The sequence below is a fragment of the Strongylocentrotus purpuratus genome, unplaced genomic scaffold (assembly GCF_000002235.5).
Source record: "Strongylocentrotus purpuratus isolate Spur 01 unplaced genomic scaffold, Spur_5.0 spur5_scaffold_21, whole genome shotgun sequence".
NCBI classification, from domain to species: domain Eukaryota; kingdom Metazoa; phylum Echinodermata; class Echinoidea; order Camarodonta; family Strongylocentrotidae; genus Strongylocentrotus; species Strongylocentrotus purpuratus.
In genome coordinates, this window is record NW_022145607.1 from 28,277,408 (window position 1) to 28,349,496 (window position 72,089).

The window sequence follows — 72,089 nt, forward strand, 5'->3', positions numbered from 1 at the left end:
AGCTTCTCCACTTATGGATTTATCAATATCATACACCGAAGACCTTCCTTTTCCTTGTTGTTCAGTTCCCTTTTCAATTTCACTTAAATTAGCAGCAGTTATTATATTATTAGGAGTTGTTATTAGGAGTATTAATGCATTACTTTTAAATTTCATTCAGCATTTATTTTACCCACCCCTCTCCCACCTTTCATATTCTATTTTTATTGTTGTTATTAACGATGATAACAATGTTAATGTTGATAATAATAAGATTAATGATAGTAATAAAAACAATGATAATAAATATAGTGATAATGATAATACAAAATTTTAATACTATTCCAGACTAATATAATTCTTAAGTACATCATTCCGCAATGTCTCTCGGCGCTTTACAAACATATTCCTTCTAGCATTCATTTTAATGTATTTACCCTTATAATATCAAACATATAAATGCCATGTATAAAACCAATGGCAGTTTTAGCAATTAAGGTACCCGGTAGTGCTTTTCCACTGTCATGCCTTTAGAGTAAAAAATTCCTGCTAATGCATGAGCATGGTGATTGGCTGCTCATATGTACCATGTGTTATAGCAATTAGTGTAAAGTCCCTTTTGACGGCACATTCATTTCTGGTGGCAAATTTGTCGATGGTTCATGCCAAGAAATCCCTCATTATGCCATGCAATGTCGACTTTACATATGATATACATTAAGTGGGCACTTCCATCCTATTACCATGTGTGCTCCACTAATTTTGTATGTTACATGTGTTAGAAATTTTCAGTTACTTTTGTTTTTCAATACCGTAGATTAGTATTATATAACATCATCTGAGCAGCAGCGAACTAATTTGATTGGCATATTTGAGACTCTTTTTACTGGGACTGCTGGGGGTGTTTCACAAAGATCCTAAGTTGAACTTATCTCTAAGTTTGACTTAACAATTATGGAAAGCTGTTAGCATCTACGAAAATATTTTGTAACAGTTATTTTAAAAGGCATAAAATGTTGATTCAAATCTTTCATATTTTCTGTTATCAAGGAGATTTCATGTTCTTGATGTGGAATTTATAAAAAGTACTTGATTTTTCGCTTTTGTTCATTTTAAGGCTACAAATGGCTCTCCATAATTTCCTATTGATACCTGAACTGGCTTTTGTAAAATTCCTAAAAAGACATTTAAAATAAAAAAATATATTATTTTCCTTTGTCCACACGCATGGTGCTTGTGCGCCATCTATTTGCAAGACTCTTTCAAGTTACTTTTAGCAGAAGTGGAGTAAGATTGATCCTTACTACTTAACTTGAAATTGGTAGCACGAGCATTCCCATCATTTGTCAAACTTTTTTGGGAACGCGTAAGGTTGGTCCAGCTACCAAAAGTTTTATATTTCAATTAACTTCATTTGAAATGATAATAACAATTGGCAAAAGATTTGTTTTACTAGTTACTACTAAAGCTATCGTGGTAAGAATTAACAAACCAGAGGCATGCATTGGGACCTTGAGTCTTAATGTGATGAGTATAGCACAAAATAGAATGTTATCATTTTTCTTACATGTGTATTTTCTGTTGTCGAGATTACATAGAGAAAATTAGAACAAACACTTTTCATAAAGAAGAGACAAACTGAAATGACACTGCATACATGTTGCAGCACCAAGGGAAGTAAATTGGCCAAAATAATTCTTCCAGTCGACTGAAACTTCATATTTAGTTATGAAACTATGATGCTTTAATGTGAATCTCATTTCATGCTTAAAGATAAAGGAAAGGAAAATTCTTTTACTTTCCCTCTCTGCTTTAAACTTTATGTCTCTACCGACGTTTATTATCAAAGCATGTTGGGATATACGCGATATTGTTATTTTGAACCATTGTGTAACTGTAATTACATTCTACTTTGTACATTCATGTAACTCTATTTATAATCTTTACAATTATCATTACTATATATCATAATATGTTGATATATTATCTGTCTTCTATGTTATCCATATGTGTATGTGGAGAGAATGAATTTAAAAGAATAAAGATTCATGTGAAATATTCTACATTCTAACTCGTCATACTGTTCTTCTTCCGACTCTTCAATGATCTCAATTTCCTGAAGCATTTTAGACTTAACTGGATTAAAGGGATCGTTTAACAATGTTAAATCTGAGATGCACGCCCCTACGTGTTATCAGTGTCTTTGGTATGGTGTTATATTGAAGCCCTAAAAAAATTGTGCTTCAAAATGATCAAGAAGTGCCTCAAAAAGTTAAAAACCTTTGAGTGACCGGTTTTACAATACCGGTACTTGTTTTCCCCAATAGACTGTAGTGTCATTTATGAAAACCGTTTGGCAAACACAAAATTTTATTTCGATTTTCAATCACAAATATCTTGATAATCAGGCGATCGGCTTATGGGTACGTTCCTGACTGACCTAAAGGTTTATAATTATCATTGCAGCAAGGGCTAAATCAAGGATTTTATTAAAGGATCTAAGACAAAGTAACCGGATCCCTTTAAAACATAATAGGGCAAATACAATCCCTCCTCCTAAAATATATTCAGGGTTCAACCCATGTCGCTTATCATGCTTATAAGTTATAATAATAAATAATGTAATTTATGACTGTCTTGCATCAAAATTCAGCCATGCTCACTTTTAATCACTTCAATTATATCTTATTTAACATTGAATACAATGCAGTTGCATGGATTGTTCTTTTATTTTGTTAACTCGTCAGAGGCCACGGTCATGTTCAAGCATTTACGCTTACGACATGTGGTCTCCTGCTTTTTCCTTTTGTATGAAACTTTTATTTTAACTAGAAACAAATTTTGTCAAACTTACATGTTATTCATCATATTTATTTGTATGTTTCTTTGTATTGATATGAAAAGTGGAAATAAAACAAAACAAACAAACAAACAAACAAAAGTACAGCAGTAATATTTTCAGGCCAGTAAAAAAAAGTAGGCCTAATTGTAAAGCCAACATGACGCCCTAAGTGACACCCTCAATAACTTCCTTAATGACATTCTCGACAGAAAACAAGTTACTCTTCATCATGAAATAGACTTCAAGGTCACATAGTGATAGGTCATAAGGATTTAAAAGCTACCAAAGTTGGGTAAACTCCCGGGGGTAAACTTTTTGTTTAACGCACTGTAGAGATAAAATATGATTTCTATGCAATATGTGAAATATATGTACATGCTGCCCTCTCTGACGAAGCATGTTTAGTGTTGACCGCCATGCTAAATGCATTATACATGTACTCTACATAAACCATCTACCATATACGACAGGGGCAAACTCATCGCTTATTTCCGCCTGAATTGGGTGTGTAACCTTAGGAGCATACCAGAGCTTGTTTGGATTTCTCTGTGCATTTTGAGATATTTAGAGACTGCCTACAACGGAAGACTATCACTTTATGGTACGTTTTTAAAACTTAATTTGTTGTTAATTTTACGTTAAAATAAAATGTTAATTTGGAATCCAGTCAGCGATGTTCGTATTGACCCAATCCCCGCTGTTTCAGCACACGTACCGGGCGCGGGCCGTGCGCGATATCGACAGCTAGCAGTAAGCAGCTAGCAGTAAGCAGCTAGTTGCAGCTCCCACGTCCACTATCAATATCAGAACTATTTCCTAGGCCTAGATTCTATAATAAGTCGAGTAAATATATAGGCGTAGAGCCTTTTAGAGGATTTCTGTGTGCTACATGTACCTGATCATTGCTATTGAGCGCAGAGCCAGAAGTATGAGAAAGCTTAGACCGAAAGCTTCAGTCTCTATAATCGTCGGTTGTTCCACTGAGACTACGTCTGGCTCCACTAGACCTCCGGTTATAGAGACTGAACGACTGCCTATGCCAGCCTGTGTTGAACTTATTCCGCTAGATTTTAGCCGCTAGGCCCCTCCCACAAACTTGCCACGGCCGTATTGTTATGCCCCCAAAATCCCCCAAAATGTCATTTTACCTCGTTCATTTCCAATTTTAAATTAGGCCTAGGCTATAATACATCGGTTCCACTTACTAACTTTATTGATATAATCCGTTTAATGGTCCCTTTTAAGGAAATTATCGGTCAAAATCGACATCCATGTTGAAAATCTTGCAAGCCGTGTTAAACTCTCGCTGCCGTCAATCTCATCCCTTCTAGTCTACGCCGAAGGCAAAATGATTATGAAGGATAAACTGTGCGCCATCTACACGTTCGTAATGGCGTTATCACAGTTTTTTCCTTCATAATCATTTTGCCTTCGGCGTAGACTAGAAGGGATGAGATTGACGGCAGCGAGAGTTTAACACGGCTTGCAAGATTTTCAACATGGATGTCGATTTTGACCGATAATTTCCTTAAAAGGGACCATTAAACGGATTATATCAATAAAGTTAGTAAGTGGAACCGATGTATTATAGCCTAGGCCTAATTTAAAATTGGAAATGAACGAGGTAAAATGACATTTTGGGGGATTTTGGGGGCATAACAATACGGCCGTGGCAAGTTTGTGGGAGGGGCCTAGCGGCTAAAATCTAGCGGAATAAGTTCAACACAGGCTGGCATAGGCAGTCGTTCAGTCTCTATAACCGGAGGTCTAGTGGAGCCAGACGTAGTCTCAGTGGAACAACCGACGATTATAGAGACTGAAGCTTTCGGTCTAGAGAAAGCTATGTTAGAATTTGACATCAAATTAAATAACCGTCTGGACTCTGTCTATGGCATTGGGAGTTGTTCATAATAAACTGACACCCAACCTTTGCCCCATACACAGAATATCGGATGGTAACACTGTCAGTGTCATGATTTGTCACTGGCCTGCAGACCAGTCAGTGCTAGTCAGTAGAGGCGCTTGTCCAAGAAAAAGGATCGTCTGCATAAACGAGGATCGTCTTCGTAAACGTGGACAGACGCGTGCGCTAAAATAAGTCGTCCAGAATTTTGCAGACATTGCATATTTCTGATCCGCGCGTTGGCGATGCGAAAAACGGATTCCGTGATGATTTTCTTGATGCACTTTAGGTGCAGACTCTGTACAGAGATTTTCACATTATGAGCGATAAATCCCTGAGAAGATGGACAACCATATTAAGGAGAGGTGAACTGGGGTTATTTTCGTAAACAAAATCCATTTTTCACATCACCAGCGCACAGTTGGAGAACTTGAAAGACACAGAGCGACGATGAAAAAAAGTCTGCGAAAATGCGGATGATCCTTAATTTTGGGGAAGCAATTTGTCCCTGTTTACGAGGATATCCTCGGTTATGCGGACGATCCTCTTTCTCGGACCAGCGCCCCAATTGCTCATCATTACAAAGGCCAAAGCACTTTGAAATCGGTCAAGAAATGACAAGAATTAAAAATTTTATAGAGGAGTGTTAAAGATTTGCTTACCTTCCACACGTTCCTGATGATGATGATTTTTTTTAAATGCGGGCCCCCATCTTGGATTATAATGCATGCCTACATTGTAATCCAAGATGGTGGCCCGCATGTTTTGCCTCTTCTCTTAGACCAATATTATTAATTTCAAAGTCATGAAAAGGCACTAAATATCAACAAACATGGTCTACAACAACTCCAAATGACAAAATAATCCCAGCCATGAATTTTTTTTGGTCGATCTTCAGATCCGATACCGATCAAAGGTGTGAGGGTCTTCCGATCCGATCAGAGCCCCAACTTACAGGGTTAGCCAGTGTACAAGGTTTCTCTGGTGCTGGAAAGGGTGATTACGAACGCATTTCAGGTTTTGTTTAGATCACTCTTCACGCTGGAGTATGGGTGCTGATTAAGGCTAGGTAATGTAGATCTTCAACAGTTCTACACATGTGCATGTAGATAACCCTGTATTAAACCAATGATTTGATGGGAGGGCAGATCATCGACCGATTAGGTGAAATCAGAAAATAAATTCTGGATGAAAATGATCGGATAAAAAAAAGGAAAAAATCAAATCAAAGAAAAGAAAAATCAAGTCCCCAACCTACAGGGTTGCATGTACATGTACATGTAATGTACGTGTAGTATGAAGCACATTAGCACAGACAAGCTCTCCATCTCTGACTCTGTATACTGTATTTGCCGGCGATAAGGCCACAGCACCACGTATGCCGCACACCCAACTTTGACATTTCAAAGAGGGAAAGAAAAAACGAAAGGAAAAAAAAAAAACGGACCAAACAAAATAATCATAATTTTCTTGTAGAACACTATTTTTTTTTACAAACTGATACCAAATTCATCAATATTCTTATAAATTACCGAAAGTTTAGCTAAAAAGTGATCGCAGGCAGATTTGGTATTCGATATGTTGTATACCCCTACCACAATGTACGGTGTAATGCAAAATTGCATGAAATGGATACAAAGATCAGAAAATAGACCCAGTGCGACTTCGGCTGGATGTGCAATTGCGGTCGCGGCAGCTCCGTAACGGTCCCTTCTTTTGCTTTTTATCAATGCATTGGCACTAACTTAGAGCAAGATCTATCGGCAGATGTTGTTTTAGGAAGGTTATTTTCGTCTTCATGCCAACAATGAAAGATAAAATTGTCGGTAAGATGTGTGGAAATGTCCTGTTCCATAGTGGTATAGTTATTGTAGTCCCATATGTACAAATCTGTGCTGTTTTTCTTGGTTTTGACTTGCAATTTTTTTTTAATTACTCTTTTGCCGCAAAGGCCGCACCCCAACGTTTTAATATTTTCTCTTCCAAAAATACTGCGGCCTTTACGCCGGCAAATACGGTAGATAAATAGGTGGTCAGTGGAACCAGTCGTGGTTTCTGCAGAACAACCGTCAATATAAGAGATATAAGCTTTTGGTCTAAAGTAGTTCTAACTGTTAGTTGCTGTTAGATCTACAATGTAGCCTTAGATCCAATTACAGTTAATTGCTTTACAAGTGTTGTTATTAGTGTGTACCAAAACAAAATAAAGGAAACTTGATTTTCTGTGGCAACAAGATCTAAGTTAGAAATCAAATTTGTCTTTATAAGCTTTTTTTAATGCTAAAAATAAACTTTTTTTTAAGCTTATTTGTTTTCCCCTTTTTTGTATAATTATTTTTTTTCAGCACTGAGAAGTGCAGCAGGCAGACAGATAGAAGATAGCGGTACATTAAATACAACATGTTACGTAAAGGAAATACAAAAGGTATTTGAAATAGACATCAAAAATACATGTTCAAGTGAGAAGTTAACTGTACAGCGTAAATTAGATGTATTACTTAATAGATTGGAATAGAAGGATACAGCAAAAAAGTATATAAGAGTTACCGGTAGTAATGCATTGACAACTTTAGTATACAACGAGAAGAAGTTATAAGAAGGATTTAAAGGACAAAAAGTTGTGAAAAGGGACACCGTCAATAAAACTAAAATGAAACCCATGATTTGAAGTTTGGAAGAGAAATTTGATTTAAATTCAACATTGGAGTTATTTTTTTAATGTTTACTGTTTGAAACATATATACATGTAGTTTGGAACATGAAGTTTGACACATTCTTTACATGTCATGTTTCAAAATAACAGACAGTACATTTAAATTACCCAGGTCCTCTGCTAGAAGAAGAGAAATATATCCTCATCAACTGGCAAGAGGCGGGGTCACAAACAAAAGAACAGTAAAAAATACCACAACAAATGTAATACAGTACAGGAACAGTAGACAAACAGACAAATACAAAATCAAAAACAAAATAATATACAGTACATGTACATGTACATTTGTACATTGTATAATGAGAAATGAGAGCAAATATTTGCTGGTAGTGTAGTGTACAATGCACATTGAAGGTCCATCCACATTTACAAATAGACGTACACAAACTACAAATAGATTTACATACATGTGCTTGTACTACTCTGTGTACATTGTAGGTGTAGAATGACAGTTAGAATAGGAAAAGGCAAAAAATGCCAGAGTCCTTGAATCAGGAGTGTGCAATGAAATTGAATTTGCATCCATTTCCTGAGCCCAAATGAATACAATTGTCACCTCGCTTGCTGTGCTGGGTTGGTTCGGCTACGATTTCCTGTTTAGGAAATGCATGCTTAACCCATTGGATGCCGTTTTCATTTTTTGTGTGCCCTGTTCAATGGATGTTGTCCAAAGACGGTGTTTGTGGGGTTAAACCAGAGGCAGGAGGGAGAGTTTAGGAAGGCATTCTGCATTTTGCATGGGTAACTAACGAGCTACACGTACTGCATACAGTGTATCATGGTCCGTGGAACAGGGGGAGAGGAGGAGGGGGAGGGGGCGCTGGGCTGTTGAGGCTGCAGCCTCTCCATTTAAAAAAAATTCAATACATGCCATAATTTGTACGTTAAACATTTTGGCTGTAGGATGCTCTAAAATGCATAGTTTCAGTATTCCAGTATTCGCCCATTCGCTCCATCTTCTAAAGCACTGCATTATTAATTGCAAGTCTGTGCTGCACATGTACTGTACGTGTGTGTGACCTTGCGTGTTTACATGGCTTTACAGCCAGCCTCAGATGGTCAGGCTCTGGATTAATTCGCACTAGCCTTGACTGCTCATGTGAACAAGGTCTGAGCGTTTTAAGCATACAACTGTACATGTACTACTGTACACGCAATAAATGTATGTGCTGCACATGTGTTTGTGTTCCGCAAGCACATCGGACATCGCACCCCAGACATGTCCCTTTCACATGTGAGAAGGGTTTGTTTTGAAGTAAAGTTCTGTAAACTATGTAAACTATTCAACATCTGTCTACAGGTATATGTGTTTAGTAGGCGTTGGCCAAGTACATGTACTTTACATGCACAGTAATGTAATGTCCCTGCTTTACAGGTACTTTACATCATGCCATCATGCCACAGACACACATCGGGTTCAACCCGCACCAGGCGCTACTTCTCATGTGAACTTGGTCTTACTCTTAGCCAGCTCAAGCAACTACAAGCTAGTACATGAATGTGTTGCACATTTGTGTTTTACATTGTAGATGCTTGTCAGGTACATGCACTCTAGTGTATTGCCTTGCTTACATCATAAACCTCTGGTTCAACCTGCATCAGGCGTTACTTCTTGTCTGAACTGGGTCTCACATGTAGCTCTAGCAACTACAAGCTACATGCTGCACATGTGTCTGTGTGTTCAGCAGGCCCCATCCCAGCTAGTCTTTCATCCCTGCATGCAGCGTGCCTCAGAGCGAGCCCCGTATCACATTGCAATTTAGATTCGAATGACGATGAAGTTGTAATGGTAACCGTCAAAACAGGCTTCAACAAGGAAACGCTTAGCTGTCAGTACCTCTCTGGGCCTCCTTAGGAACCACCGCAAGGAGGTTGAGACAACAGCATGTTGCACACGCCCTTCTGTTCAGATACACAGACATGATGATTTATCAGTTATTTGAAGTTTCCAAAAGTTTTAATCTTTTGATTTTAAACATGGAAATGTACATACCTTGATTGTTTTCTTTACATTTATATGTGTAGGCTGCTTGCCAATCAAGTTAAAAGCCTGTGTTGGTCCTACTTGTCTGTATTTTTTTCTTCTTCAGAGTTAAAAACAATTGGTAAAAATGTGTAGTGAAACAGAATGAGACCACTATTTTGCTTTTTCATTTATGATAAAGAATTACAGCTCCTACAAGTACATTCACTTCATGTGGGTTTACCTGTACCCATTATTCAAATTCTTCAAGTAACATTGACTGAAAGTATTTTAGTATGGATTTTTAATGGGTTTTTCCAGTAGTGCAAATAATAATTAAAAACAAACGAGAGTTTTTCAAATTGTTTTTTTCTGCAGTGTAAATGGGGCTGTAGTGAGAGTTACATGTAACACTGTGTGTCAATTTTGTACAAATGAGAGCGAGCTTGTTACACAATTTCTGCAAAAATTACCCCCACTAGGTAGGCCCCAACCAAGTTGGAAATAAATAGCCATCTGCACCCACAAGTCACCCTTGTTGGGGACTGTCTTGCATTTGCAAGTGTCTCCATTTGGAGGAATTCATCAAATTGCATAGCTGGGGACAGGGCGGCTGTAAACAGTGACAGTTTGATAAATATTCATGGCATAGGTTCTACCTCAATTGTCACCTCTTGGAGCCCTGGAAAGGAAGGAACCTATTTCTGGGTCACCTGTCTTTACATGTTGTACAGTAGTTGCTCTGCGCCTCTGCTGTGTTTTGTGACTTTCATGTCTTGTACATGTACATGTGTACGAACCCTATAGTCTTTACAAATGTTTGTACGTACACTGCTGATTTTGCTTTCACTGACAAACATTCATAGAAAAGAGTCTAATTAGAGGATAACTGTCTTTTTGTCACAGAGCTACATTTACTGTACGCTCAGCTCAAGGCTTTATGAATTGTGTCTCATTAGGCCCGTCTTCACTATCTCGAGATTGCCAAATATCCAGCTATTTGAACTATCCCGATCGCAAACTATCCAGCTAATTTGCGTCTTCATTAGACCGAAGTAGCAAATTAGCTGGATAGTTGGTCGGGATAATATCCCAAGATATTTTGGGATAGTTTGCAAAATATCCAGCTATTTGTCCCGTGCGTCTTCACTAGACCGGAGATTCGCAATACACGCTAACGCTGAGCAAAATATCTCGAGCTAATTTCTCAAGGTCGAGTTTCGAGTTTCGAGGTCGAATCTCGAGATAGTGAAGATGCGATTTGTTACTTCGGGATTATTTCCCAAATAGCAGGCTATTTGGCAATCTCGAGATGATAAAGACGCGCCTATAAAAGCCTGTGCCTGCAGACTAGTGCATACAGGCATACCAGAGAGGCTCACATCTCCCACACATTCTCTAACTACTGCACACATTGAATGGCCATTTCCAGTAGCATGGACATTTTGAACAATTTTGTCTGTTGATTTCTTTATTAAGAGTTTTTCAAAATGGACACAGTGTGCCACTGAGAAATCTTTGATTTCATTGCAGCATTAGATAGGATTGAATTATGCAAGTCTATTTTGTCACTTTATCGCAAGTTCTTTATCTTATAATTAATCAAATCAAATCAAAACCTCATTAGTTGCCCAATGGCCACTTTGATAATCCCTCTCCTGTATTCAGGCAAAGCAAAAGGATGCACCCACCCCCCCCCCCCCCCCCCCCCAGAAGTGGCCACCATACTGTACAGTACATGCTCCAGGAAATTAATTACATCATAACCCTTGTAAAGCCAAATGACCAGGAAATGAGCTAGATGATGACATGCTGATTGCAATGGTTAATTCTTATTTAATCCCATTTAATCCTTTTAAAACAGTTTTGATGTGCTTACGCCAGATTGAAATGTAATTACTAGTTTCTTTCCCTGTTGGTATCGTACATGTCTTGGGTGAATGAACTTTAAAGATAAAGACCAGTTCTGGACATGCAATTGCATTGTGAAAGAAACGTGGAATCGATAAGAAAAGGTTGATCATCTAGCATAAGTATTGGTGTGTACTGGAAGGTTCTGGAATCATCAAAATGATAAGAAATTTGACCCAGTCTTGGTAAAGTTACAAGCACTGTACACAGAAAGATGTGTATGGGACTACGCAATAAATTATTATATCTATTCGGACTGAATAGATATAATAATTTACCAAATATATCAAATAGTAGGCGGTTTCCGGGGAAAATTTGTATCATCTATGGGCGCGTTCATGCTTGATTTTGACGGCCAGAATCAGGCATCTGTTACGCGTTTAGTTTAAAACACGCTTGCGTTCATGCTCACTTTTGTAGAATCACCGAAAAACGGCGATCACGATCGCCGATCGTAAACTCACAAAAAGATGCGTTTACAATTTGTAAACGCGTTTAAATGGGGTCAACGCACTGACCTCTAGTGGGTCTACGTAGCATGCACAGTGAAGGTTTGCGAATCCAGCTGGAAGACCAATTAAGGCCACACACTGAGAATTGCCTGGGGGAGCCAGAGAAGTAAGCATGAACACTACATCGTGGAACTGCGATCACGATGAGCGTTTACGATGAGCGTTTCAGATCGCTCATTCTGCCTTCAAAATTTAAGCATGAACGCAGCCATAGTCAAAACATATTCTTTCACATGATTGGTAATATGAGCTTCCATTTCATTTTTTGAGAGGGGGGCATTTTACCAAAACTGGTCTATACCTTTAAAGGTAAAGACCAGTTATGGTCATGCGATTGCATTGTGAAAGAAACGTTGTGCAATCGATCAGAAAAGGTTGATCATCTACATGTAGCATCTAGCATCTGCAAGGTTCTGGAATCATCAAAATGATAAGAAATTTGGCCCATTCTTCGTAAAGTTACAAGCACTATACACAGAAAGATGTATATGGGACTACCTTATATCTCTCACAGACCATGAGAGAAACAAATTTACCAAATATATGAATTAGTAGGCGGTTTCCCGGCAAATTTTTTATCATCATGTATTAGTCAAAACATATTCTTTCACATGATTGGTAATGAGAGCTTCCATTTCATTTTTTGAAATTGGGGCGTTTCCAATACTGGTCTTTACCTTTAAGGCCCAATGGCTGATTGTAAATGAACTAAATAATGAAGAGTTTAAACGCAAAAACGAATACCAATCTTTTGCACTTGTATGCCTTTGCCCACCAAAGGTGGTGCCAGAGGAAAACATGTATGTTTTCGCTTAGTTTTCGGGTGTCTGTCCGTCCGTCCAGCGTTTTTCGTTAACGCTATATCTCAAGAATCACTTGAGATATGAAACTTGGTGATTAGTTTGTACCACCATAGGATGATGATCTGATTAGATTTTGGAGTATTAAGTTACATTGTATACCATCAAAGGTCAATGTATTATTTTAAAATTCCATTATGTTTTCACCCAATATACAGTCACTGTACATTACATCATCGTAAATATTTATACAATGGTCCATCTGCACACATGTATTTATGAAACATGTTTTTCGTTAGTAAACTCTTTAATCCGTCAACAGAAACAGTTCTTACCAACAGTTTTTGCCATATCCCTCTAACTCATTATGTATTTCAGGGGCATTTTGGACATGAATACATGTTTTGTAAAATAAGCACTTTTCGCAAGGGCTGCCGACTGGCTGATGATGAATAACCTTTTCGTGAAAATGTACGCCATTGAAGAACATTAGACTAATACACTGTAGTGTCAACATGTACCCTATGTAATTTAGATCCATTTATTTATTGATGATTGATGAATCAAGTTCAATACAGTTGAATTACATGCACTGTATATTGCTCAGGTGGCCTGACTCACTGTTCAAACATTGCAGCAAAACACACCTTATTATTCACCCATTGATGACAATAGTACAACCAGGGGAGTGTTTACACAAAAACAACGAAGATCAACTTTAAGTTGGACTTAAATATGGCAGGCCATTCATGCCACTGTTTGCTCTCACCGTTTACTGGCATTGGTATCTCAAGGGACGTACAAATCATGGTCCCAAATCTACAGAATATATGTTTTTTGATAATTCATTATTGAAGGGGAAAATATTATCTAAAGATCATAATGGTGAGAGCAACCAGTGGCATGAATGGCCTGCTATAGTTAAGTCCAACTTAAAGTTGATCTTAGTCTTTGTGAAACACTCCCCAGATGTACTTTGTACATTGTACTGGATGAGACATACCCTCATGTCCATGGATGGTGAGATAGTGAATGAGAACAGGAGAAACGCTGACAAGACCTTGTATTTGTAAAGGAGGTAGGGGACTGAGAAAAGAAAGGTGACAATGAACAAACACAACAGCAGAATAGAGTAACATGAGAGAGACAGTGATCGAAACATAGCCAATGAGCTGGCATCATAAGTGAGTTTGGTCACTGCTCTCTGTTATGATGAAATAATATATTGATCTTTGCCTAATGCCATAATGATAAGTCATTTACAGTACCGTATTCAGGTACACTGTATTCCTCTTCCACCAAAGTTTTTGGGTTGTCTGTCCGTCCATCCATCCTGCTTTTTGATACGGCGGCGGCGATAACTTGATTTTAGCCAAATTTTGATCCAAGTATGTATGAGCATTCAAGGATGAGCTGGATAGATTTTGGATGTAAGAAGTCACAGGTCACAGGGTCACATATAAAGTGTTTAGCAAAATGCCAGAAAAAATAGCTTGTTGCCACGACAACTTGAAAAGCATAAAAGCACTTTATGCTCCCTTGATCATTGATCTGTGCACATACATGTACATGTACGTACTGGGCAGAGGCATATTGGAGAAGCATTGGCATTCATCTTGTTCATGATGTTTTTATTTCACACCTACATGTACATTTGCTGTACATGTTAGACCTTCTTTGGAGAATTGAGGTAGAAACAGAGAGGTGATCGTGTCGAATCAGGACAAAACAGATACATGTAAAGAACTTTAAAAAGAAGATATTGCAAGATGTCATTGAGGAAAAATAATAATAGTACATGTATGACCAAGACTCGAGTGTAACTGTACTGTAGGCCTACATGTACATGTACATTAGGTCTAGGAGGAGACTCAGAGACAGAGACACAGAGAAAGATAGAGACAGAGAGAGAGAGAGAGCTTGAATAAATTATCTTTTTGTACACTTCATATTTCTGTCCATTTGTACATGGCACGATGTACATACACATTACACATCTACTGAGTAAACAATAAGGTAGCAATGGTTGCATTGAACCAGATACACAACATGTCATCAGATGTGCCCTACATGTAGCTGGCCTGAGCTGAGTCATGCTTGCAGCAAGGAGAAATTCCCCCAAATCATCCTTTATCCAGGATACCACAACAATAGATGCGTGAATTACCTCTTGAAAGCCCATATTTACACATACATGTACATGTAGGCGTACAGTACATTTGTATAGTGAATACCGGATGTGTGGATTGATATTTAATAGTTTACATATCATTTTTATAGAAATTCAAATTTTGTCGTCTTTTTAAAATCCTACAGGTAAATGATACCACATGTAAGCCTACATGTTGGTTACACGTAATACACGTACAGTAAATTGGAATTTAGCGAAGACCAGTTTTGAGCGTGTGGATGGATTGTGAATGGATATTCAGGCAGTCGTATTGATGTCTAGGCAGGTACCTAATTGAGATCATGAGATACATGCTAGCAGCATTAACACTGCAAGAAAAAAACATTGATTTTTCTCACATTCCAGAGTTTTATTGGAAGTTGCTAGGCTGGAAGTCATATTTACAATTTCATTTAAACGATTTCAACAATATCTCAGACTCTCAGTGCGCCATTCAAAATCCTTATTGCCAGGCCATCACGATGCGTTCAAACTTTTATTCATATGACCTGTACATGTGCTCATATAGCGTACTAGCGTAGGATACCTGTATACTGTACAGGGTGTATATACCTGTACAGCAATTGAATTTGTATTGAGGTAATGCAATCATAACACGCACATTCGTTATGATTTATTGATGGAGCGCGAGGGAAATCAATTCTATTTGTTATCAGAGTACACATTGTGCCCCCATATTCTAGATTCCTAGTTCGTGCCTCGACGACGTGTCAATCAGTTGAAATTGATGGAAGTACAGCTGTGGTAACTTGGGATGTCACTACTGTACATGATGTATATGTACACATTTATTACTCAGATTGCTTTTAGAGTGACTTTTTGTGGTACGAGAGTTTTATTTTTACTGGTTAGCACTGTACATGTAAGTTAATACAAAACTGCTTTCCACATTGGCTCTGTTATCCTCGACAATGATATGAATAAAGTTCTATTATTATACAAGTACTGAGTAGTAGCTGTCTTTACTTTCATATTACAGCTGTTCTCCATACAGCTCGCCGGCCTGCAGCAGTTGTCCAAGTCTTGATGTCGATTTGCCTCCGCTGAAGGGTCTATTAAACTATAAAGAATACTCTATCAATAATGAATTAAAAAAAGCAATAATGAAAACTAAACCAAGACCAAAACCAAAAGACAATTGGAACAAACAAAATGTCAACAAAGAGCTGGTGCACAGCGATACACTATCCCTTTATTATTTTGCTCCAAACCCCAAGGAGAAAATCTTTTGAAAATCAGTTTGGGGCTTGGACTGGCCCTTTTCATAAAATTTGCTATGAAAGTTTTGATACACTGTAGATAAAAGACTTTAATAATGAGCATAAAACCAGTGAGTAGGAAACTGTCAAAAGATGTACTCTAGAACTAGAAGACGTTGGATGAAACAACGTTGGACTTACAGTAAGTGTTTAAAGTTTGGCTGCGCTGGTTGAGTGTTCTAGTTAGGTCAGACTTCCCCGTTGCCAGGATTTAACGGGTATTGAGTTTAGCTGTGGGCTAACGCGATTATACCATGCAAGTCATCCTCCATCAAATATTTAAAGGTTTTCAAATTAAAGAACAGAGGTGTCGTGGGCATGTACAGTTGACATTGAATGTCACTCAGTATATAAATGATGCATGCAAATGAGTTCATTATACGATCTATACCGTGCACTCGAGTTGAGGCTGTATAGACAGCATAGGATCTCTATTATGAAGTCTTCAGTCTGAGACTGAGTATGATACATTGTAGGTGCATACTACAGCCCAAAACAAAAGGAGACACTAATATAAACCTCTACACGCACCATTGGGAATTGTTATAAGTGGTGGAGAAAAATAAATATTTTAAAAGCAAGAAAATATTAGTGGTAGTGTTACAGTAGTATCATTTATTGTTGGAGTTACACTGCTGCAACCCTCCCCCATTGTTTCAGTTCATCCCCGATAGATAGACCCATGCTACGCCACTGACAAAAATGGCTCCGCACTATAAACTAAAATACTTTTTTGCACAAAATGTGAGAGATAAAAAGAAATAAGGGAGAACAAAAATGTATGTATAGATATAGACCTAGATTTCTGAAACCACTATATTGTGAAGCATATGCCCTATAATATATTGATAGTACAAACATGTCCTGTGTTTGTGACAAGCATCCTGTTGTCATCTTTCCTTTCTAAATCATTGTCCATTTATGGGTGAAACTAAATCCCTTGTTGCAGGCATTAAGGCTGTACAGTGTTCCAAAATGAAACAAATTATTGCTATTTAAGTATGTTACATGATATTTTTAAATACTGTATAATTAACCCAGAATGATAGTCAGTATCGATGCTAATTAGGCCTGCTGTGCAACATACATTGAACATGTTAGTAGTCTGCAGGCACAGACTGTAATATGACACTTAAACACAGTTCCGCAAAGTCTTGAGTGGAACCACACTTTGTCATTCTCTGACTTTGTCAGGAAATGCTACTGTATGGGTCGTAAGGACTACTGCCTCTCTATAGTTTCCTAGCACAGACTCTCTGTTACACATTACGACAGCAAACTACTGTAGCACTACATGCGATTTGGCCAGTGGCTCAACATAAACTCGATAGGCCTGTCCTCATCAGACCGAAGTTGCAAAATAACCCACTATTTTCAGACTCTGGATATTTTCCTGAAGCTCGAAATTGCGTCTTCACAATACCGAGACGCTCATCACCAACTAGCTCGGACAACCGCTAAGGCATGAGATATTTATTATTGCTGTCGTTCCGATGCAGGATCCTGCAATGCGCGCTCCAGAACGATCGGCGCAATGATCAGTGACAGGAGTACAAATATTATACAACACTGCGCCAGAACGCCAGGCCTGATAAAAACCCGATTTAAATCGGTTTCCCGATTTTTTTTATTTTTCCCGATTTTTTCCCGATTTTTTTTTTTCCCGATTTAAAAAAAAAAAAAAAAAAAAAAAATCCAGATTTTTTTTTTTTTTTTTTTTTTTTTTTTTTTTACCAATTTTTTTTTTCTTCTCTATTTTATCCTGATTTTCCCGATTTCCCTCTTATTTTCTCTATTCTTCCCAATCTTGCCCTATTTTTTCCCCAATTTTGTCCCAATTTTCTTACTCGAAAGGGGGGAATGTTAAATGCCATTTTTTCCCCGCGAATCCTTTTTTTTTTTTTTTACTCAAGGGGGGCGCGGTTGAGGGGAAAACAAAAAAAAACCTATTTTTTTTTTAGTGCTCACTATCACCCCTGGAACGCGACGGCGTGATAATCGTCCGACTGCAGTAGGATGAATTGATTTAATAAATATACGCGCAGCGCTGGCAAGCGTTTAAGTCGGTACACTGTACATGCGCACGACTCAAAATTATATATCGAGTGTCCCGACATTGACATTTCTATATTATAAACAAGTCGGAGTTAACATAACTTCTACCACAGCTGTGCGTGTGTTTATAAACATAACATTTACAAATAATTTCTACGTACAATCGTGCGTTTGTTAATAAAAATGACGGAGTTAAAATAATTTCTACTACAACTGTTTGGTTGTTTTTAAACATGACGGAGTTTAAAATAATTTCTTCTAAGACCGTGTGTTTGTTTATATTACACGACGGAGTTTAAATAACTTCTACTACAAATTATGTGCGTTTGTTTATGAGTATCATGGAGTTAATATAATTTCTACCACAATTGCATGTGTGTAATTTGTTTATAATTAAAACATGACATTTACAAATAATTTCTACGTACCATCGTGCGTTAGTTTAAAAACATGACGGAGTTAAAATAATTTCTACTATGTTGTTTGGTTGTTTTTAAACATGACGGAGTTAAAAAAAATAATTATTCTAAACGTGTGTTTGTTTATAAACATGACAGAGTTTTAACTTCTACTACAAATTCTGTGAGTTTGTTTATAAGCCTCACGGAGTTAATATAATTTCTACCACAATTGCATGTGTGTAATTTGTTTAGAAACATGACATTTAAAAATAATTTCTACTACAAATATGCATTTGTTTATAAACATGATTGATCATGGAGTTAAAATAATTTCTACTACAACTACCGGTATCTGATTGTTTTTAAACATGACAGAGTTTAAAATTATTTCTTCTAAGACCGTGTTTTTTTTTATAAACATGACGGAGTTTAAAAAACTTCTACTACAAATTCTGCGTTTTTGATATTAAAGCATGACAGAGTTAAAATAATTTCCACTACAACCAAGAAGTTACCTTGCTACAACTGTGCGTTGGTTATAAACGCGACAAAATAATTTCTACTAAATCTACATCCGAACACCATGACGGAGTTATGATAGAATTTCTAGGTCATCACAACTGAACCCAACGCTATATCCACACACACAAAAAACCATGTGCTCAGCTCATGTCCAACACACTGCTTGGGCGTACGTTGGTGCAGGTTGGTGGGCGGTGTTAATTGCAAGCCTGTGCCAATCGATAATCAGCTTTGAGACTAATTTCTTTAAAAGTTTATCGGAGTGCTACTGTATATCCAAATCATAATGAAACTGTCTTCGACTCGAAAAAGGTCTTCTCATTGGCTAAATAATAATTTGCAAGTTTATTTTTTGAAAGCAAATGTTTGTTTGTTTTTAGTTGTCATTTATTCTCCTGAGGTATTCCAAGTGGTATGAAGTCTGAATTGGCAGACTATACAAGCCCTGTAACTTCTTGGTTTCTGCTGGCTGGGGCGTGTCATATATCTTAGATAAGAACTGTCAAAACATGTCTGGGAAATGTAATCACGTACTGTAACCATGGAGATCTCTTCTTATATCTCCATGCTGTAACCCCTCTTACTTTTATGACAATGAGATTGCCTACAAGTATTAGGCCATGCCATTGCTTGAACTTCTTGCTCTGTGCGTGGAGTGGTATGCGACAAATTTCTTCCAGCAAAGAGCCATCCAGGGAGGGGGGGGGGGGGGGGGGGGATTTTGATGTGAAATATTTTCAATCAAAAGTCGCCACCATATATGTTCAACCTCTTTTTTCTTTTTCTTTCGCAATTTTTGGAATCCTTTCATATAAATATATATTTTAAGTCATGACCTTTTTATACAGGTATGCGAATTTTATATTTTTGACGTAACCTCAAAGGGGCGAGTTAAAAGCACACAGCTATGATGACAATTTGGCAAATCCAAATTCATAATTACTATCATTTTGTCTACAACTAGTTCATCTAATAAACAAGGAATTACACCCAAGAGTCTGTTGGCCATTCCGATAGGCCATGATTTCTTGTCGAACATGGAGACTTTTTGCGATCGGGGGCGGGGGAACTGAATTCAGACAAGGATTTTTTATTTTTTATTTTTTATATTTTTTTTATTGGGAACTCAAACATAACATGAAAGCCAACTGGCTGTTTACAATCATGTACAAGAATGTGAAATGACAAAAACATCATATAGTCCACTACAACTCAAATATAAACTTTTTAAAATGGAGGCTTAACTTGCCATATTTGGCTGCAATTACATATTCAGATTTAGACTTAATTTTTATCCAAAATATAAGACCATGAAAATTTGGTTTCTCTTTCTTAAATTTGCAGCAGTGAATGTAGAACCTGGTACACAAAATGAAGAAATTTATACATATTGAATTTTGATAGTCCTTGGGACAACCAAACATTCTTTCAAAATCCGAAAAATAACTTTTTTTTTAAGTTTTAAAGATAGAGAATTCAGGCAAGGATTAATAGTCGAGGAGGTACAACGAACCGTCTTTTACAATTTATTGAAATGTCAAAGCTTCCGCGCGGGAGGGGGGGGGGGGGGGGGGTACTGAATTCAGACAAGTATTAAGAGTCGATAAATGTAATCGAATCAACTTCTTACCCTAATAATTTAATGAAATGTCAGAGCTTCCACGCTTCGCGCTGGAGGGGGGGGGGGGGGGGGGGTCACTGAATTCAGACAAGGATTAATCATCGAGAACGGTAAAACGAATCGTCTTCTTTCTCTAATAATTTAATGAAATGTTAAAGCTTTCGCGCTGGAGGGACGGGTCTGAATTTAGATAGGGATTAAAAGTCGAGAAGCGGCTACAACAGATCGTCTTCTTTCTCTAATAATTTAATGAAATGTCAAAAGCTTCTCATCGGGAGGGGGGGGGGGGGGGACTGAATTCAGACAAGGATTAATTGTCGAGAACGGTCCAACAAATCAACTTCTTACTCTAATAATTTAATGAAATGTCAGAGCTTCCACGCTTCGCGCTGGAGTGGGGGGGGGGGGAGGGTCACTGAATTCAGACAAGGAGAAAGAGTCGATAAATGTAAACGAATCGTCTTCTTTCTCTAATAATTTAAGGAAATGTCAAAGCTTCCGCGCGGGGCGAGGGGGGGGGGGGGGGGACTGAATTCAGACAAGGATTAAGAGTCGAGAACGCTACAACGAATCGTCTTCTTTCTCAAATAATTAAATGAAATGTTAAAGCTTCCGCGCTTGAGGGGGGGGGGGGGGGGAACTGAATTCAGACAAGGATTAAAAGTCGAGAACGCTACAACGGATCGTCTTCTAATTTAATGAAATGTCAAAGCTTCTGTGCGGGAGGGGGGGGGGGGGACTGAATTCAGACAAGGATTAATATTGTCGAGAACGGTACAACGAATCATCTTCTTACTCTAATAATTTAATGAAAATGTAAAAGCTTCCACGCTTCGCCCTGGAGGGGGGGGGGGGGCAGAATTCAGACAAAGATTAATAATCGAGAACGGTACAACGAATCGTCTTCTTTCTCTAATAATTTAATGAAATGTTAACGCTTCCAAGCTGGAGGGGGGGGGGGGGGGACTGAATTCAGACAAGGATTGAGAGTCGAGAACGCTACAACGAATCGTCTTCTTTCTCTAATAATTAAATGAAATGTCAAAGCTTCCGCGATGGAGGGGGGGGGGGGTTAAATTCAGACAAGGATTAAGAGTCAAGAACGCTACAACGGATCGTCTTCTTTCTCTAATAATTTAATGGAATGTCAAAGCTTCTGTGCAGGAGGGGGGGGGGGGGACTGAATTCAGACAAGGATTTATTGTCGAGAACGGTACAACGAATCATCTTCTTACTCTAATAATATTTAATGAAAATGTAAAAGCTTCCACGCTTCACCCTGGAGGGGGGGGGGGGGGGGGGGGACAGAATTCAGACAAAGATTAATAATCGAGAACAATACAACGAATCGTCTTCTTTCTCTAATAATTTAATGAAATGTTAACGCTTCCAAGCTGGAGGGGGGGGGGGGAACTGAATTCAGACAAGGATTAAGAGTCAAGAACCGTACAATGAATCGTCTTCTTTCTCTAATAATTTAATAAAACGTCAAAGCTTCCGCGCGGGACGGGGGGGGGGGGTACTGATTTCAGACAAGGATTAAGAGTCAAGAACGGTACAATGAATCGTCTTCTTTCTCTAATAATTTAATGAAATGTTAACGCTTCCAAGCTGGAGGGGGGGGGGGGGGACTGAATTCAGACAAGGATTGAGAGTCGAGAACGCTACAACGAATCGTCTTCTTTCTTTAATAATTAAATGAAATGTCAAAGCTTCCGCGATGGAGGGGGGGGGGGGTTGAATTCAGACAAGGATTAAGAGTCGAGAACGGTACAACGAATCATCTTCTTACTCTAATAATATTTAATGAAAATGTAAAAGCTTCCACGCTTCACCCTGGAGGGGGGGGGGGGGACAGAATTCAGACAAAGATTAATAATCGAGAACAGTACAACGAATCGTCTTCTTTCTCTAATAATTTAATGAAATGTTAACGCTTCCAAGCTGGAGGGGGGGGGGGGGGAAACTGAATTCAGACAAGGATTAAGAGTCAAGAACCGTACAATGAATCGTCTTCTTTCTCTAATAATTTAATAAAACGTCAAAGCTTCCGCGCGGGACGGGGGGGGGGGGGGGGGGGTACTGATTTCAGACAAGGATTAAGAGTCAAGAAGGGTACAACGAATCGTCTTCTTTCTCTAATAATTAATGTCAAAGCCTCCACGCGGGACTGGGGGGGGGGGGGCGGGCTGAATTCAGACAAGGATTAAGAGTCAAGAACGCTACAACGAATCGTCTTCTTTCTCTAATAATTAAATGTAATGTTAAAGCTTCCGAGCTGGAGGGGGGGGGGGGGGGACTGAATTCAGACAAGGATTAATAGTCGAGAACGCTACAACGAATCGTCTTCTTTCTCTAATAATTTAATTAAATGTAAAAGCTTCCACGCTTCGCCCTGGAGGGGGGGGGGGGGCAGGAACTAAATTCAGGCAAAGATTAATAATCGAGAACGGTATAACGAATCGTCTTCTTTCTCTAGTAATTTAATGAATATCAAAGCTTCCACGCTTCGCCCTGGAGGGGGGGGGGGGGGGGGGACTGAATTAATAGTCGAGAAAGGTACAACGAATCGTCTTCTTTCTCTAGTAATTTAAGGAAATGTCATGCTTCCGCGCGGGACGGGGGGGGGGGGGGGGTGAATTCAGACAAGGATTAAGAGTCGAGAATGGTTATATGAATCTGTCTTCTTTCTCTAATAATTTAATGAAATGTTAACGCTTCCAAGCTGGAGGGGGGGGGGGTGGGGGAACTGAATTCAGACAAGGATTGAGAGTCGAGAACGCTACAACGAATCGTCTTCTTTCTCTAATAATTTAATGACATGTCAAAGTTTCCGCGCGGGAGGGGGGGGGGGGGTCTGCATTCAGACAAGGACTAAGAGTCAAGATCGGAACAACGAATCGTCTTCTTTCACTAATAATGTAATTAAATGTCAAAGCTTCTGCGCGAGAGGGAGGTGGGGGGGGGGGGCTGAATTCAGACAAGGATTAAGAGTCAAGATCGGAACAACGAATCGTCTTCTTTCACTAATAATGTAATTAAATGTCAAAGCTTCTGCGCGGGAGGGAGGGGGGGGGGGGGACTAAATTCAGGCAAGGATTGGGTGTCGAGAAAGGTACAATGAATCGTCTTCTTTCTCTAATAATTTAATGAATACTTATTGTCACTAAACAGAGATCCATATTCGACTATTCATTAAAATACTGCAGAAAAGGGATCTAATTCTAAAATCACGACTGAGATAATTCGCTATCATGACTGGTATCGTGATCTGAGCATTGCGAACTAATGACTCCTCAATCGTATCGATCATAAAAAATTTAAATAAAATTGCTGAATTTTAGAATCAAATATTTGTATCATTGCTTCAATTTACGAAAAAATAAACATGATAAGTAGGGCCTATTTCAAACAGGCACATCACAACCACACAAACAAGCAACAAAATAGGCCTACGCCGCGAATAGATCGATGAGCTCGAAATGACTCTAGACAAGATTAGTTTCGCATTATTACGATTAGAATTATTTTATAAAAAGAATCATTAGGTATTAAATAAATAACTTGATACTTTATCGTCTTTATTAACAATTGATTTTCACATCTGTCCCAATTTTGACTCTCGTAGACTTCCCCCATCAATCTATTTTCTCGCTCCCTCCCTCCCTCCATCTTCCAAGTGTACCCCTTCCTCTCCCTCTCCCTCTCTCTTGTCTCCATCTTTCCTCATGTTTGTTTATCAACACCCAAGGAATTGCGCGCAGGGCCTTTGTTCAAACAAAGTTCACATGTTCAAATGGGCGGCATTTTGTCTCCTCTCATTCAAATCTCAAAATAGAACTCCAGTTCAGAATTGCGCAATATACCTCTCAGCCAAACATAAACAAAGGTTTAGATTTTAATGGGTCAAGATTTACGTGCCGATACGTCTTTTTTACACGAGGTCGTGGACAGAATTGAGGTTAGATTTATCATGGAATGTGTTGATAAAACCCAAGCAATCTATATTTTGCATACTTAGATCTATAGCTTGAAATTAAATTGTGAGCAAATAAACTTTTCTATTGTAAAACCCATCGATCTTTTGCTTGGAATTGAAACTAATCAGGAATCATCTCAATCACATTGCTCTGCAATTCCAACGCTAGCTAGCTCGCTCACTCCATTCGGCTTGCGCCTATATTACACCATGCGCGGAGCTAGCCAACGTGGCTAGCGAGTACTAGCGGCTCACTTGTATCTTCAGCTAGCGCATCCTTTTATGATTGCTGCGCATGTGCGCATTGACATTCGTCCTCCTGCGTCGCGATGATTTCAATTTAATAATTAAATTTGGAGACTTGCAGTCAGGCAAAGTGCGCGTACCAAATTCGTCCTCTTGCGTCGCGACGATTTCAATTTAACAATTATATTTGGAGACAGCAGTCAGGCAAAGTGCGCGTACCAAATCAGCGCCGAGCGTTCCATGCGGGATCCTGCATCGGAACGACAGCAATAATAAATATCTCATGCCTAATTAGCCTGCTATTTCCCAAACAGCAGGCTATTTTGGAAACAAGACCAAGATTTCTCTGGATATTTTCTTGACCGAATAGCCCACTAATTGCGACTGCGAGCAAATTAGTTGGCTAACTTGAGATCGGGCTAGTTGTAATAGCGGGTTATTTTGCAACTTTGGTCTGATGAGGACAGTCCTAATGTAATATTTTGAAGCTTTTGGCTATTATCTAATTGGGGAGGAGCAAAATGGATTTAAATCACTCGCATGAATTAACACTCAACACTTAACACTGGGCTAGAGAGCAATTCTTGAGCAGACATTTAATGAGCGTGAAATTGACTTGTGCAACCATTCATATGGGATTCGTTACAAAAACACATTTTATGCAAAATATCCAGAAATGGTTAAAAAAAACTGGGGTGTTTAACAAAGATTTAGATTGACTTAAGTTGGAGTTAAGGTATGGCAGGCCATTCATGCCACTGGTTGCTCTCACCATTGGTCTCTCAAGGGACATCACAAATCTACAGAATTTACATTTTTGATAGATCATTGTTGAAGAAAAAAAGTTATACATTGTAAACTTAAGTTATATTCAAGACTTGGACTTAGATACTTTGGTATGTGATTTATGCCCTCAAAAATTCTTTCACTAGATGTAAAATTAGAGGGGGGGAATTTTTTTTAATATAAATATTTACATGTATTCTTGATTTAGTCTATCAATTTTAGAATAAACATTTTTTAAATTATAATTTAGCAGTCCATACCAAAGTATGTACATACGTCATCACATGTATGTACTGTAAAAAAATAAGATCAACATCGGCTTTCTAAATTTAAGTTTCACTTTCAAAGTTCAACAACCATATCCATAACCCTCTCTACATGTACCGGTAATAAAAAAAAAATGTATTTATGGTATGAAATAAACTTTCTGTTTAGATAAATCAAAAGGAAATCAAGAAAAATGTGCCAAATCATGCCAAATGGGTTGCACAATTGTTACCAAAGACAACGGTTATTCATGTAAAATCTTCTGTGTTGATAATGTATATGCTTGTGTATTCCATTAAATATGGGTACATGTACATACAGAACGTGTATAGTTAATGTACATTTACATATAGTCTATTAAAGCTCTGTCAGTATACCGATACACCTTGTATGAGTACCGGGTAGGTGAAACATTCAAACTGATTTGAGGAAATCATTCCTTCGCTATACTGATCTGGTCGTTATGACATTTTCATATCGGCTTAAAAATCTCACATTGGTTAAAAATTGGAATAATGAACAATTAAATTAACCATTTGCTATAATTTATGAATTAGCAGTAATCTTTGTCAATAGGAGGAGAGTGTATTCACATGAAACAACTCCCTCAAAGAGTATCAAAATTTGGCAGAAGCTGTACGTTGCTGTAGTGGCGATATCCGATACTACCGTTAGCTTTGAATGGAGACATCAAACTGGGTATATCCAGGATGTCCCATTTGACGTCATGCAATATCCATTTATATCATGTTGGAAGTATTTTGTGTCACTTGAGCCATCCGTGGCTTATCCTTTCACAGGAATTTGATGATGTGAGATGTACTGTAATGCTTCATACCCACGCCAGGGGTATATGGTCTTGTACACTTAGGAATAAAAAATTTCCGCATTATCTGCGTTTGGAATCTCAAAGGTTCAGTTTGTACCCCTTTAAAAAAAGTTAGCGAGGAGACCTCTATGCTTCTTTCTCTATAAAAGAATTCATACACATGTGTACTACTTTTATTCATCCTTCATTTTCTGCCATCTGTAACAAACTGTAATTTTGTAACGTAACATAGCGTAACATACTGATGTAATTTTGTACTGAATAATATTGTGTAATCGTTGTGCTGTCGTCCCGGCTTTTATTGCTTAAAGGACATTGCTTCGCTTAATGGCTGCTGGGACAACAGCACAACAGCACCTACATGTAGAAACAGTGTATGAGGCGCGTTATAAATGTGATCTATTATTATTATTATTATCTGCCACAGGTTAGCATTGAGATGACCGAACCGCGATGCCGTTGATCAAGCGTGAGGTCGAGCCTGTCCTGGTCAGCCGAGTGGACATCGGCTCGGAGATCCAGAATGAGTTGGAGTGCGTCACCAACTACACGCTGGCCAGCATCATCCGTCAGCTGAGCAACTTGGGCAAGCATGCAGAGGATATCTTTGGCGAGCTGTACAGGGAGGCCATGTTCCTCTCTGGGAGGGCCAACACCCTGCAGGATCGCATCGACAAGCTGTCCGACAAGGTCACCAAGCTGGATGCCACGAGGGATCAAGGTGAGTTTGGATGCTGCAGTACTTACGGTCAGGGATGTTGACGGGCCTGTTTTCATCAGCTCAAGATTGCCAAATATCCCGCTATTTGAACTATCCCGATGGCACATTATCCAGTTGATTTGCGTCTTCATCATCCCAAGATATCTTGGGCTAGTTTGCAAGATGTCCCACTATTTGTCCGATGTGTCTTCACCAGCCCGAAGATCTGCACTATGCGCAAATGCTGAGCAAAATATTGAGTTTCAAGTTTCGAGGTCAAGCCTCGAGCTGAAGAAGACGCGATTTGTGACTTCAGGATCATTTCCCAAATCAGAAAAGCAGGCTATTTGGCAATCTCGAGCTGATGAGGACAGGCCTGATGAGAAACTAATCCAGGGCCCCATCTTATAAAGAGTTAATATTTATTGCAATTTATCTACGTACATGTAGAGATAGGAGACTGCAAACTTGCGATTGATTGGAGGATTTCAGCTTGATTTGGATCAATCACAAGTTCACAACTCTTAAGATGAGATCCAGGTCATTTATTTTGTTTCTCAAGATTTTTCAATGAGAAACACAACTTTGAAATACGTACAAAATTAATATCAAACAGGAGTGTGCATCATGGGGCCATTTAACATGCAACAAAATTCATTTGTAGATTTCCAGGTGCAGAGGTCAAGGTGAAAGGGCAGAGATACATTTATCACCATTCCTGATTTGGGAGTTATCACCCAGCATGTTACTCTAACCTCCTACCCTTTTGGCCGATACTGTGTCCTCCCAATTTGCCACAAAATTTACCCATATTTTCGGCTTTGATCTCTGCACAAAACTGCTTCCTTATTTGCAATTTTTTAAACGTTAGCTTCTCCTAGACTTCAATATCATAGTGTGGTACGGTATGTCACTGAAACAGCTTCCGTAGGATTTTTGTGCCAATGTCAATTTTTTATTTTTTTGCATTTTTGGATTCATTGGGGTCCAAGCTATCAGAAATTGATGGGGTTCAAATTTTTCCGAAGACACCAAATTTACCTATTGCGCATTATATGCATTTTGGCGCCCAATATGGACCCCCCCTGGAAATGAAGGAGGAGTCTGAAAATTTGAACCCCATCATTTTTGGCCAATTGGGACCCTTTTGAAGCCAAAACAGCAACAACAAAAAATCAACTTTGGCAAAAAAATCCTACAGGATTACATACCATACCGCACTATCATAACGTGAGCACAAAAAAAAAGAAACTGATTATAAGATTTTATTTTCAATAATAGTCATAATAATCTATGTTTTGTCTGTACCCATTATACAATACACATGTAGTTTCAATCTGAGAGATTCCATGCTCATGAAAGGTGACCCTGCATCAGTGTTTAGAGTTTTAAAAACTACTCCCTGCCATCGAAAATTGGAATGAAAGTAGCCTAATTTCAGAAACTTATCCTTGTCAAAGTTGCTTACAAGTGTTGTCTCGGTCTTCGGAGTGCACACTTTTGGGAGGTTTCAGGCTGTATATGACATATTTCTCCAATCCATACCTGACAAAAAAACGTTGAAGGGTCAGTTTTATGTTTCATCCTTCTCCTCACCCGCCTCCTTGGATGCCTGAAGGCTACCCTGGGTGGTGTCACTACATGTTGATGGGGTGTTCGCACTATGGTTGAAAATTTCACCCACCTCCAAATACAATGTCATCATTATTCACTAGATAACTTTATCTTCTTCTTTCCATTGTTTTCGAAAGCTAACTGACTTTGAGCTATAATTTGTGGAACTGTGCACAAATTATAGTCGTATGCAAACTACCTGTATGGTATTAAAATCACCATACTGTTAATTGCTGGAATCTGGAAAGCCAGACATGACCCAAACAGTACTCAATTTTCTTTCACACTCTGACAGTCTTATCCTAAATTTTTAATTAATAACACTTGTATAATATATTGAATAGCGTATGGCTTGTTTAGGTCAATATCTGATCTAATTTAATTTGTTACAAAAAGCAGAGCCCCACAGTGATCTGGATTGACATGCCCTACGGTCAAGACCACGGTCAAGACCATGGTCAAGCCTTTAAGAAGCGCTGTATTAGGCAAAAAGGGTCATAATTTCCAGAAGCTGTGCTTGGATGTCAGCAAATAGGGGGTCATTTTCGCCTCGTCACATGATCATGCGTTACCCCTCCCTTGAATATGAAGTGAAACCACTGGGAGTCTCTCGGCTACAAGATAGAAGTTTTCATCTTGTTCGTTAACTTGAGGACGATGACCTGATTATCACAGACGCCTCTGGAGTCTGTGCTCTCGATTTAATGAAAACAAGGCTGGTTCCTTTAGTTTCAGGGGTGTATGAACTTGTAGGCAGCCATGTGAAAAAGGTCATGTTACTTGGCAAGAATGCGTTCATATTGGAAGATAATTAACACATTAATTTACATGCAAATCCTCTCAAATCATCGCCCAGTCCGATGAGTTTTCTTAAGCTGCCTACAAGCTAATAAGTTTAAAACTTATATCATATCCTGCTTGAGGAGACTGACGTGATTATCTCAGATATCCTTGGAGTCTCTTGGCTCTCCTGGTTCTCTTCGCTGCTTAGAAGTTTCAACTCGTGTCGGGCTTCGGGACACCGACCCGATTATCACAGACACCATTCCCTGCCTGGAGCCAGGGTTCACAGTTTAATGAAAAGCAGGCTCGTGTGTTTGGTTCGGTGGTTTACATGAGAAGTTGTAGAAGTTTATGAACAAGTCACCATGGGAGAATGGTCACATCATACTACCATACAGTGTGTGTTCACACGCAAAGATATATCATACTGCCAGTCTGCAAGCGCAGACTCCAAATTTACAACTTTACCACAATTCCCAAAGCCTTGAGCAGAGCCTAGATCTGCCAAATTCTGGCTTTACATTAATAAGTTCAGAGCCTTCATGTATTGTAGTCTCATTTTGCAGACACTGTTATGCATGATGAATGACAAGGGTTTATGCCTGCAAACTATCCCTTAACATTTACTCATGAATGCAAAGAAATCGGAAACCTTCTTACCGATTGAACTTTAAAAGTATGATTCCTCAAGTTGGTCCTAAGATCAGATTATTTAGTGATTTTAATAATTTATTATTATTATCATCATTTTAAGTGGTGTCATCCATTTACACTTGCTAACAAAGCTTTAAGTGTACCCGTCACTTAAAAAATAAATTGTGTACATCTACATTGTAGATAGAATATATAAAATTATCCTTACAAAAACTTTATCCAGCATTCTATGGGCTATAAAGAGATATGGAGAACCGAAGAAAAACAAAAAAAAAAAACACGGAAACCAGGTCAGACTTGGGTTCCATATGAGCCCTATTTTATGCGAGCGCATATGAATGCATCAAGTACGGTAGTTTTTCCTTACAAATTGCTTTTATGTTAATTTAGAACTGTATTTAAACCGTCAAAATATCTTTGCAGAAGTACTGTTAAAAGCTCAAAGTATAACGGCATGGAATTACTACCATACAGTGTACAGAACAAGAGATTTGTTTGGGGAGTGGTACACTAAAAACACAACTTTGATATTGATACAAACTACATGTACATGTACATACACTTGTATTTCAATCACTTCAAACTGTTGCACATGCTTAATAGTAGGATTACAGTAGGATTAGACAATCCATGTCTCCCCTGTACACATACAGGGCACAAATTTATAGAGCCTGGTATTGTGCATCTGTGCCTTACTTCAAATGTATTTAATTAGATGGGCACCAACCAAACTTGCGTCATTAGGTCTGTCCTCACCAGCTCGAGATTGCCAAATGGCCCACTTTTTCTGATTTGGGAAATAATCCTGAAGTTACAAATCGCCTCTTCATCAGCTCGAGACTTGACTTCTAAACTTGAAACTCGAGCTTGGGGAATTAGCTTAGTGCGAGTCTTCGGGCTGGTGAAGGAGCACCTGACAAATAGCGGGGCATCTTGCCAAATAGCGTGATATTTAGCAAACTAGCCCAAAATATCTTGGGATGATTATCTTGACCAATTATCCCGCTAATTGCAACTTCGGGCTGATGAGGACGCAAATTAATTGGATAATTTGCGATCAGGATAGTTCAAATAGCGGGACATTTGGCAATCTCGAGCTGATGAGGATAGGCCTATTGACAGTTGAGGAAGACATCGCTCTTGGTATTACCTTTCTTGAGTCCAGGAAATAGGATCTCATCTCCAGCTCAAGAGTGCCGTTCTTATTTACACATGGCTGCACCCCTTAAGATTGAAAAGCTCTAATTTATTTCCTGGTGACTGACTTTTTAAACTCTCTTTAAGGGCAACCATTTGTAGCGTAGTTTGCAGGAATGCACCAACCCTTGTCAGTTGCAGCGCATACCTGTACATGTAAATAGTGTCTGAAGTAAAAGACTACAGAGACTGCACAGCCTACTAGTGCACCCCATAGGCTTTGTACTACAAGTAATACTATTAATGTACACTGTTTCATGAAATTATGAGAAACCTTAAAATTCCATGACTTTCTTTCTTTGTTTGTCCAATTTTGAAGAAATTTTCACCTATTTTGCTTATTTGTTTTGTTCAATTTATTCAATTCAACTTGGAAATGGGTTTGACTTGCCCTTTAAGTAGCTGGCAAATATTACTACTCAGATATATTCATACCGTAATTAGATTTGTTTATTTTTAGAACTGAGAGAAAAAAATCTTTACAAGGCACTTGCTTCGATTGATCGTCATGTGTATATATCTGTGCTTCCCTCGGTCTTGAATAGGCCAAGTTGTGCCCACTCAATGCCAAAAAATAAATTCTAGTTTCGATAACTTCCAGTCTAGCTTGGTATTTGTATCTACAATGTATTTTCATTTATTTAACTTGCTCAATATGTATACAGAAAATAATCAAAATCAAAGCAATATAACAAAATGGAGGATATTACATAATGCATGTACAGTACAACAGGAAATGATTTTATAAAAATTGCAATAGTTTTTTTTTACATTATTGACAATAGAATAAAATTGTCAGTTGAGACATTTTGAAGGTAAGACTATATTTATGTAAAAAATTGGAGGCTCATTGAAAAGTGTGGCTTGTAATGCTAAACCGCTCTCAAAACTTAAGTACCATACATGTACATCTAATTGGTTATAAGTAATCATTTATAATCATCAATCAAGTATGAAACTGGATTTTTAAGTGTTTAATATTAAAGAGGAAATGATGAGTCTATAATTATTAGGCACATTGCATGTTCTTTTGCCTTTGTTATCCACAAATATCCATCAGAGATGGTCGATAATTATTTGCAAGGGTTGGAAGCGAGACCATGGGTTGCCTAGCAAAGTAACCAAATCTTCACAAGTGGGTGACTTGAGTAAAGGTAATTTCCTCTATTAGATAACGAGGCCTGTAGTGTGTATTTGCACTTGGAAACAGGAAACTTTAATAGTAGATAGAGGTGGTTGTTGCCATAGAAGATTGTTTGTTGTGTTGCTTGTAGGTTAGCATGTAGGCTGAAGTTGCAGAACTAAGTTATTTACATGTATGACTGCATGCCATGGGTGTGACCAGTTGGGGAATGTTTTACACAGTGCATGTCATTCTATACAATTCCTGGGCCCTGTTTCATAAAATGTTTTATCAATAACAACTGCCGCTGATCTACAGTATGTAACAAATCTGCTCGCAACCAACCAGATGCAAGAATTTCAGTATCTTATAACAAATATTGTAACCTTTTAGTGATCATAAGTTGAAATGGAGCTCTGGTACTGTATGAAAAGGGAGGGCATTCTGAAAAGAATGCTTTTTGAATTCTGCCAGAATGTATGAATACAAATTAATAAAGTAATGTACTGTGTACATGAAATATTGATCAAGTGTGCATGTACATGTATAGTACATGTGCAAATTAATGTCCTTTTGTATAATTACATTGTAAATGATAAATGACCCAACGTGTAGCCAATCCTTACTAGTGTTGTATCCCCAAAGTGATTTCATCTTGCTATCTGTAAATAATTTAGTTAATTTTTGGCCAACAACTAAAAGTGTCCAAGGATAGTTCAGTCTGTGTACTTAGGTATGCATAAATCTTGTATTGATCACTTCTACAAGTACATGTATGTTTAAAGGTAGTACAAAGTTTTGGTATGGGGTCATGAATTTGGTCAAATGAACATATTGGAAGCATACATGTATGCGATCCTACAATATTCAGTGATCGTTATCGAGGTTGAAATCGAGGCTAAAATAATGAAATTGTAAATAATAAACTCCTTATGTTGTATACATGTAGCTCCCTCTAAAGGTCAAGATATTAATTTAGTTAGAAAACAATGTTTCTTGGCTAAAATCGACCGATTAGCTATTTCCGTTCAGAAATTACATATCACAACTGCATATTCTGATATTTTCATGGTCGCAGCTACCATTGTATGGCCATAAGCGCCATTTCAAATTTATCAAAATTTACCCGGAGCACCGGTAAATTTTGATATTCAATTTTTCTCAAAAGCAGAAGTGTTTTAAGAGCTAAATTTTCTAGTGCTTATAAAACATCCACAGGGGCATCCAAATATATCAAAATTGTATAAAAGAATCACTATTTAGCCAATTTTCAAAATTTCCCATAACTTTGTATTACCTTTAACTATTACATGCAAGCCTATTCAAAATGTCAATCACATGAGCCTTTAGACAAACCCATGCATATTTTGAATACCCAACAGCAACTACACGTACGGATGTACATTTGTAACTAATAATAGAAGGGAATAATTCAACAGTGACACACTCATAAACTATGGATGGGCCAGCCTAATGTGTTGATGAGTCTGCTAAAGTAATTAGTGCATAGGCCTGCATTGTACCACCAGTATGTGTACTGCATATGCTGGTTGAGGTTCTTGTAAACAACATGATACATGTCAGATTGTGTGACTCATTGGCTGATTGAATGAGGCTTGAGGTCTGCTAATGACTTCCATTATTCTATTACTGATAAGTGCGACCAGATCAACTTTCGTCTCAAGGGTATTGCTTGGATAAAAGTAAATGCGAAGATGGCCTCCATACTCTTTATGTAGGCCTACATGTACATGCGACTTCACAATGTACATGTATGTAGTCTGTACATGTACATGTAGGCTTTGTATACTTTACTGAGGAGAAGTATTAACTCCTTGACTTGACTTCAATAGGCCTATATGTACATGTATATGTAGTCCCTTCATGTAGGCCTGTACAGTGTACTTAAAGGAAACCAAAACCTTCACACTAAGTTACTTTTATTGTAAAGTTTAAAAGATTTGAATAAAATCAGTGAAAATTTGAACAAAATCGGGCAAGGAATAAGGAAGTAAGAGCTTTTTGAAATGACTAGTCACTAGAGGGCGGTATTCAATTTGATGACATCATCTGTGAACAACTCTCCATGCCTTTTGTACATAAAATTTCACAATTTTTTTGTTTTCTTCGTATTTATTTGTGTTCTTGATCCGACTTCATAACATGTGAAGTAGAATATCATTTTGCATGCTATATCTTGCTTTCGGGGGGAGTACATTATCTCAATCACAAGAAAGAAGGAAAAACATGAAATTTGATGTACAAAAGGCATGGAGAGTTGTCCACAGATGATGTCATCAAATTGAATACCGCCCTCTAGTGACTAGTCATTTCAAAAAGCTCTTACTTCCTTATTTCTTGCCCGATTTTGTTCAAATTTTCACTGATATTTTTCAAATATCTTAAACTTTACAATAAAAGTAACTTAGTATGAAGGTTTTGGTTTCCTTTAACTTTAATAGGCCTATGCATCAGGGCTGCCCTCTCTTGTCAAACCAGAAACCTTCATGACATGAAAGCAGAGCTACCAAGTGTCACGCATTAGGCGTGACATCACGCATTAGGCGTGACATCACGCATTAGGCGTGACATCACGCATTAGGCGTGACATCACGCATTTCGAGGGTCTGAAAACGCTCTCACGCATTTCATTTCATGTACATGTAGGCCCACCTAATGTACATAAGAATCTTAACAACCTCATATTTCTAATGAATTAAAAAACTCTTCCATGTCCATGTAGCTATAACAAATTTGAACTCCCTTCCCCTGAAAAAATCAAGAAAACATGCAAATAAATGAGATCATCATTACTTGTGTATGAAATTGAAAACCAGTACTTGTAAAGCTCTGCTCTACTTGACATTGTAGTAGGTACTGTACTCCATCAGAATGAAACGTCTTGTTCTGCTTCAGAACCTCATGTATGTGCTTGTATTCATTACAAGTATTCATTACACACCTACATCTACAATGTTGGCAAATATGTAACATACAATATCTTACAGAAATTATAGGCCTACATCTTCTTGTGTCAGGGCTGTGGAATGTCTACTGAGTTTGACGAGTAATGCAGTATTACCAAAGAGATACTACACCATTCAACAGGCTCAGTACACAAGTATGTGGCTCATGTTCATGTAGTACATCTTAGATCGACAGCCCACGAGACTGACGATGTTGTTCTTGTCGGTCGTACAAGTTCTCTGTTGACATACATGTAGATGTCCCCACATGTTGGCCATACACTAGTTTGTGGACTCATGAAATACATGGGTATTAAAGAGGCGGGATAGGACGATGCGGAGGTACAGGAATTCACAGAAGAAGAACAAAAAGTAGAATGTAGTAAAGAACACTTCAAAGTATAACAGGAAACAAAAGGAGGGGGAGAAAAAGGGAGATGAAATGAATCACTTGTTTAGCTGTTGATATATGTTGCCATGGTATTGATGACAAAGTTACCATCAGAGGTATTAGTTTTTTTGCAAAGGGCCCCTGATACAGTACAACCTGAGAGCATTGGAAAAGGGGTGGGGGGGGGGGGGAGTATGGAAAATCTTACTTGAAATTGAGTTGACATGACATGATCAAATTGAATTAGAGGTAAAATATGCGTAAAGCCCCTAGAGACAGTATTTCATATTAAGTGCTATAAATCCATTAATCCAGATTGATTTATCATTAGTAGTATTGATGTGTGTATTAGAATGAGTTGCATGTGAACTTGTGTCTGTCCCAAAGGGAGCCTTGGGGTTTGGTATATGATATGGGCTAGGTTACAAGGTTGGTGGCTATCACTAAACCATCTGGTATCTGCAACAAAATTTGACATTTTCAACATCTGTTTAATTGATTGGTATTCCATGCGGTCTCTAATGTATAGTGATCGAGGCACAATACAGACAGTACAAATCTAGACAACAAGACTCAAAGTGCTATGTGTGGGCTACATGATTTAGCAGTTTTGTATTAGCTTGTACATGTACATGTACATGTAGGTCTATGTATCTTCACAAATCTTCTGTTAGAAATCTGAATTTACACTACCGGTATCTCTTTGCAATTTTGGAAAAGAGTTTGGTGAAAAGTATCTGAAATCAGTAATTTGAAAATGATTTGAATAATGTGTAGGCATCCTGTTAAGTACTACAGACACTAGCAAAATGTTCATGAATTTTCAGCCGATAATTTTGTTTTATTTCCATTGCTGTCGCTCAGTTATGATATAAAATGCAGAGATATAGATGAAGGCATTCATGTACATGACGCTGATGCTGTGTGACATTTTAAGTGATGTAGAACAAATGACTTGCACCCATTTTGCTATTCAAAGTAATCATCATATTTTCAAAAGACATACTGTAAAAAGCTTTCATATTTGCCTATGAGCGAGCAACAATGCATTCACATACACTGATACAGTATACATTTTATGTCTTCATGTCAACATGTCAACGTGTCCCATGATCCAAGCTCTAAAAAATGAGGGTACACCTGAGGCATCGTATATCATTCTCTCCTCACATCTTGAACTTCAGCACCAGGGGATAGGACGTCATTAAAGACAGCAGAGGCGGTGCTCTAGGGTAGGGAGGGGGGGGGGGCACTTTTGACCTACATGTAGCCCCCTTATTCTGATGTTCTGATGGCTCACTCCATGGCTGCAGAATCGTAACAAATATGGTATCATTCTAATGAGGAATAAACACACTTTCTAATGATACAGGTGTTATTGTCAAAGTGATAATTATGCCATGATAAGAGAGCTATAATCAATCCGAGTGAAGTTTTCAAACTGTTTCCAAGGGGTGGACATGTGTGTTTATGAGCTAGACTCCCATTACCTGTAGGCCTACATGTACTGTACATGTAAACCCTCCTCTGTACATGTATCTTTAACAAAGCGAAAGGGATGACTTTATGATCCATCCGCAGACCTCTATTTCAGCCCTTCTCTACATGTATATTTTATTCTACAAAAAATAAACAATTTAATTACTTGTGGAATTAAAAATTTGATAACCATACAAAATTTCCTGTTTAAAAGAATACCGGTACATGTATGTGATATTAAAAAACTTCCTGTAAAATGTTGGTTTATTAATAACGTCGAACATGATGGGAGAAAGCGAATATTTTTTAATTTTTTGGGGTATAAACAAAAGTGAAAGTGCAACTTTTAAGTTTAAACAAATGTCCAACAAACACATACAGTGTACAGTAAATATACTTACTGACTGTGTAAATACAACATCATGTATTTTTTTAGTTTCTTGGCAAGTAATGTACTTCAAAGACTTATGCATGGGGGAAACCAGTTTTATTGTGGTGAAATACTTGTGCATAAATGATGAGAAAAGTAAGTGAAAGCAAATATTGTGTGGGTAACAAGAGCCATATAGTTTCCTGCCTTTCTAGAGTATGATCTTAAATCGAAAGTCCTGTTTCTTTAGTGAGTGTAAAAGTGAATGTAAATATTGAAAGAAAATTAAGCAATGTCCTCAGGAAGTTTACTTAAACCTGTACATGCATGTGTAGGCCTATACAAAAAAAAAAGAGAAAATGGGGGCGTAATATTGTAAAGCAATTATATGGGGGTCTAAAGATAACAAGTATAGAGTTAAAGATAAACTCCAGTACTATTGATAGACTAAATCAAGAATAAATATTTAAATGAGTTTTTTTTTCCCCTCTAATTTTAGATCTACTTTAAAGATAAACTTGAGTTCTGGTAAACAAAAAAAAATAATTCTCACAGAATCAAACGAAACTTACACTGAATGTTCAAGATTACAAATAAATGACATGTGCCAAACAATTTTGGAAGAAAATGTATACTGGCTGAGTAATGAGCATAGACACCATGTGTGTTGTCCCATATATAGCTTTCTATGTGAGTGCTTGTTACTTTACCAAAACTCGGTCAAATTTATTATGATTTTGATGACTCCGTAACCTTGCAGTGCACACCAATACTTACATGCTACATGATCAACTGTTTCTGATCCTTTCCACACCTTTTCTTTCACAATGCAATCGCATTACCAGTACTAAAGTTTATCTTTAAGTATAAAGTCCACAGTTTTATTTCCACATGTTCATTTGAAAAAATACATAAAGTACATACAATAGAACATTTAAAACAAAATACATTCTGATTTTACAGTCATTAGATATCAAGGGGAACATGAAGATCGTGAAATTGTAGGAAGGAATCATAAGCTCTCAAAGACGAAGGGGTTACAATTCCCTAGTTTGCAGGCACAAACCCTTGTCTGTCGTTGTACATAACAGTGTCTGCAACATGAGACTACAGTACTGTAGGTTCTGTACTTAAGCTGGTCTTGTTTGACACAGCCAGAAACTACCAGATCTAGGCTCTGCTCAAGGCTTTACAAATTGTGGTAAAGTGTCAGATTAGAGTCTGGGCTTGCAGACTAACAATTCCCCAGTCCCCCCTAAATCTAGTATTATTATAGGCTTTCTATTTCATTACATGAACAATTGCTACAATGGTTTTGTTTTTATTATGGTTTTTTCTTCATGAATGTACACTACTTTGCTTTTGGTGACTGATAATTCCTATTGTGTTCCCTGTACATCTAGCCATATTATAGTATTTATTAAAAAAAAAAAAATGTACCTTTATTGATTGTTACAATGGTTTTTGTTGAATAACAGTATGTATATTTTCATTTACATGTACTCCTTTGCTTTTGGTGACTGATAATCCCTCCAGTCTCCCCTACAATACATCTAGCAATATTATAATAGTATTTCTATTTCATTACCTGTATTTATTGGTATATGGTTTTTGTTCAATTCTGACATGTATATTCTTTATTCACTTCTTTGCCTTTTGGTTACAAACTTTTGCTCAAACTTTCCATATTTACATTTATCAGTACAATGATTCCTCATTTGATCACTAGATTTCTTTATAAAGAACTTTTTCTTTTTCCTACATGTAATCCTGCTTGTACATGTATTTACAGTTTCGCAAAAATTATATAACAATGGTATTATTATGCAATTATATTTTTTAGAACAATTTCCCATTTGGCTTTCTCTTAATTTTCTTGAATTTCTTTTCTATTCAAAAATTATTTGGTTCTTGAGCTTTTCTGTATTTTTAAACCATTTTTAAGTTTGCATTATTTTATTCTCTTTCTTTTCATCGCATTCCATCGGGTTCTCTCTCCATCAGTATCTCTTCAAGACATTCATATGCGCAAGGCCTTCAAAAGTTCGTTGGCCCTGGAGACGGAGGTCGTCTCCTCCCCCACCATGCCTTCGGCCATGAGGGAGACATACATGAGATGCGAGAAGCCGCCAAAGTTGTCGCTGCTCAACCAATTCAGGTAGAGGGAGCTATTATCATTATCATTGGGGCTATAGCCATTTAATTTTGTTTTCAAAGTCCCTTTATAGAAGTTTAAGACTATTTTAACCTATGACCTGGACGCTGTTTTGTTTCCAAAATTTCTCAACATGTTTGTAGAGTGATATTTGATACATGTGCAATGAGCACCTTTGTGTTCTACATAATTATAAAGAATTGAGCACCATTTTGTTTTAAAAAATGGATGTCAATGTTGTAACTAATTCTATAAAGGGACCCTTATTGGTGCTACTACAAATGCTTGGAGGACAAAAGCTTGCAGCTGGGGTTAAGGTTAAATAAGTTTAGGGTGAAAGGTAAGGTTACATGGTGGGTAGGTATTTGATTTTGGTCAAAGGTTGAAGGTCAACGTCGTAGTAAGAATTGGTGAGTATAGGGAATGCGCATGCAAGTCGTTTCCTGAATACTGATTATCTACTGTCGACTCTTTAATATCTTTACCTTAATTAAGCATGGGCCACTTTTTTAACAGATACAGTGTATGCTCACATGTACACAGGAACTTTTGGCCCTACGTTTATGAATTGTACAAGTAGTGAAATTAATTGAGGGGCTTTGGGTCAAATAGCACCTAAATGCACTGAAAAATGCTCACAAATGATTTGTCATTAATTCTTTTGTCCTGCAAAAACAATGCTTATTAAATACAATTCCTTAGAAGCAATTCGTCTCATATGAAATTTCTACTCCGATATATTCTTCTAGATGGGAATAGTGAGAACTAGAATGCTCACAAATTATGTTTCACCTTTACAACAATCAGTAACAAATGCTCAATTGCCACTGTAAATTTGCTCTCAGCCAATCAAATGGCACAATATCAGTAGCTTATAACAGCTATCAGAACTTGTTACTGATAATAAGTTTTTATGGAACAGGGTCCTGTAGTTCATCTTCTCTTTAATCCAAGTAAGTCAGAAAATCACTGTCTCTACTCTCTAGGCTGGTTTACCTGTAGGTAAAGTTACATGGCATTGTACAAAGAAGGTAGAATGGTGCCCAATAATTACCCCTATTCTCATGGCTCCATTTGGCCAAGTGGTCGGTAAACAGCTTCAAAAGAAACACACGGCTGGTCAAGTGAACCGTAAATATGAAGAAGGAGGGGAACGGTATTGATTAAATGCAGGTTCGCTACTACAGGTACCAGTCTACATACAGTATGCTCTGCAGTTTAAAGGGCAGGTTGGGTTCTGGTGAAGACGAAAAAATAACTTATGAGCTTTCTAACTCCTTTAGCTTTGATAGTTGTTTGTTTCAGTTTATTTCTCTGAATTTTGCTTGAAGCATTTATCAATTTCATATTGATTCCTGTCATTGTAACATACATTTTCCTTTCATCATTCCTCTCTGATTTGCATGTTACATCATGCCTCACAAAGGGTTCCAAGCAATTTTTCGGTACAGGGTACTCCAAATAAATTGATCTAAAAATGCATGTGCTTAAATCCCACCCCTGCCACCAATAACAAACCAGTTTACAATTAGATGGGGAAGCTGTACCATTCTAGAGTTCACAGCATCCTGATACTACATGTATGTTGCTTGGTGGTCTGAGAATTGCTTTAGCAACCATTGCCTCGGCCTTCATTTTGTAAAACATGCAGATATACATGTAGGGTTAGGATTATTGGTGAAGTTGGGTTTTAGGTTGGTTTAAAAGTTAGCTATAGTGTTACATGTACAGTGTACATCATGGACTCATCTCCAAGCTCAATTTTTCAAAGGTGCATGATTTTTTAAGAATCACAATCATAATATTGATTTTATATCTTCATTGAAATCACTCTGGATCTATTTCTGATTATTTGCATGGTTAAGTTTACACCTCACAAGAAATGTTATGGCATCCAAACGTATTGATCTATAGAGTGGTGAAGTGTGACATCATCAAAAATCTATTTTGGGAATTTCTCAAATTTTTTCTTCATTTTCCAAGAGAGCATCAAAAATAATGTCCAAATGTTGAAAACCAATTGAATACCGTATGTTAAGTATGGGCTGCGAAATGACCATTTGAATAAATAGGTTTCCTATAGGAACTCAGTGTTATACTGCTGTGTTTCATAACATTACGAGCCAGAGCAAAATAATTAAGAAATTCACTAAAAAGATTTTCATGATGTCACAGCTTCGGTACTCTATTAAAAAGAGCATGCTTTGTAACACCACCGCTGCCATCCACAATAAATGGAACAGTTTACATGGATGAGGACGCAGCACCATTCCAGTGCTCTCAGCAGCCAGACACTATGCTGCTTACACCGGAGACTCGCCTGCAAGCGGTGGCTTGTGATTTTTTTTCATCTCAATCATAAGATTGATTTTATATATCCATAGAAATCACTCTGAATCTCTTTCTGATCATTTGCATGGTTAGTTTACACCTCGCAATTTTTTATGGCATCCAAATAAATTGATCCAAAAGAGCATGCTTTATTATCCCACCGCTGCCACTGATAAATGGAACAGTTTACATGGATGAGGACGCAGCACCCTTCCAGTGCTCTCAGCAGCCAGACACTATGCTCCTTACACCGGAGACTCGCCCTCAAGCTGTGGCTAACCTCTATGACCATGCCAATCCCATCCCTGCTCTTAATATGCTAAATGTGTTCAGGTAAACCTGGCCTTTAGTTGGGCGAAAAATGGTGGATGGGTTACTTTTGAAAGAAACTTGCATAAATGAATATCAATTAGCTTCTTCTTTTGTTTTGCCTGCACAGCAATAACTTTGTATAGCCAGTTAGAATCATTAAATTTGTGCCCTATCTCTTGAAGGCGCATGTCATTTTGAAAATGGGTCAAATCTGACCAAGTTGAGTACAAAGGTCAAAAGGTCAAAGAACTTTCAGCGAAAAGTATTGCACATGCAATAACTTTCTATTAATTTGAGGTAGGATCACAACATTCATGCCACAGGCACATCTTTTGAAGACGCAGGTAAATTTTGAAAATAGGCCAAATCTGACCGAGAACAGAAGTGGATTCAATTAATTTGTATTAAAAGTTTATTTACAGCATTTGACATTGCCTTTTTCCCTACTATCGTGGAATGAATGAATCACATATCATTTATTGAGGTCTTGAACAAACTATTACACACTGGGAAAATAGTTTTTATGAATCAGGAGAATGCCTCTGATTCAGCATATCTAGAATGATGATCACAGTCATATGTAGTCATATTTTTTCACTACTCTGTATGATTTTATGTTCTTTTCATTCTCTTTCATCGATTGCAGGGAGGATGGAAAAGATGGTCTCAAATTCTACACAGATCCCAAGTTCTTCTTTGAGAGGTGGTGCAACGAACAACGAAAAGACATTGAGAATAACATCAGGAAAAGGAAGAGGAGAAGAGTAGGTTGACCGCTATGTACTTTTTAGTGATTTCTGAGTTTATACAGATGTTTGTTTTACAGATGTAGATATGCCTTGGAATCGATGGAAATCCAACCCTTGAATAAGTACATTTCTATGAAAGCGGAAAATAAGAGAAACATAATGGCTAAAGAATTTGTGTCTTTTTTTACTTGATGTAATTACTGCATAAATAGTGTCTTATTATCATTGGCGTAGTAGGCTATAAGTGTAAGGATGAATTATCTTTGTGAAAAAAAATGACTCCCTTGTTTTGCTGAAGAGATATGGATAGGTTACGTCTTTGTTATGTAGCATCTATTTTTAATAGATCATTCACGAAAGTATCTCTTTTACTTCAACAGCAAAAGAAGCCAGCAGCAGAGAAGGGTTCGATGCCAAAGGTCCCTGTGAATACAAGGAAGAACCGTTATCAGATGTATGCAGGTGGGGCAGAGTTTGCCCAACACCAGAGACCTCAGCAGAGTATAACGAACAGCCACATTTCATCAAACCAGGTTAACCAAGATTCAGAGAAACAAAGGATATCGCACTCTGACTCCATCATCTCCAGTACGCCATCGGATGATTCGGGCATCAACGGTCAGTCACAACGAAGGAAGCCATCACAGGGTCCGCCACCTCCACCACCTTCACAGGGTGGTGAGTCTCCCATGAATGGGGATGTGGTGTTGCGGCCAGTTAGGCCGGCGCCAGGTCGCCCGCCCAGCCAGCAACAGCTACCACAACCACCACCCATGAACCACCACGTCCCTACTATGCCGCCACCCCCTCCACCCAATGTGCCTCAACCACAGAGTTACCTAAGCTCTGGAACATCCGGTTACTCGAGCTCGAGTGACCTACCACCTCCGCCACCACCGCCACAACCCATTATGATGAATAACTACGCACCGGCCCAGCCGCCGCCACCAGTATTGTCGCAGCCACTTCCAAACAACATTCCCGCTCCACCTCCCCCGCCTCCTGTGGGCGGCCCAGCCGCACCCCCTCCACCACCCATTGGTGGGATCCAGAAGCCTCCTGTAGCCAACAACAATGTTCCTGCCCCGCCTCCGCCACCCCCTGATCAATTTAGGCTACCATCGGTGCAACCGGCTCCGGCCTCGAATCCTAACAATACTAGTCCTGTCGTCAATTCTCCCAACAAGCCCCAGCCAGTACAGGCCAGCGACCCAAGGAGTGATCTACTAGCAGCTATCCAAGAAGGTTTGTATTTTGTACTTTTGGTTTCTAAACAGTTTATTTTATTATTGCAATTTATATATAATCCAAAATATCATGTACAATTTATCCAGTTTTGCTAAGAATGATTTGTACAATATGTACCTGTATTTGATTTGAGACAAGATAATAAAAATATCTTTAACAAAAATAGAAAATAATTAAATAAAAAATCTGCTTTTGAAATTAAATCATTCCTTTGCAGACTGAATCCAATTTTGGTGCACTTTTTTGTCATTTGCAGCATATGTGCTGTTAGTATAGTTATGGGGCTGCAGACTTTGGAAATTTAGAAAGCTCCTGAAAAAAATCAGTTGAAATCAATACATTGAATTTAACTAACTAAATACATATCATTATTTATTTCATCATCAACATGTCTGTGGTGTACATAGATAATTCACAAAGATCACTAACTAGCAGATATGTCCCAGGACAATGGATTTAGCATAACAGGGCTTCAAACATATATACAGATATATATGATACATACAGGTAGTTCAAATGAGATAGCATACATTGCAAAAAATCATTCCAAGTTTTAAGTTCACCAACATCCCATTATTAAAATTAACCCTTAAAGGGATTGGGTAACTTTGTCTCAAATTCTGAAACAAAATCCTGGATTTTAATAGCTCATACTACAATCAAAATTATAAACCTTTAGGTTAGTCAGGAACCCCATGACTTTTACAAGCCGATCGCCTGTCTGATTATCAAGATATTTATGATTGGAAATCAAAATTTAAAAATTCCTTTTCCTAACGGTTTTCATAACACTGCAGTCTATTGGGGAAAACGGGTATGGTAAAACCGGTCACTCAAAGATTTTTACTTTTTTGAGGCACTTCTTGATCATTTTGAAGCTAAATATTTTTAGGGCTTCAACATTACACCATATCACAGACACAAATAACACGTAGGGCCATGCATCTCAGATTTAATATTTTTAAACGATGCCTTTAAAAGAATTTATCTTGTTGTGTTTCAGGAATGAAGCTACGCAAGGTGGAGGTCCAAGAGGAGAAGCAACGTCACAGCGAACCGGCGCCAAACAGTGTAGAAGCCATCCTGAGACGTCGTATAGCGGTCGAGCTCAGCTCAGACGAGGAGGATAGTCAAGTATCTAGCGACTACGACGGAGAGTGGTCGGACGAGGATTAAAATGGTCTCTTGTAAAACCAGAAACTTTTGTTCTTCGCCTGGAACTTCCACAATTTGTTATGATGGTGGTCCCATGCCGTGCAAAGATTCCATGTTTTTGCCAACCACAATGTCTTGTGGAATTTGGGGAAAGATTGAAGTCTCTGGTTTTGCAATACACATTAGTTTTGATTGGATGAGAAGACCCTGCATAATCAACAACAACAAATTGTCACTCAAGTGACAAGAATATAATATATATTTCTTTTTATACCAACAAAAATTATTGCAAACAATGCTCAAATGTACCCTCTTGAAATTAAAAATAGTGGAAAAAGTGCTCGACATTTTGGGGGTTTGGTGAATCATGTATAGCAAGATGGAACTTGTATATGAGCTGTAATTTCTGCTTTTTTTATGAAGCTGCTATTTTGTGAAGCCAAGCATGAAAACTTAGATTCCAGATATAGCAAAGAAGGAATTATCAAAAAGTAATCATGTAGAACTTCATTATTTCACATCACCTAGCCATACATTTTAAATTTTGAACAATTTTTAATTTTGAGTGGAATGCCAAATTCTGTCTTTGCAACTTTTCCTATAAAATTAGAAGAGGGCCGTGTGTCTTTTATCACAAAAAAATAGTCATATAGATATGTAGTGATAGCTGACACTTTATGCCAGCTAGTTCACTTTCATCTTGGATATTCCTTTCGTAACAAGTTTCAGTTCAGTTAAACCATTTCCTTTTTTGTTGTATTGTAATTGTGCATTATTTTGGAGAAAATTATTAGATTAATACAAAGATGGAAGTTGTAGGAGTTTCATCAGTCCTTCCTAGTATAGCTTAGCTTATTGGACATGCACTTCAGACGCAAGTTCTCCGCCGAGATTCAGAATGATGTTCCTTCAAATAAGTTAACACAGAGTCAGCTCCCTCCTGGATCTCAGCGGTCGGTTTGTCGCTGACTTTAGTTAAACATATATTCTTATTTAATGGTCCTCATGCAGGTCACTTGCATTTGGCTTGGCCAGTCTATGAGTTTGACATGTAATTATGCTATGTAAATGATGTGATATAGAAGAACTGTCATTTCAAGTATGAATGAAGTATGTATTGTAAATAGGAACATATATTTACATTTTTGGTGAAAACTTTCAAAAAAATGTAGAATTTTGTACATTATGAATTGTCTATCGCTCTTCACGGCCCAACGTATGACTCGAGAGAGAACACTCTGGAGAGCCATCATCGACAGGGTCACAAAGGGTCAGTCAGGGGTCGTAGGACCGTGACGACGACGATGAATTGTACAGCTAATTTGCAAAGGGTGAGAGAATAAATTTAGTGGATATTGTCACTCCGTATATTTCTGCATGCAAAATTTTCTTATCTGTCTAAAGTCTAAAAATGTTGTGGGTATTTAAGATGATAAAGGGAGAGCAAAGTATTAGGGTAGGTTTTATTCAGGAATACCAGGGGGGTGTTTCACAAAGATCCTAATTTGGACTCTGAGTTTGACTTAGCATTTATGGAAAGCCGTTAGCATCTTTGAAAATGTTTTATAAAAGTTCTTTTTAAGAGGCATAAAATGTTGATTCAAATCATTCATATTTTCTATTATCAAGGAGATTTCATGTTCTAGATGTGGAATTTACGAAAAGTCTAAAATACTTAAATTTCTGCTTTTGAATATATTTTTTGTTTTAAGGCTACAAATGGCTCTCCATAATGTTTAAGTCCAACTTAGAGTTAAACGCGACTTAGAGTTTTTGTGAAACACCCCCCTGTCACCGAAGAACCCCATTCTCATTACAAGAATGGGCTGGGGGACGCGCTATGGTTGCGCCGTTGCACATCCTTGGACGACCTGATATGACATCAGTGCGTTCTCACCTCTGTGATAGCAAGATCTAGAGTGCACAGTTGGCTAACTCTTGCATTGGGAACGGGGTCGAAGACTCTTGTAGATCTTTTTTCCCCCTTGTTGCCACTTCAATGTTTCATATTATTATTCAACCTGTCTGATGTGGTTATTATCCTGTTGGTTATATGAGACTTATACATGTATTGTGTCCCATACCAAATTTATATAAGCAAAGAATCATGTTTAATTTAATCAAATCTGTGAAATTTACATCCTGATCTGTCTGAATAGATTTTGGAGAAAAAAAATCTAAATGCTCAATCCCCATTGAACGAGCTTTATTTACCCTCTAGATGAGTGCCAGTGTAATTTATTTTTAATATTATTATATATTGATAAGCACAATCTGGTAGATAGCACATTCGTCACATTTGTAATCTTTCAAAAATGTGATATGCATATATGCAATATTTGCCTAAATATGAATTGATTGTAACAGGAAGCCGAGACTGAAGGCAAGAGATGTACATGTTGGTCATTGTGTATTCGTTTTATGTGCATGTATACACATTATGTACCCGATGGCCAAGTGAAAAGTATTTGGCGTCACCTGCCTGCCTGGGAGATGAAAAGCGAAACTGAATCACTGTAAAAATCATTGGTTCTTTCCTCTTGGTATTATCGATAGGGGGGTGTGCAGGTAGACCACTTCACCAGGGGATCCCCCTACTCTTTACGAATAGTGCAGTGGGTTCTTAACCTGCAAATGTGGTGACTCTCCTCTACACAGGGCCCCATCCATTTAACGTCCTATCTGAGTTTTCCACTGTCTCCATCTTTGAAACAGGGGAGGGGTACGTTGACACACGATACAAACTTCAGTCATCCGCCTGCGTTGGATTCTAAACCACAATTCTTGGTTCGACAGGCGGACGCTTTACCGACCGAGTTAACTGGCCTCCTCTTAGTCAAAGTATACACAAGAACTTACATGTACATGTACACTGTAGAAGCACAAGTCATATCAAGAACCACCCTTCATAGGCACTTGCGCGAAGTTACAAATCTTTGGTTAGATCTGTACACCTGATACACTGTTTATCTCTTCAAATTCTTTTTGTACTTCAGTACTACTGCCATCAAATTTTTTCTTTTCCAGATCGTTGAATTTATATGTAAGGAAATTTTATTACTCTCAATATTAAAGATAACAACGTCACACTTAACTAGGCAAAATGAATTGAAATATTCTGTTTCTGTTCTATCATGAAAGGGAATAAAATGTAATGACACACAAAAAGGAAGGAACAAAATGGAATGGATACCCCAAAAAACGTGGGATAGTCTCAGCATGGACCTCGTCTCGGTACAGAATCGCGTGTTTGACCAATCGTTTGATCAGGATCTAGGAGTGAGTTGTATAATACAGAGTAAAGTGTGCATGTACATGCTCCAAACCATGCAAAAATGAGAAGACTTTTAAGAGTGAACATCACTCAAAGTCTTTAAAATATAGGCCTAGATAATATCTGAAACTGAAAAGCTCAGTATTTGTGATCATGCCAAGCTTTGCTTTGAAGAAAAAAATGTCACATTACAGCAGGTAATTTGTTCATGGTGGATCTATTCTTATTTAACTTGTATTGTACATACAATAATTATATTATTATTATTATTATTGAGAGGCATAAAATGATTTTGTTGTATTTACAGATCAACAAATTATGTAAATCTTTATCTGTATTTTCCTCTTTTTTTGGGGGGGGGGTGGGTTGTTTGATGTGCTAAAATCGAGGCCTAGTCATACATTCAAATTTGTATTGGATTCATGTTCTTTGTTGGTTTGCAGCACAAATACAGGGTGTTTAAAAAAAAATGCAATGAGAGCTTGATTGGTAATATCTTGAAAAGTACTCAAAAGACATCCATTCTCAAAACTTTGTAGGTAATGTTGTAGTATTATCCCCTAATATTTGGCAAATTCTGCAAAGATCTAAGCTGAATAACAAAGTTATGATCATTTTTGTAGAATGTAGCACAATATCCTGGCACCTGATAGTGCCAATCAAAATCGTGTAACATTTTTTAGACACCCTGTAGATTGTGTTTTTTAATACACATACTAATGAGGACAGCTCTATACTTTTTAAGATACTGCTAATAAAAATATTGTTACATTTTTGTTTAGATACTCTGTAGTCTGTGTTACATGTATATGTTAATACACAAATTAACTTTTGTATCCCATTGCTAATACAGTGCACATGTACAAGTCTTTATTTATCCATTTGATTCAAAAGATCCCTTCTTCATATCTACATGTTTGTGGGGACATTCATGTCATTGTTTCTAAAACTGCATTATCTATATGTACTTTCCTTTTTGCAAAGGGAGATAGCCGTTTGTTCTCGAAGATTCATCATTTTGCAGACCAATTTTTGTTGGCATGTCATTTTGTCTTGAGTTTGAAGAGTTATTTTTGTTATTAGTGTTTTGTTTGATTTGAGCAATACAATGAATTATTTGAAATATTTACTTTTCTTCAGAGTTGTACTCTCAATTTTTATAATTATTTACATTATCCTACTGTAATATCGCTAATTACCATGTAGGATTTTTTCAGTCCTAACATTTATGAAATTTAATTTCTTTTGATATGATTTATCTATTTTTATTTCTAATGTATTATATGGTGGAGGAATTCTTCCTTTAGTTTTCTGTGTATTCGTATGTATGAGCAAGGGTACGGAAGCAGGGATGCTGTATAAGGTTCATAAACTATGTGGATTAACAGACAATGCATTTGTCGTCATAACAACCAAACTTACTGGCAAAGGAATGTAATCAATCATTACCAAATCAAAACTGTCCACGAAGATGATTAATATGGTACTAAAAGAAAACAAATATCAAAATCCTAATTCAGAAACCTACTGGAGATCAAAATATGAAATAAATATATGAGATATATATGAATTACCTTTTAGAATTATTATTCCTGATACAAGAACTAGATTTTCGCAATATAAGAGAAGTACACGATGCTTTAATACTGGTAAATGCAAAACCCCCCAAAATGAAAGTAATAGACAATGAAATGTGTTCTTTTAGTAAAAAAGAGCAAGAAACAATTGAACACCTGTTTATATACACAAGATTACTTGAACAAATTTCTAAGATGGTGGCATACGGTACTAGATTCAATAAATACATTTTTCAATTAAAGACGGGAAGATCTTAATTGGGGTACAAGACAAACGGCATGCTCTATGAACTTTGCAATCTTAGCAGTGATAAATGATCCCTTCATGAAATTGCTTTCAAGCCCATGACTGGAGATTGCTCATCTAGACTCTCCCTTTCTCTGTAAAGTTTATTATGTTAATGATTGGTTTTCCTGCCAAAAATTGATTTCCACATTAAGCTGCAATCATGTGTACATGTATTCTGCAACACTGTACCTATGTTAAAATCCACGTCTGCAACCTGGCTTTCTTGGTCTCTGTTTCTTGTCTCTATATATATATATACTCTTTATGATTTCTATGAATATCAATCATTATGGTTAGTTTTGATTTCTTCGCTCGCTCATTTGTACTACTACCATGCTTGTAATAAAAAGGAAGAGACTAACATTGGGAAATATCTTTGTAATCATCGCTTTGTTCTTTCTTCCTTTGAACGTATGTTTTACACATGCACACTAACTTGCCCTGCATTTTTATGAACATTCTCCTGTGTAATTGAGCTGTTATATTTTGTTGTTGTGAAGGGCATTACTAAAGCCTTGTCCAGGTGAACGGTAGTAAATCGCGGTCGGTTAAAAAAAAAATGATGATGTAATGTGTTATACGATTCACATTTCATATGTTCCAATACAGAGGTACACTGTACCGAACAGTAGGTGAATACATGTTGGACCTGCTGCACACAATTGTCATTCATTTACACGTAAAAAGCTGTGTGTTTTTGGCGGTGGCATCATCTCTCTCTGAACAAGCCTTGGAAGATGAAGACATTTTGATAAAATAAAAATCCCTAAGATGTGCAGAACATCACTGACGGACTTAGGCATGTTTTTAACAGGAATATAAATTACTCTTACTTTCCGAGGTTTCTGGAATTATCAAGGTTTCTGAACCAAATAACATTGCTGTTAATTCTAACACAATCCTACAGAAACGCTAGTAAAAAAATATAAAGCCAACAAAAATTTCTACAAAACAAATTTCATTTATTTTTCAAATGAAACACAAAATCATCAAGGTGAAATCACCTGTACAGTCAATAAAAAACGGTTACTTGAAGCAAAGTAATCTGAGCTTCTTACACAAGTATTTCTCAACATTAACAAGATTTTATCTGACTTTTTAAGTCAGTGAGTTACTGACACAGCTACATTCCTAATACTGCTTTTACACATCTGTTTTCACTTAGCATACATGTACATAGATTTAAAGATAAGCTTGAGTTCTGGTAATGATAGAAATTAAATTCTCACAGAATCCAACCAAACTCACACTGAATGTTCTAGATTACAAAAAATGACATGTGCCATGAGGAAATCGAGTTAAGTAGGCCTGACATCATGTGCTTAACACAGGTCACTGTGTGCAGATGGGAGTTGTGGTTTTTATCGAAGATGATGCCCAGTTAGCTTTTGTGAGGTTTTTTTTTTTATTTCACTGGTTCAAACAATCGATCTACTGCAGGATAAACAATCCAGAATAATAATAATAATAATAATAATAATAACAACATTTATAATGCGCACATATCCACCCCAAGAGATGCTCAAGGCGCCTAACAAGGTAAGTACATTGAACGAAAATAATTTAACATAATTAAATATAATTCAACAACGTTAATAACATCAGATTGTGAAATACACTATGTCTTAACTAAGGAATTCAGACATTAGATAGGTTTTCAGTTGTTTTTGGAACACATTTTGATTGGCTGACATTTTGATTGAATGGGGTAGGGAGTTCCATAACCGGGGTGCAGCAGCTATAAAAGCTCTGTCTCCCCAACTCCGCTTTGTTTTTAATTGTGTTAAATTTGTTGAATTACAGGAACGAAGACCTGCACGAGAACTTAAAGAGATATTAAGAAGAGAGGAAATATATTCAGGGACTGATCCATTTAGTGAACGGTAGGTGAGTAGTAGAATTTTATATTTGATACGCTGTTCTATTGGAAGCCAGTGAAGCCAGTGAAGCCATACCAGAGCTCAAGATTAGCTTATTACTACACATTAAAAATGACTAATTAACAACATGATGATGATTAATTGTTGCTCCTGATTTGCATAATTGGCTCATAGCAAATGACCCTTTACTAACATGCACTCTGAAAGAACACTCATTCTGTCATGTAAGTACCTTTGGCACAAAAGTCTACGATGTAAAAGCTACATAAACGCGCAATACTGAGTTTACACATTTGTTTTCATTGAATGAAAAGCCTATACAGTGTGTATGTACATAGATTTAATGTAGGCTATTTCTACATTAAAAATGTCAAATTAACGACATAATGATGATTCATTATTGCTCCTGATTTGCATAATTGGCTCATAGCAAATGACCCTTTACTAATCTGCATTCTATAAACATACTAATGCTATCATGTCAATAACGTACATCTACATTCCTAATACTGCATTTACACATCCGTTTTCATTCAATGAAAAGCCTATACAATGTGTATGAACATAGATTTAATGTAGGCTATTTCGACATAAAAAATGACAAATTAACGACATGATAGTAATGCATTGGTGTTCCTGATTGAAATTATTGGCCGTTATCAAATGACCCTTAAATAACATACCGGTTCACTCTAAAAAAAAATTAATTCTGTCATTTATTACCTTGAGGTGGAAAACCCATTAGGAAATGAAGAAAAAAAAAATTAAAGACGAAGAAAAAAATGAACTCAGCAGGGTGATAACTGTGAACCCAGTTAGTTGAAGAAAAAAATGGTCTCGCAACAAAACAACAACTTTTTCAACAAAACTGGCAAGAGGTTCATTCAGCATGTTTGGCAAAAATTTGACAATTTCAAAAGGGCCTGTTTTTTAAGTTTTAACAAAATATATCAATGGTAAATGTGACTTAAATTGTCTCTAGGCAAATGTCATAAAAACTGATTATTTTTTTTAAACATCACTTTATTGATCATACTTGCATAACAAAGGAGACATAATAGCCTAGGATAAAACTATCTTATAGGGCATAAAGAAAAGAATGGCTTATTGAGCATACAGTAGTTACAGCATATAAAACATACTGTTAATGTAGCATAAAAGAAGAACCTGCTGAAACAACAATGAGGGAATCGATTTAATACTACAAGTAATGTGTAATGCAAATATAAACACTCCAGGAGGTGTTTCATGAAGACTAAGATCGACTTTAAGTTGGACTTAACTATGGCAGGCCGTTCATGCCACTATTTTCTCTCGCCATTATGATCCTTACATGTAGATAACTTGATACTTTTTCCTTCAATAATGAACTATCAAAAAATGTAAAGTCTGTAGATATGTGACCATGATTTGTACATCCCTTGAGAGACTAATGCCAGTAAATGGTGAGAGCAACCAGTGGCATGATTGGCCTGCCATAGTTAAGTCCAAATAAAAGTCAATCTTAGTCTTTGTGAAACGCCCCAGGGCTCCCAAAGAGTATTGACACTTTATTGAGGGATCACTGAAAAGTCACTCTAGGCTCAGAGCAGAGTTGTGGAAGGAATACTGATGGCTCATATAGCAATGGAAGGTCACTGAAGGGTCACAGCAGGGTCATGGAAGGTCGTGGGGGTCATCACATGGCCAGGGAGACCACCATGGGGCAGTGGTCGCTCCCGAATGTCTGCAATCTCATCTGGTTGTCGCACAGCTTGGGTACCAGAGCCTTGGAGATCACGCCGTAATCTAGTCTCCTAAATGAGTGAAAGAGAAGGGGGAGATTGTGAAGATGGTAAGAGCTGTGCTCTTAAAACATTATATAACAGTGCTTTACTGCCCTCGACCTGTACACTAATATAATCAAATTTTATTAATAACTTTTAAATAAAGGTTGTTCTTTACAACCTGAAATCTTGTCAGAGGCTTTCTTATGATACAACACGTAGCCATGTACATGCCATTTATCATTATTGATTTACCAATAGAAGCCATTGAACCGATGAACACGTCCCACTGGAAACTGGAGCCCTGCACGGGATGAGTGCATGTATACCGGTACTCAAGTTTCCAAACTTTTTTTGAGGGGTTTATTTCACTGACACTACTCATTTATCTACATGTACAAGTACAATGGGTTTCATTCTGCTGCTGCACATTTTTTCAGGTACTAGTAGATGTACCAAATTGTGTGTGAAAAATGCTTGTGGTATTAAAAAAAAAAAAAAACCTACCAGCCGACATTCTTAGCTCTGCAGTTACCCATGTAGGTCCAGAAGGAGTAAGCATCCGCTTCTTCCGGGTAAAGGTGACGGAAAGAATCCACGAACCCCATGTCGAGAAGCGAGGTGAAGCCCTCCCTCTCTTGGTCGGTGAAGCCTGGCGTCTTGTTGCGATTGCTCTTTGGATTTTTCAAGTCTGGGGAGGAAATAAACGAGATGAACAAATAGTGAAAACTCCCACTCAAGTCATTAACGATAATGACAAGGGTTGGCAATTCGTCAGTTTGGAGATGGTTAGCACAACAGGGGAGTGTTTCACTGTTTGCTCTCACCATTATGATCTTTAGATATTAGTTTTTCCTTCAATAATGAACTATCAAAAAATGTAGATTCGTGACCATGATTTGTACATCCCTTGATCCCGGCCCCCCCACTCAGTGTTATTTAGGGTACGCATATGCGTGTTCCAACCGACCCCCCCTTTTCAGCAAAAGTCCGGTGTGTAAAGTCAATACGGCTCGACCTTTTTCTTTTGTATACGAGCCTTTTTCCGCACCCCCCCTTTTCAGCAAAAGTCCGGTGTGTAAAGTCAATACGGCTCGACCTTTTTCTTTTGTTACGAAAAGGACATTTTGGCAACACGCATGCGGTCATTTTGAAACCTGAGTGGAGGGGCCGGGCCCTTGATAGACCAATGCCAGTAAATGGTGAGAGCAAACAGTGGCATGAACGGCCTGCCATATTTAAGTCCAACTTAAAGCTGATCTTAGTCTTTGCGAAGCAAGGAGAAAATGAAGTTTTACAAAATTATATTCTTGATGCTATATCAATGTTGGATTCCAGTGAATTCTTTAAGTACTATATTCATAAAATAATTTGTACTTTATTATGAGTCCAATTTTGTCAGTTCTGACAGTTTTACCTCTTGCACTGGGCATTCAATATTGCAATAAACATTGCAGTCAGTGTTCAAGTGCTGTCGAGCACCGACTCGCATCCTTCTGTCACTTACCTATCTCCTCATGTGCGACATTCATATCGCCACAGCAGATTACCGGTTTCTTCTCATCAAGCTTCTTGAGATAGGCATGGAAATCTTTGTCCCACTCTTGTCTATAATCTAGCCTGCGTAGTGATCAAGATACATGTAGTGTATTAACACGATTGATTACAAGGAGCATATCGATGGTATTGGTGGGTGGGTAGGTGGTGGCAATGTTGATGGTGGTGGGATGATAGTTGTTGTGGTGGCAGTGGGTGTTGTGATGGATGTTGAAATGGTCTTGGTAATGGTAATGGTGGTGGTGGTGGTGGAAGTTGGGTGGTGGTTGGGTGGTGATGGTAGTGGGGTGGTGACGGATGTTGTAATGGTGTTGGTGATGGTAGTGGGGTGGTGACGATGGTGTTGGTATTGGTGACGGTGGTACTGGTGATGGTGGTAGTGGTGTGGTGATGGATGTTGTGAGGGGGTGGGTGGTAATGGATGGAGGGGGGGGGGTAATGGATGTTGTGAGGGCATGGTTGTTTGTGTTTGTGGTAGTGGGGTGGTGATGGATGTTGTGAGGGCGTGGTTGTTGGTGGTGGCGGTGGTGGAAATGACAATGATGAAAGTGAAGATGATGATGATAGTGATGATGGCATTGCAGATTATGGAGTGATGATGGTTGATGAAGAAGATGATATCAAAGATGCTGGCAAAGATTATGATAGTGATGACAATCATGCCATATACCAGTATGCTAAAAATCAGACAATGCATTATTGGCTACAAAAGATTATCACACAATACAGATTATCTTGCAAGCAAAACACCTTACAAACTGGGACACGAAATATCTTAACATGGACAATTGTCTATGATTTAGAATTAAAGTGATAATTACCTGACAAGCTTTCTGCTAGAATTGGGAACATCTGTATAAACAAAGAGACAAATTAAAAAGAAAAGGTGTTTGTTGAATAGGAGAGCTCTGATGAAAGAGCTCAACAATCCTCGTATGGAGTATGGAGTGAATCTAACTCTCAGGAGGGGATATTGACAATCCTCAAAATGATTTCAAAATACTTTCTCCATGCACCAGGAGGGTAGCAAGGTACAGTGCAAATGCATTACCAGAATGAATAAAATCTTGTTCTACTATCTCAAACAAATGCTCTCTTCACCAAGATATCAATATTTTTAAAATAATGTAATCTTTAAAAGCTTCAATGGTGAGAATAGATTTGAGCGAGATTTGCAGTTACACCAGGGTCCTGTCTTACAAAGAGTTACGATTGATCCAAATCAATCGCAAGTCCTTCAATTAATCCCAAGTTTGCAGTCTCCTATCTTTTATATACAAAGTTGCGATTGATATCAATCGCAAATTAGTTGCGATTGATATCAACTCTTTATAAGACGGGGTCCACGTATTCTACTTTTGACAGGGTAAGTTGGCTTTTAAAAAGGCCCCTGAATGTCTGAAGACAATCCTGAAGATTGAGGTAAAACCTATTGAAATGTCAAGATGGAGCCAAGTTGGTCCTTTTTAGGGCCAACTTAGTACCCTCTCGTAATAATACATGGTGTAACCTCAAACATGTCGCTCAAATAAATTTGAATACTTACAGACTCCTACAAAATAGAACGAGTCGTACTCGGCTGTGATCAGACGTCCTTCTTTGTCATGCTCTTCAATACCTGTGTAAAGAAAAAAGGCAGTATGAACATAAGAATACTGGGGTATACCCGTCCCACTCTATTTAAAAGAAATACATCAACTGACCCTCGGACCGTAAATCGACCAGCCCTCATTTTAAAATAAGAAGAACCTGCAAAAATGAAATCTATAAGCAGACATTATTTGTAATTTTTCCTTCAAATTATCGAGGCTCAAGGTTAAAAGGAATCTAAATGGATGTTCGACTGCACACCATTGCGCCTCCACCATAGAGCAATTTTACAAACCAAAACTAAAGCAATTTTTAAAATTGAAGTTTGATTGTAATCTATTAAAAGGTTCTCAGAATATCGTGAATATAAGCTATTTTTATATACATGTATGACCCTTTGAACTTTGACCTCATGACCCTAAAATCTAAGCAGTTCATTGGCTCTGCAAGATACATACATGTCCTGAGTTTGATAGTAATCCATCTGTAAGTATTGACAACGCGATCACAAGCTATTTTCGCGCACATAACGACCCCTGTGACCCCAAAATCTAATCAGTTCATTGGCTCTGTAAGATATATACATGTACATGACCCAAGTTCGGCGGTAATTCATCAATTAGTTCTTGAGATTATAAAGCGATCACAAGAACGGGACGTACAGACGGACAACCGAAAAACATAATGCCTCCGGCTACTTTGTAGAGGAGGCATAAAAAAGCATCTCCATCTCTCCTCAAGGAAAACTATGTTTGAAATTTCTGAAATTTTCCCAAAAAATTCACCATGGTATCTTCTTCATATTGCTTCATTCCTCATTCAGCCATGATGTGGTAACCTGGGACCCGTTTCACAAAGCCTTTCTTCAATAACAAATGACAAAAATCAGTGACAAATCTGCTGATAACCAATCAGAAGCAAGGATTTCAGTAGCTTATAACAAAAACTGTCATTTGTCACTGATGACAAGTTTTGTGAAACACCCCCCCCCCCCCCTGAGAGTATCCACTCACCCATGCCCTTGGTGACACTGAGGGGCTCCTTCTTGGAGAAGAGGGCCACGCCCGAATACCCCTTCTTCTCAGCGGCGTTGTAGGTGATGTGGTAGTCATCCAGGTCTGCCTCGGGAGGGGGCTTGGTGGCGTCGATTTTGGTCTCTTGGGCAAAGAAGATGTCGGGCGACTCCTTGGTGAGGTAATCTATCCCTCCTTTCTAAAGCATAGCATAGCAAAGAATAAAGCAAAGATAAAGAAATAAACATTGCATAGACATATCATTCATCAAAATGTTGAGACAAATTGGGGTCGGTATAAAAAACGTCAGATGCAAAAAATGTCAGGGGTAAAGGCCCAAATTCACAAAGCAGGTTTAAATTTAACCCATGGTTTAAATCTTCATTTACATAACTCATGGTCTAAAATTAGTACAAAATAAGCGTGACACAGTCAGAGGTCCAATATTAGACGCGTGCAAGGCAAGGTATGCTTAATTTGCGCCAATTTTAAACCATGGGTTATGTAAATGAGGATTTAAAGCACGGGTTAAATTTAAACCTCCTTTGTGAATTCGGGCCATTAAGGTCAGATATAAGAAACATGTTTTCTGGCATTTTTACCTGCATTTGACAAATGAGGGTCGAGAGAGAGAGGTCAGAAAAAGAGGGTCGAGATATACACATATCATAGAGCCAGTTTTTGTGCAAAGGGCAGATCAAAGAATCTGAATAAGGGAAAGGGGGGAGGTAAAGGGCGAGGGGTAAACGTCTGAAATATCTGACAAGCAAGAGAAACATTTCATAAATGCAAAACTGGTTTCAAGGGCCGGTTGTTCTTTATCCACTAATACTAGGTATGATTTCACTGTTTGGTGATTTAAACAGCTCATGGCACTGGAAGGGTTAACCGTAAAGGACACTGATTTACACATACCTTGATCCATGCTTTCATTCCTCCAACATTCCAGGCTGATATTTTCAAGTTGCATGCTCTGACAAAATAAACGGGAGGAAAGCAAAACTTTAATAAGAATTCATTCACACAACAAAAATTAGTCGTTTACATACATTACAAAACCATACTACAAGGCTTGACATTAACAGGGGACCGAGAAAAGGGGCACCCAATTTCTACAGTCAGGACCCCTAAAGTTTCAAGATTTTTGCATAATGCTCATACACACAGACTTTCACATTTTGAATTTGGACCCCCTTCCAAAAAAGGACTTGTGGTCTTTTGAGATGTCGATTCTGTGAACCATTTGGAAATTTTGCGGGCTGTTGCTTTATCGGGAGGTCCTCACACAACACTTGTTGAGGAGAGTCCTACTCAACGATTTTCAAACTGTTTTTATCTTAATTTTGGTTTATAGAAACTTACTCTCCTGATTCTGATTTCCTGTCGGTGGTGTAAACTTCTTCCTTTGGTTCTTCTGCAACCTGCGGAAGATTGGACAGAAAAGGATTCAATTGAAAATCGAACATACATGTAGTTGGTAGTGTGAACTCTACCAAGAGAGACTTTCAGATAAGAGATTGGAAAATGACATCATTAATTTAGTTACCCAAGGAAAATTCACGACAACTGATAATTATTGACAAATTATATATGGATGGAAAGATTTATTCTTGAAAAACACAGATAATTTGCTGAAAAAACATAAAGATATCTTGGAAAGGCGTAAAAAAGCAATTTTGTGGCTAGCTGTGTCTCGCATGTGACGTCACAAATCTTGACGCTCTACGGAGGACCACTGAAGGCAGAAAATCTGGATCTCAAAATTTTCGAGGGATGATTAATTGGGCCCCAAACATGTTTTGAAGAGGGAAGTTGTTATATTTGATGAGTAAGGCTTCCCTCTCGCAATGATATGAATTTTGCATCAATTCAAAATACTTTTGATTCTTCGGTTGACTACTTCTAGAATGAAGGTGCTCGACTTCAGAGTGGGGCAAAATACTTTGAAGGTTACTGAATGCTTTTGAGCCTGAAGAAACAATATACTTCTCTCCCTATGCTGTTTCAAAGGAAATCTTCATGTACAAGTTAGATTTGTCTTAAATATCATGCATATTTCGAAATACATTTACATATGTACAGGGGGAACGTATACCGCATTTCACTCCGACTCATCAGAAAATGGAGCCGCTTTCAATCACATAACACAGTGTACTTGATTTAATGCCATTTTATAATAATAATAATAATATTATTGGATATTTATATAGCACACATATCCACCCTGCAAGGTGCTCAAAGCGCTCCAATATCACCCCGGCTCTGCTAGGCTACCGATTTCAGTGCTCGCAGCATTCAAGGAATTTCTTCCTACCGGTCCCCATTTACTTCACCTGGGTGGAGTGTGGCAAATTTAGATCAATTCATTGTTAGTACATGTGGAAGAACAATTTTGTCAATTCCTTTCTTGTTCAATTTCCCTTCCACAAAAAAAAAGAAGAAAGTTTATTACCGGTACCTCTGGCTTGGCTTTCTTCTCAGCAACAACTTCCTCCCCATTGCTTGCTTCTTCGTTTTTCTGAAAATGAAATAGTAATGCCATTGCATAATATATACAATCATACATGTAAACATATGTATATATTTTATTTGTCCTGAATAGACATACAGGATACAAATAAGAATAATATAATTAATGAGACTTCAAATCTCATGAAAACTACTTAGGGAAGTTCTGATATTACCATGTAACTCCAATAATGTGACACTTTTCGAAGTGAAATCATTTTTAGCACCCTTTAATCCTTATTACACTGGTCATCAAATTTGTTTTGACATATATTTCAAACCGAGCCTGAATTCCAATCAGAACATCTCTGGAATTGTCATCATCATCTCTATCTAAACACAACAATAAGGTAAGTCAACATCGATCCTCATAATGTCTAAACTGCAGTTTTGAATAAATTCATCAAGAGGGGATGTTGCCTTTAGTTCTTATGTGACCTTTGTGTTAAAATGCATAAGAGCGATTTTAATTGCAACTAATCAGTAAAGTCTCTAAATTGGCAATGTGTTGTAAAATATGGAATCCCTATTTCCACATAAAACTTTCACATTGGTTCATTTTCATAGTATACAAAGGCAGTCCCTTCTAGGTTAATTTATTCACAACATTGCAGTTCAGAAATTTCGAGGAGTTGCTCAGAAAAGAACTTGCTAGGTTTTTGTGGTTGTGTTTAATTTGGGAATATCACTGATGGTATCACTTCATATGTAAAGGTGCAACGCTCGATTCATAACAGAGTCCAAAATGACCCCCTGTAGGGAGATTTTACAGAATTTTCAAAAACCTTTGACCCCTCTATGCCTAAAAACAGGTAAATGTATAAAATATACTCTAAATAAAACCCTAATTTGGGCTTACGAAGTACGAATTCCCAGAAAGTACCTTATTTCTGTTTGAAATACATGTACACTATATATGAACCTTTGTTGTGAAATTTCTTGCTTATAGAATAAAAAGAGACTCTTCTCTTCTTTTTTCTCTCCCAAATCTATAAACATTTTATATTCCCGCTCCCTCCCCCCCCCCCCCCCCCCTCTCTAAAAAATGCCCCTTCTTTCACAATATTTCCAACTTTCATGCATACACAAAGACACTATGAAGTGACATCTCCAGGGGAATATCATGAAAACAGCATCATCATCATCATCACGTGACTGGGGTCTTAAACAAGAGAAAGCAGACAAAGATAGAATGAGAGATTTGGATGTTGATTTGTCAGCTGAAATCACGTACAACAAAAGGAAACAAAATGCATCAAGAATCCTGATATATTTCGAAACAGCTTTATTAAAAAGCTCCTTTTTATTTTCAAGAGTACATGCATGCTACATGTATAATGCTTGTCAAAATGGTGCAATAATTATGTACAATTTCATAGGTACAAAACAATGTACAACTATATATAAAATTATAAAAGATGTATTATTACTACATGTATATACAAGAAAAGATCTCACAACTATAAATCGAGAATATAACAAACATGCCAAATTGCTGTTTAAGAAGTACAAATGAGTTGTATAGCTTGTACAGAGTTAATTGAAGACCCCCAAAAATGTTTCTTCTCTCAATACCCAATCTATTAATAAACTTGTCGCTCAATGGCAGTCATTTAATAAAGTTGTTTTCTTTCCCTAATGTTCTCATCAGTGTACTGTCTGATTTTGTCGGGACATGGTTTGAAATAAAAAGGTTACAATGGATCATACGCATATAAAAAAAGGTGATTCCCTGTCAAGCAAAAGATGAAGCTCGAGCAGTTGCTTTAAACCGTGTGCATATAACATTTGGCTTGTGCTCAATGCCTTGGCTTGTCTTCAGCAAGCAATTGAATACGGTTTTAACAATAGTGATGTCACGCCGAATAGTTTTCAAAAGGTTTTTGGAGCAATTTCTTCTCGATTTATTCTACTCCTGTGCAACTTTGGCCCGTTTCTCTTACAAGCATAAACATGATACTGAAAGATAAAGTTGAGTTCTGGTCATGCGATTGCATTGTGAAAGAAACGTTGTGGAATCGATCAGAAAAGGTTAATCATCTAGCATATATAAGTATTGGTGTGTACTGCAAGGTTCTGGAATCATCAAAATGATAAGAAATTTGGCCCAGTCTTGGTAAAGTTACAAGCACTCTACACAGAAAGATGTATATGGGACTGCGCGATATCTATCCAGGCCGGATAGATATGATGATTTACAAATATATCAATTAGTAGGGGGTTTCCCGGCAAAATTTTTATCATCGCGTCATAGTCTAAACATATTCTTTCACATGATTGGTAATAAGAGAGCTTTGATTTCATTTTTTAAAACTGGTCTATACCTTTAAACGTGAACGTCCTGATTAAGCAAGAGCTCAAGCTGGTATGCCGGAGCTAGAAATACATCAGCAAATGCTTATAAGAACAAGCAAATTGTTTCTTTTTATGCATGCGTTTTGGAGCTAGAAAAACCTTTGGCTTGCAAGCAATTGCTCCTTTCCAGATTCAAGCAGATGCAAGGACAAGCAACTGCTACCGGTACTTGCTATGCTTGTTTATGTACATTATTTCCCCATTGTCAAATACAATATTATTAAAAAGGCAGGAAAAGCTGATTGAACAAAATGATTATTAAAAAAACAAAAAAACAATTTATCTATACCAGCTGATATGCTCAAAATATTATATATGTTTTACAATGTATATAATAATAATAATATTAATAATATGTCTTGTTTACCCAGGGTAGCCTCATCAGTATTCATACTGTTTTCCCTGAGGGCCCTACAATCATATTATTACCCCGGTCATCGGATTCAGGCTTACCCGCACACAATGTATGCACATTATTCACTCCCTGGGGAGCATTCCAGCCAGTGCATCATTTTTACATAAGTCAGATACAGATATTTCACATTAGCCTTTCAAGTATCAAAGTGAAATTTAAGATTTTTTTTCTGTGTAGGAAATTGTGTGAAAACATTTTCCTAGCATTGTCAGGACTTGACAGAGATGCCAACAATAAAATTTCAGCAAAATATTTACTGGTAAGAACGGTCAAGTAAAATGTTTACTCCTTCATTAACATTTAATGAGAAAATTGTAAAACAAAGTTTTTGATGGGGTTGCGGGGGTTTACATGTACATGTTTCTATGCGATTCCGCTGTTTTTTTGTTGTTGAAAGATGAAAAATCGTATTTCCAGAGGTGATATCGTATAATCGTATTTCACTCATATTTTCGTACTATATACGATAAAATCGTACTGGTTGGCATCTCTGGAACCCCTAACATACTGAGCGAGATATTTTAAAGTAATTGGTACACATTAATTTTAAAATACTTGATGTGCTAGTGCCCTCTGATAAGGCATTCATCCTCATAGACTAGTCCCTCGGAGGGGTTTTAGAGTAATAATTTCCCCTAGTTTGTTTTTCTCCAAGCATATACGTGTACTTGCTCTTTAAGCAGTTACATCACAATGTGAATCGTTAATTTTCATTTTCATGGTCTCTATTCTGTGGTGGGGTGGAGGGGAGGGGAGAGATGAAGAGGGAGGGAAGGGAAGGGGGAAGAGGGAAGAAAAGGGAGGGGAGGGAAGGGGAGGAGGAAGGGAAGGGGAGCGAAGATGGAGAGAGAAGGGAAGGGGGATGAGAAGAGGGGAGGGGAGGGGGAGGGGGTAGGGAGAGGAGAGGAGAGGGAAAGAGGAGGAAGTGAGGAAGAAGAGGGGGAAGATATCAACCCTTGGTATTTCTCTTCCTGCATGGTCGATACTATCACATTACTATGGTACAGTCACAAATATAGAAAGCAGTTCCTTCAACAAAAAATACATCATCAATTGTCTTTATCATTTTCATTTGTCAGGTACTAGTAGTTCATTTCAGACTGAAAGACCAATGTCATTTTCATTGTCATTTGTCAGGTAGTTCATTTCAGACTTGAAGACCAGTTCCGTGATTTGAAATCGCAGCTGGGCCTGGGCTATGGGCGGAAGTGTCCTCACTGTCGAACAGATCGACTTGAAAAAGGTGTCTAATGCATCCTCTCGCGGGGCACTGTTGTTTGAGAATAGGTATCCCATCGTTTCCTTTTCGTCCTGATCTGGGAGCTTTCTCCTCTTGTCGGGTACATGGTGGTAAGGGACGGGCGTGGCAGACAGAATCTGGGTGGGGTGGGGGTAATCATCGTCGACTTCGCTTCCCTCTCCGTCGTCTTTGAAATGTTGCTCTCCGTCTTCCGTCACCGAAGACCTTCATGACACAGATTAAGAGCATAAGGATCATTATTATCAATATAAGGCTTCCAAGTGGTACATAAATCAGCGTATTCAATATCTTTAGCGCAGTACCTGGATGACAGACCAATATTGTTTTCGTATTGCTCAGTCATCCGGAAACTTCAACTATTGAAATAGATATCATATCGATATCGTACGAAAACAAAGCCATATTTACAGAGGTAACTCAAATTTTTTTATTTCGCTATTCAGAATGATATAGATAATAATAATAATATTGTATGGCTTTGTTTTTGTGTGATACAAGAATAAATTGCTCTCGCTAAGAAAATATTTGACTCGTCCAATACTGTCATAGCTCGAGCAATATATTCTTGTATCACACTCAAAGCCATCCAATATCATATTAATATTGAGCGTATAAATAAAGGCACAGCGCCATACGAGTACACCACTTGAAAGACATGTCCACACAGGCACACAGACGAGTCAATGGGCCTTGACGTTTCCCAACCATGCTCTGCAATCCTCAAGCAGTTCAATTAAGGGAGCAACTGCATAATACACCATCCCTAAGTAATCTTAATCCTAACCCTAATCCTAATCCTAACCTTGACTATGACCCAACATTATAATCCTACCCTTGACCCTGATCCTAAACCTTTTTCTGATCCAAATCCAAATCCTAACCATAATCCTAATTCAAATCTTAACCCCATTCCTAACACTATTCCTCATCAAAATCCTAACCCTATTCCAAACCCTAATCCTGATCCAAATCCTAACCGTATTCCTAATCCTAATCCAAATGTTTACTCCATTCCTAACCCTGATCCAAATCCTAATCCTAATCCAAACCATAACCCCATCCACAATTCCATCTCTAATATTAGGGGCATATAAACTTTTTTCTCACATTCCAGGGTTTTGTCAGAAGTTGCTAGGCAACTACATGTACCTATAAACACAAACAAAAACTTAACCAAAAACCCACCTTCAATTTTTTTTTTTTTTTTTTAAACGCGGGCCGAAACTCATTGAACCAATTCCAATTGTATGTGTGTACAGTCCATTTTAGATCTTTAGAATTGATATGCAAAACTATTTTAGGGAGAAATTTTTCAATATACAGTCAAACCTGCTTTAGTGACCACCTGTCTACAAAGGCCACATTTGTTGTTTCGCTTGAAAATGGTTTCTCATTAAATCATGTACTAAAGGAACCTGTCTACAAACAAAGACCACCTGTCTACAAAGGCCACTTTTTGTGTTTCCCTTGGGTGGTCGCTATAGACAGATTTGACTGTACAAAGAAATCCTGAACCATAACTTACTCGCCATGGGCGAGGTGTGGAAGCATGAACTCTAGCTGGCTGGCGTACTTGTAGTGATAGCGATAGGAGCTGTCTCCTCTGGGATCCGCCTTCTTCTTCTTGAGGCATCTACTGAAGCAATCTCGGATATTTATCCACCGAAGCTTAGCGTCTAGGTCTGTGATGATAATGGCAAAATGTTGAATAATAATAATTATGATGATGAGTATTCACCACGCATTTAGGTTATAAAATGCTCAAGACAATGGAACAAAAAGTAAGATAACAAGGAAAAGAACAACCTAGACTAACACTCTAACAGCATTACATTTATGGTAAGTTGTTAAAAAGCCTTAGAACTTAAAACTGCTCCAGGTTTGTTTTGTTTTTTAAATAAAGGGATACGGTTAGGGTTGCTTGCAATTGGGTTTTGCGGTTTGGTTAAGGTCAAGGGTTAGGTTAAGGTATAGTGTTGGTCCAGGGTTGAGGTAGAGAATTCAGTTGGTATGGGACATTGAGCGACCAGAAGGACATCGTTGCCAGACCATTTTAGACTTGTACACACATCCATCAAAGGTTTTCTATCTAAACGTTGTCATTTGGGGGTTCAAAAAAATGAGAGATTTCAGGGTTTGGAAGAAAAAACTAAAGTGACTAGAACTGCCTTACAGGGAGTGGGTCAGCAGTTTCCATGTGCACATGGCCCTATTTCGCTGACACCAGACTTAGTGGAAATACCATTAATGTGTGCACAAGTCTGTACACAGCAAACCCATTAGCCTATCAAGAAATACCCCCTAGTCTCTCAGGGTCTCGCGATAAGGGAAAATGCAAAGCAATACATACTGTAATGCCTGTTAGTCATAAAACTGAAGGCTAATCCTGGTGATTGACAACACCTGTTATTGGATAAACACCCAAACAACGGTGTTGAATTCCCCCCATGAGGGCCCACTCCGATGTGTCTTTAAAGAGAAGGTTGAGTTCTGGGAAGAATAATAATTGGTGAGCGTTTTCATTGTATTATGCAAGTGTGGAAGAACATCAGATAAAAAATGTTCCCTGAAAAGCATCGCTCTTCAAATGCCTTAATTGTTCTAAATTTGTCATGTAACATCATAACATTCAGGACGGATTTTTATGCAACATGTTCATGAAGTTCTATAAACATCTTTCTGTGTACAGTGCTTGTAACTTTACCAAGACTGGGCCAAATTTCTTATCATGTTAACTAGTTAATGATTCCAGAACCTTGCAGTACACACCTATAGTCTAGACACTTATAGGCTAGACGATCAGCCTTTTCTGATCGATTCAACGTTTCTTTCACGATGCAATCGCAGGACCACAACTCAACTTAATCTTTAACTCACCTGAGATGCCCAATATGGCACCGATTTCTTCCCATCCCTCTTGCCTCATGGTGTGGTTGTAGCTTTTGTGTTTTTCGTAGAGAAATGGGTGTTTCTCTACCTCAGCTATAAGCAGCTCATCTTTCTCGATTGAATGCTGCAAAAGGAATTTAAAACAGTTACTCTCAAAATAGGGATACTTTATTCATCATGACCATGATTTCATGGGAAGAAAAAGGATATTAAAATGATTGCATTTGTTTTGACAATTGAAACTTTTTCAGTATAATTAAGATACCGGTGACATATTTAAAAAAAATTACCAATATTAGGTCCAAGCTACAGTGAACTACACTGTACCTTTATTTGTACATTGTACAAAACTAGTCTTTCAAAAATTGAAGTATCACCAGATACTTTTAGATTTTATTCACTGTTTTACGAAAATGAAATATTAGAAAGGGGTATGGAGAGGAGAAGAGAAAAAGAAGCCCAACAGGCTATGGAAAGTGCTTGTTTAAATTGTAACAATAAACTTCCTTATTCCTTTGCAAGTACAATGTAGTATACTGTTTTTGTTTAGTGTTAGAGCTATTGGAGGAAAATCGGCCAATTTCTTTTTTCATACTGAAAAAAGAAGGCAGAATAAATACTACCGGTATACATACATGTAATAAGTGACAAGAAAAAAAAACAATGTACCAACACTTAACACATTAAACATCATTTATAAATTCAACAAATAGTTTCATATGTGTATTCATTTTACATCTACACTGTAGAATTAATCTATCTTAGAATCAGATAATAATTTAGGTTAAAAAGTTAATCTGTAATGAATGAAATTACAATCAGTAACAATGGATCTACTAAACAACAATGTATGGGGTACCCAAAAATATGAAACTTTTGGATCAGGGGTCCCTGCAAAGATAGTAAAAAATAAATAACAAGTTACATCTACAATCATAAGCCCATCCCCCCCCCCCCCCCCATCACCCCATCACCACATATTCTACCAATTGTATACATTTAAACCTGACCTGAGGACTATTTAAACTTTAAATTCATGTAAAACAAAGGAACACCACTAGACCTTAGACTGAATGCCTTTGCAAAACTCAACTCTAGACCAAGCTAAAACCAAGCGTTGGGTCAACAAAAATTAGAGTATATTAAAAGCAAAGAGTACAACTATACAAGTTCATTTTCCAATGGAAACAGTGTGATTTTGTTCGATTTTTCCAACTCTTTTCCCCTTCCTATCTGGATTTTGAAAAACTGCACAAACATTCTCCACATTCACAGCCAGACAGCGGAGCTTCAAATTTCTAAGCAGCGATGGTTTTGTGATCTCTAGTTAGAAGTTCTTCCACAGACAAAATCCCACTATTTACAGTGGAAAATGAACGGTCAGTTACAACAATCCAAGATTGTTTAAATACTTCTTCAAATTTTTCTTTCCGGATGACTAACCTTGTTCCATTTCACCGGCTTTGAGGCAGAAGTAATTCGTCGTTTAGCGATGTCTGGTTGGGAATGTGGAGTGCTGAGCATTTTCTTTCAATAGCAGTCATGGTTAAGAACCTAGATCCATATTGGATTTGCAATTCAACTGGAAAACATTCATGTATTTATCTGAAAATCATATTGCTGGATTAAATGCTATCTCTTTCTCTCTCTCTCTCTCTCTCTCTCTCTCTCTCGCTTTTAAGGCATTAAGTAAGCCAGGCTATTTTCCTACTTTGGGAAGAATCCAGAGAATTATTACCAGTAGAGTCTAGAGTAGAGTCTCCTGTTTGCGGCATCGCCCGGTTTGCGGCCAGGGGTATTTGTTTTAAAAATAAAATGAATATCACTCGATAATAATCATTGAAACCTACCGTGGATTCCACGGTAAGTTCTGCTTTGCCGAAAACGTCCGTAGCAGGTGCTCCTGTCGGTACGGAGTATCCGTCAGCGATGTCGGAAATCTACGGCACCAGTCGCCGATGAAAATTCCAGCAGGTGCTAACTTTTAAGTTAAGAGATCGAGGCATGACTAGATCAATATTGTAGCTCTATTTGTCCGATATTTGTCCGATTGGAGGTGAAATTTGATGTTTTTGTGGAAGTATGATGGCTGTGGTCTGTCTCCTATCGCAGATATTTTGATTGTGCCACCGCATGGCCAGTTGCATGGGGTGGCCGCAAACCGGCACGTAATTACGTTTTTTTTCTGGTTTGCGGCGGGGGGTGTTAATACACACATAACATGCGGGATCGTGTATGATGGTGTGTGCTGATGTGTGTACCCGCTATGACCCGATAGTTTCTAGTAGTACGTACCCCCGTATGGGATGATCCATTCGAGGAAAAGGTGAAATTGTTTAAAACTAGGGTGTCTGAACGATTTTTCAATTTTCAATTTGGGATCGTTTTTCACCATTTTTGTTTGATATTTGAATAAAAAATGTTATCAGAATAATACATTTCAAATTTCAAGTCTCACCGATGTTTCTATCAAAAGTTACAGCCCCTCCAACACGCTGGTATATTCATATCATTTTGGTCAAAATCGACGAAAAAGACGTCCACGCAGAGTGATGTTGTTTTGCTAAATTTAGCCAAACAGCTGTATCGCGCGATATGCAAGCGTATGCATATCGTACGCATGCTGCTAAGCCAATCCGCGACTTGCAGCTTGAGCTACGCTGTCTCCGCGACATGTGCGATTGACTAGTATGGTTGGCGTTCGTCGCACAATAAACCCGGAAGTGAATGCACGTTATAGTCAATGGCAATATCGCGGAGACAGTCCGCGATATTGCCATTGACTATAACGTGTATTCACTTCCGGGTTTATCGAGGGAATTGCCAACCATAATTTCAGTCACTATAATTTGGGGTTTCGTTCGTGCGCGGAGATGTTACGCGATGTAACCATGGTTTGGACTGAGCGGAGCGCACGCCTCCTAATTAGCTGATCCACCAAATAGCGAGAAGGGTATTTTTAAACTGTTATCAGTTGTGATCCCTGGGGGCTAGCGAAAATATAATCACATAGAATTGTTCCTTAGGACTGGGACTACTTATCGATCGGGGCGTCATATCTCAAAAGTGACAAACCTCAGAGTTAGCCAGGACACAATGTTTAAATTGCTGTTTTGACCAAGATATTTTTAGAATTTCGGGGGCTACGCCCCTTTGGAAATATTGGAATTCACCTGCTCTTTCATATGACACCTCATTCATTGATTATCACCTTCAGGATCACAACTGATAAAGGTTTGAATCTCGATTTGAAAAAAAAAAATTGACTTTTTTTGCATGGTCGCGCAATGCACGTAGGCTGCATAGGGATGCGTGTAATCTCTATGGGAAGAATTTTAGCACACAACATCGGGTGCGCGATCAGACACCCTATTAAAACTTGACAAATTTACCGTAGCAACAGATAAACATGAGAATTTGGGTTACCCGTAGTAATTTGGTACATGCTTTCATTGTGACGTAGCGCATATTAGCTTTGTGACGTACGCGTGCCGCAAACCGGTAATGCGTGCCCGCAAACCGGGGAACTCGAAGCATTTCAAAACGTGGTCAATGCTGACCACGCTGTGGGTCAGTTAGGTTATTTGTAACTTCTATCTAATAAGTATATGGACTCTTTATTGAGGGTATTGAAGTATTCTGTGAGTATTCCAATAAAAAAAGAATCGGCAGTTCCCGCCGATCGGCCGCAGACCGGAGCCACTACTCT

The 72,089-nt window shown here is 37.9% G+C and overlaps 3 protein-coding genes across 4 annotated transcripts in view; 1 reads left to right on the forward strand and 2 right to left on the reverse strand.

Annotated features, from left to right (window-relative positions):
* The first annotated feature begins 3,282 nt into the window (after positions 1 to 3,282).
* On the forward strand, positions 3,283 to 47,376 carry LOC584545 (wiskott-Aldrich syndrome protein family member 3). The gene is made up of 6 exons (XM_030994116.1): positions 3,283 to 3,422; positions 27,207 to 27,500; positions 40,061 to 40,214; positions 43,501 to 43,618; positions 43,984 to 44,848; positions 45,855 to 47,376. Exons 2-6 carry the CDS (start codon positions 27,233 to 27,235, stop codon positions 46,025 to 46,027), a joined length of 1,578 nt encoding a protein of 525 aa, XP_030849976.1. The 5' UTR covers positions 3,283 to 3,422; positions 27,207 to 27,232; the 3' UTR covers positions 46,028 to 47,376.
* A 7,162-nt stretch (positions 47,377 to 54,538) lies between these two features.
* The window catches only part of LOC584564 (DNA-(apurinic or apyrimidinic site) lyase), an 18,268-nt gene continuing 717 nt past the window's right edge, over positions 54,539 to 72,089 (reverse strand). The window contains exons 2-10 of one of the 2 annotated variants that reach the window (XM_030994118.1): positions 61,411 to 61,470; positions 60,315 to 60,373; positions 59,868 to 59,925; positions 58,953 to 59,151; positions 57,896 to 57,967; positions 57,171 to 57,201; positions 56,300 to 56,412; positions 55,300 to 55,483; positions 54,539 to 54,822 (exon numbers count right to left, since the gene is read on the reverse strand). In XM_030994118.1, coding sequence (XP_030849978.1) covers positions 54,705 to 54,822; positions 55,300 to 55,483; positions 56,300 to 56,412; positions 57,171 to 57,201; positions 57,896 to 57,967; positions 58,953 to 59,151; positions 59,868 to 59,925; positions 60,315 to 60,373; positions 61,411 to 61,470 — 894 coding nt within the window. In that variant the 3' untranslated portion in view covers positions 54,539 to 54,704. Of the gene's footprint in view, positions 54,823 to 55,299; positions 55,484 to 56,299; positions 56,413 to 57,170; positions 57,202 to 57,895; positions 57,968 to 58,952; positions 59,152 to 59,867; positions 59,926 to 60,314; positions 60,374 to 61,404; positions 61,471 to 72,089 lie in introns of both variants that reach the window. The other variant, XM_030994117.1, reaches the window with a different exon arrangement.
* Positions 65,095 to 70,022, reverse strand: LOC105444775 (transcription factor Adf-1). The gene is made up of 4 exons (XM_011679465.2): positions 69,824 to 70,022; positions 68,369 to 68,504; positions 67,017 to 67,173; positions 65,095 to 65,695 (listed from the first exon to the last, which is right to left on the reverse strand). Exons 1-4 carry the CDS (start codon positions 69,902 to 69,904, stop codon positions 65,326 to 65,328), a joined length of 744 nt encoding a protein of 247 aa, XP_011677767.2. The 5' UTR covers positions 69,905 to 70,022; the 3' UTR covers positions 65,095 to 65,325.

Excerpts from the sequence above, each read along its gene's own strand:
- LOC584545 (XM_030994116.1), top strand. The coding sequence starts at position 27,233 with ATGCCGTTGATCAAGCGTGAGGTCGAGCCTGTCCTGGTCAGCCGAGTG. Across the intron at positions 27,501-40,060 it reads GGATGCCACGAGGGATCAAG|TATCTCTTCAAGACATTCAT; the intron begins GTGAGTTTGGAT and ends TCTCTCCATCAG. Across the intron at positions 44,849-45,854 it reads ACTAGCAGCTATCCAAGAAG|GAATGAAGCTACGCAAGGTG; the intron begins GTTTGTATTTTG and ends GTTGTGTTTCAG.
- LOC105444775 (XM_011679465.2), bottom strand. The coding sequence starts at position 69,904 with ATGCTCAGCACTCCACATTCCCAACCAGACATCGCTAAACGACGAATT. Across the intron at positions 68,505-69,823 it reads AGCCGGTGAAATGGAACAAG|CATTCAATCGAGAAAGATGA; the intron begins GTTAGTCATCCG and ends TTCCTTTTGCAG. Across the intron at positions 65,696-67,016 it reads CCACACCTCGCCCATGGCGA|GTCTTCGGTGACGGAAGACG; the intron begins GTAAGTTATGGT and ends TGTGTCATGAAG.